The 72089-nt window shown below is 34.7% G+C and overlaps 3 protein-coding genes, 1 non-coding gene and 1 pseudogene across 5 annotated transcripts; 2 read left to right on the forward strand and 3 right to left on the reverse strand.

Moving 5' to 3' along the window:
• Positions 1–15554: 15554 nt before the first annotated feature.
• On the reverse strand, positions 15555–16540 carry LOC114367634. The gene is made up of 2 exons (XM_028324818.1): positions 16407–16540; positions 15555–16325 (listed from the first exon to the last, which is right to left on the reverse strand). The coding sequence occupies exons 1-2, from the start codon at positions 16470–16472 to the stop codon at positions 15642–15644; spliced, it is 750 nt and encodes a 249-aa protein (XP_028180619.1). The 5' UTR covers positions 16473–16540; the 3' UTR covers positions 15555–15641.
• Positions 16541–16938: 398 nt separating this feature from the next.
• On the reverse strand, positions 16939–17950 carry LOC114367633 (serine/threonine-protein phosphatase 7 long form homolog; the record flags this gene model as incomplete). Its single annotated transcript, XM_028324816.1, has 2 exons — positions 17067–17950; positions 16939–16981 (listed from the first exon to the last, which is right to left on the reverse strand). Coding segments are annotated over exons 1-2 (888 nt in total), but the record flags the coding sequence as incomplete, so codon positions are not given.
• Positions 17951–22605: 4655 nt separating this feature from the next.
• On the reverse strand, positions 22606–30212 carry LOC114368045 (diphthine methyltransferase homolog). 2 transcript variants are annotated; one of them, XM_028325384.1, is made up of 4 exons: positions 30027–30212; positions 28432–28470; positions 24814–25172; positions 22606–23487 (listed from the first exon to the last, which is right to left on the reverse strand). In XM_028325384.1, the coding sequence occupies exons 3-4, from the start codon at positions 25133–25135 to the stop codon at positions 22775–22777; spliced, it is 1035 nt and encodes a 344-aa protein (XP_028181185.1). In that variant the 5' UTR covers positions 25136–25172; positions 28432–28470; positions 30027–30212; the 3' UTR covers positions 22606–22774. The 2 variants fall into 2 exon arrangements, with proteins under 2 accessions (XP_028181185.1, XP_028181184.1); XM_028325383.1 differs by having other exon boundaries at positions 24814–25223.
• A 10120-nt stretch (positions 30213–40332) lies between these two features.
• Positions 40333–40439, forward strand: LOC114369011. The gene has a single exon (XR_003657473.1). It is a non-coding gene; the product is annotated as a small nucleolar RNA R71 (small nucleolar RNA).
• A 25189-nt stretch (positions 40440–65628) lies between these two features.
• The window catches only part of LOC114368129, an 11847-nt pseudogene continuing 5386 nt past the window's right edge, over positions 65629–72089 (forward strand).

Genomic DNA, 72089 nt, shown 5'->3' on the forward strand with positions numbered 1-72089 from the left:
TAACCTGTCAATAAAAATGTTTAGCTGAATTGGTTCTTAAAATCCATGAGTCAGAGTTTTCCACAGCAAGCTACGAAATCTTTCTAGAGCTTCACTCTAGGACTTGTCTAGGAATTGGTGAAATGAGGAGATCGCTGCTTTCCCTTCAACAGTCTTAGACTTAAGGAAATACTTCTTTAGAAATTTTTCTACCTCTTCATCCTAAGTCTTAAGACTGTTCCCTTTAAACGAATGTAACCATCTCTTCGCTTCTCTAGACAGTGAAAAGAAGAACAAACTCAGCCTTACAACATCTTCCAACACACCTACAATCTTGATTGTATTGCAGATTTCAATGTAAGTAGCTAGGTGTGCATATGGGTCTTCATTCGGCAGGCCATGAAATAAATTGCCCTGTATTAGTTGTATCAAAGAATGAGGATAAGTAATATTATGTGCTTGGACCTCTGGCCACGCTATAATAGTAAAGAATTGCGACACAATTGAACTAGAGTAGTCTTCAAAGGTGATCCTCCTAGGTTGATCTTCAGCCATTATGTCGGCCTCAGGTGCCCCTGTTTCAGATTCCTTTGTCTCTGGAAAGATAGAAGACGACTCAGATGATTGAGGTTCCTTAGGAATTGCGGTGTTGTCTTTTCCTGCAAAATTCTTCTTCTTCTTTCTATGTTGTTCCTCCTACAAGTGGCTTCAATTTCCAAATATAATGGAACTAAATCACCTGCAAAAGATTTGCCTCGCATACAAAGCACTAGCAAGAGCAGCAATTAACCAATCCAAGAGAAAAACAAATTCTGAACCAACTAACTATTCATACAAAAATAAATCAATGAATAAAGAATCAATGCCTACAAACTGAACTAAACTTTCCTAAATGGAAAGAAACTCCCCGACAACGGCACTAAAAACTTGTTCCGAGCAGTTCACTCAACTGCGAAATCTTATGAGCAAGTGTACTGAGTCACAACTAATATAAAATGGAAAGAACCGACTATCATTCAGAGGGAGTTTGTTTCAATCAGAAAAGCTTTCATTCAATAAGTGGACATTTGTATAAAGTCATGAAATGGAAATAAAAAATGGATATAATTGCAAGTCTAAAGATAACTAAAGAATTAACTCTAAATACGAAAGATAAACAGATGATTAAAACACTGGGTCCTTCTACTAAGTAACTTGATGCAATTAAAGGTTTTTCTCTATCGAATGTTGTCTCTGTGTTCTATGCTGAGGACAATTATCCCAAACCACGATGTCTCGCATGAATGAGCTAATTCTAATTAAACTTCATTCTCGGATCCCTCGTCGAACTTAGCCTAATCAAACAACATTAAGGTCACAACATAATAAAAACTAAATCCCTGCGCCCTGTGTCCAGCAGTACAGTTATCTAGCCCTGCTCTATCCAGTTCTAAGGATTCAAAACATTTTCCAATGCTAAAAATCCCAACTTTACACACAAATGGGTGATCAGACCAAAAGCATGCAAGAATTAAATACAGATAGAAGCAATGAACACATCAAAACAACATTAAATAGATAGTAAAAAATATTTACATAAAGACTCAGTAGAATTTCCCAACAAAAGCTTTAGCCTTCCATGGCAAGTTACCGCCTTTAAGCTACAATAGGGGTTTTTGGAAGCAAAATACATATTACACAGTGGTAGGGATGTCTCCTCCACCTCAAGGAATCTAAAAATTACTCTAAAACCTAAAATCCTCTTGAAAGTTGGGGTTTTTGGTGTTTTCTTGCCCTGTTGCTTATTTCATGTAATGCACAATTGCTCTCTGAGGCTAAAGACCCCTTCTTTTCTCGCCAACTTCAGCTTTTAAGGGCTTTTTGTCCTCTAAGGCTCGCTTAGCGCCATTTTCGCGCTAAGCACAAGTTAGCAATTTTTGGCTTAGTGAGTCAGGCACGTTGGACGCCAGAAGAGACAAATCACTCGCTGGGCGAGCTGATGGCGCGCTGAGCGCGTGCGTACATGGTAGATTCTCTTCTAGATTCTCCTAACCAGCTAAGCGAGCTGATTCCTCGCTTAGTGGATGTTGCTCGCTAAGCGCGTATGCCTTGCTTAGTGAGACACCAGCTACAACAACCTTCTATTTCTTCATCTTTTCACCTGAAACTGAAGTTGAAAACTCATTAATTCACATTGAAGGGAATATCTACTACATAAAAATTAAGCTAAACCTAAAAATATGTACAAACCTACATAAAGAACCATAAATTGGGAAAAAGACATACTTTTAATAAAGCTTTTCAATACAAAAGCTAGTCGTAAATGATGACTAACAACTCCCCCAAATTTATAGTTTTGCTTGTCCTCAAGCAAAGAAAGAACAGTTCACTTGTCCTCTAGTGATAAGCTCACAATGGTTATTCAAAATTGTGTTTGTTCACAAGAATTCAATCACATGAACACAAGTTGCAAGCAATGCTTTACACCAACAACTTCTCATAGAGATATGCAGAATTTCAAAGATAGGAACATGCTTTTTAAGCAACACAAGTGAAATAAGCTAGTAAGCAAGACAAATATTAAGGAAGGTTCATCAAGCCAAATCCCCACGGTCACTGTTTCACTCAAGCACAGGTGTTTAATCTATTTATCATTCAACAACCAACACAAGTCCCAAATTTTGAATTTCATCTCATGACATATGATTACAAACACACAATTTGAATCCAAAGGACTTTTTAGGCTTTGTTATACCCTAATTTCGTCTGGGGACAATTTTTGTCGGCATGCAGACCTTGGTTGATCAATTTGAGATGCTTAACACGCATCACCACGTAATCCATAAAGTTATGTGACGTTTCGGAAAGAAATCAGCCAAAAACACAAAAATGGGGGGTGAACTTATCAAGCTGGGGGTGTAACTAGCAATGGGCGCTTCTGGGCCCATCTAGAAGATTCTAGGCATTTTTCGCTTTAGGTGGAAGCAACCCAGCTCGCTTGGGCGAGGGCGACAACCACCTCCCCCATTTTGCGATAAAATGGAATTTGGGGGCTTCTGTAACCTTGGGCAAGCATATTTCACTTAAAATTAGTGAAAAGAGGGAGAATGAAGAAGAAAATCAAGGCTGAGGTGCTTCTATAACACTTTTGTAATGTTTCCGTGATCAATTCAAGGGATACGAAAATGGGGGTGAACTAATCCATTTGTGGGGTGCGCTCAGGAATTTTCATCAGGAAGCAACCAAGTCGCCCGGGCGAGTTGGGCGACAAGCTTCTCCTTATTTTGGCTATAAAAGGGGCATGGGAGGCTGAGGGAAGGATCCTAGCACCCTTGGAGTGCAGGAATCACTTACAATTAGTGAGTAGAAGAAGAAAGAAGGAAAAAATCCAAGCCGAGACGCTTCCGAGACGTTTTCGTGATCAATTCCGTGAACGTTCTTCGCCGTTCTTCATTGTTCGTCGAGCTTCAACCGGTTAGTTTTCAATTTCAAAACTTTCAATTCATTCTATGCACCCTTAGTGGTCCATTGTTGCTTTGTCTGCTTTCCTTTTCATATTGATATCCTTTTCTTCCATTTTTAACGAGCTTCAACCGATCGTTTAAGCCGTTATCTCGCCTAATAAATGATAAAATGAATTTCAACCGATCACTTGTGTTGTAATCTCATTTAATCACTGTTAAAATAAAATTCAACCAATTGTTCATGCCATAACCTCGGTTAAATCAACAAGTAATAAAAAATAATAAAATAAATTCCAAATCAGACTTTTTTCTTTGGAAGTTCCCTTAAATGAGTTGAGAAATAACCAAGTGAAACTAAGGCTAAAATCAACTCACAAACCAAGCTTTATTCGTGGAAAGGTCATTTGAAACCGTTGTAAGGTCTAACGCCTTAAACGGTCGCAAAGAACTACGTAGGTCTGATTTCTTCATCACAATTGAGGATACGTAGGAGCGAAAGCCCCGCTTTTGTTGATCCCAAGAGATCATTAAAGGTCCAACGCCTTAACATTCTCTCCTTCCAAAATCCCAAGAGATCATTAAAGGTCCAACGCCATAACATTTCTCACCCAAAAGAGATCGTTCAAGATCCAACGCCTTAATGTTTCTCACCCATAAGAGATCGTTAAAGGTCCAGCGCCTTAATGTTTCTCACCCAAAAGAGATTGTTCAAGGTCCAACGCCTTAACGTTTCTAACCCGAAAAATCAAGAGATCGTTCAAGGTCCAACACGAGAGGCCTTTTCGCGCCCCCCGCTGAAGGGCGGGTTGCGATAGTTGACAACTCCACTGGGGACTGTTTTTAGAGAGTTAGGCCTTCTTATCTTGTGCAATATCATGACTTCCCCTTTTGTTGGTTTCCCTTTATTTCTCTTATGTTCTTGTATGTAACTCTTTGATGCTTTTAGTGTGTTTTTAAATGTATGCATAAGATAGATATTTATTCATTTGATGCACACAAACACCAACACTATTTGCACACACGGTGAGTTGAAAATAGGCCCTATACCCAGGTCTGTGGGAACATAGGAAGTGGAGGTGAATCTGTGACCATGCTAAGTCTCCTACTTGCTTGATGACAATGAAACCTCATCTAGAGTTTTCCTCTTGGAATATGTCAGTAAGGTTACGTGAAACAACACTTGGGAATTGTCACTAGAAGGGGACTTTTGGATCTTTTCCATTAGATTCCTTAATTAGGGGCACATAGAAAATGCACTCTAGCATACTCCTTAATTGCATCATGCCTCTCTTCATGGCATCATAATGAACATATCGTTCCTACATTTTTCATTTATCATATTCAATCATCACATTTTGCATGAGTCATTGCATCATCATGCATCTGCATTCAACATGCTTTTTGTTCTACAAACTACATACCTTTTATTTTCATGTTCACTCATGCATGATTCTTGCATTTTCCTTTGCAAAACAAAAGCAAAAAACAAAAAAAAAAAGAACAAAAGAAAGTCACACCACATTCTTGGTTACATGGTTGGGTACCATGAAAAAAGGTTATAAACCAACCGTGCTGCGATTATACACCTATTTGTCAAAAAAAATGAAAATCATTTGAATGTGGTACCTAATGCATGGTTAACTAGGAAAATGATGTTTCTTCGGGCATCTCGATCTCATGATCACATTTTCCATGAATATCATGAGCATACCTCAGTCATTCATCTCTATGGTAGGTTGCTGAAGTATTGCCAATCAAAATTTCTTTTCCTCGGATTATGGGGTTGAACCAAGCACATGCTTTTAAGAAAAGGGTCATCAAGTCAAGGTCAAGTATGGAAGTAACCAGCTTGCAAAAATTAGGGCAAAAGATGGATCGAGTCACATTGTTTCTTTGTCTGCTGCCAACCCATAATTGTGCTAATTTACAAAAATTGAGGACTGTTGATGTCCATGTGTTACTTCCAGTTTCACTTTGACTCTGACAAGATGTAATAAGCAATGTCGTCTATATAATATTTTCACCTTTTGCCACATGTAGAATAACAATACTCTCCTCTAAAACCTTAAACTGGTATACATTTCCTTCCTTTCCATGCTTCTCATTCCTTACATTCATAATAGATACCTAAAAAAACTCCTCCTACCTTAGAACCCGAATCAAATCAATATCTGACTCACTTTTAATGTTATGATTTTCCTCTCTTTGGCAGTTACGATTTTGAAATTCAAATGCCAAATCTTCTTTGCCAATGAACTCCTTTTACTCCGACCATGTGTACTCTAGCCACCCTTATTCCTTCGATGAAGATTCCAATAATTGTTGTAGATGCAAATGCCTTTGGTGTTTTGATGATGATCATGATGAAGAAAAGCAAATGATGCAAATGATTCAAGAATACAAGCCACAACATCAAGATGATTACTAGTACATTAGGAAGGAAATTCCTAATTGATATAGCAAAAGGTTTGGCCAAGTAATGCATGTTAAAAAGTGTTTTTCAAGAGATTTACTCTCTGGTAATCGATTACCAGAGGATGTAATCGATTACCAGTGGTCAAAAATGCTTTACAACAGCTACTAAATATTTGAATTCAAATTTTAGACTGTGTAATCGATTACACCATATTGGTAATCGATTACCAGCAGTTAATAAACGTTTTAATTCAAATATTAAAGCCTGTAATCGATTACACAACTATTGTAATCGATTACCAGAGGAGATTTTCAGAAAATAACTTTCAAGAGTCACATCTATTCAAATGGTTTATGAATGGCCATCAAAGGTCTATTTATATGTGACTTGGAAACACGAATAATAAGAGAGAGTTTTTGATTGCCCAAAATGTCTTATCCTCTCAAAGATTCCTTGGTCAAACACTTGCATATTCAAATAAGGAATTGTGATTGATCTTCATTGTACAATCTGTCTCTTTCAAGAGAGATTTCTTCTTCTTTTCTTTTACTTCTGAAAAGGGGTTAAGAGACCGAGGGTCTCTTGTTGTAAAGGATTCCTGAACACAAGGGAAGGGTTGTCCCTGTGTGATTCAGACTTTGTAAAAGGATTTTACAAAGAGAGTGGAAAATCTCAAGTGGGTTGCTTGAGTACTGGACGTAGGCACAGGAAGTGACCGAACCAGTATAAATCAAGTTTGCATTTCTCTCTTCCCTTAAACTTCTTTTATTTATTGCTATTTATCTTTTGCCTTTAAAGAAGTTTATTCTGAATTATCTTTTGAGTAATTCATGTTAAGGATGCATTGTTAATCTAAAGAGAGAGAGCAAGATTTAAATTGGGGAATAGTTCTTGTTATCTTAATTCAACCCCCCCTTCTTAAGATATCTGAGGCCACAAGGTCCAACAAGTGGTATCAGAGCGGGATTCTTGTATAAAGTTTAAAAACTTCAAGAATAGATATGGCCTCATCCAACTTTCCATTTCTTGAGGGAAATTCTATTAATAGGCCTTTTATGTTCAATGGCGAGGGTTATCATTATTGGAAAACCCGAATGCAGATTCTTATTGAAGCCATAGATTTAAATATATGGGATGCCATTGAAGTTGGTCCTTTTATTCCTACAAAGGTAGTGGGAAATGTAATTATAGAAAAACCAAGAGAAGAATGGAATGATGATGAAAGAAGAAAGGTTCAATACAATTTAAAGGCCAAAAATATAATTACTTCTGCATTAGGCATGGATGAATTTTTTAGAGTCTCAAATTGTAAAAATGCAAAAGAAATGTGGGATACTTTGCAAGTAACCATCTTAAATTGGCGTAAAAGTGTCATATTGAACAAAATCCCATTAACCTTAACTCTTTTAAACATATTACTCTCCCCACAACATTTGTCCAACCATAACATATCCTCATTACCCACATCATACATTGACCCCTTCCACCCCTTTGCATTTTGATCATCTGCTACTATTTTTCGTCTTTTGCCTCTATATCAATCTTTTCTTATCCCTCCTTACAACATCCACATATATTCTCCCATTCCTTTTTCCATGCCTCTTCACTCCTCTTTCTCCCTTACGATTCGCTGATGTGATCTTATGTACCATTCCCTTCACAAACCTATCAACTTGTCGTGCATTGACCCTCAATTTAAACATACCTATCCATATAGTATTCAAAAGTTTCTCCATTGTACCAACATCAATAATACCATCAATTGTCACAAAGCCAAATTCCCCCTTCCCCCCCCCCCATTTGTCTCTCTTTGCCGCAATAAACACATCACCCACCTTCCCCCATCGCTTGAATATTTTCCATAAAGCTTTCGTATCAAAATTCTCAGGGAAAATGGTGAAGAAAAAAGATTGAAACTTGTCGTTCATTGTCTTGTCTTTTGAAATATCTGATTCGTTATACCTATTTCTCCTATGATATACTATAGTCCAGCCCTCACCATCACTCATGGTGTTCCCTTCCCATCATTCTCTCTCTCATCTCTCTCCTTTGTACAAAAAAAAATGTTTTATCCAATTTGAATAAAATTACTTTCAATGAAATGCAATTGTAATTTGAAACATATTGTGAACACACTTTTTAAATTTAATTGTCAATAGATGCATGAAACCATGAAGTTAAATAACTCAAACCAACACTTTTATAGTAACACGGTAAAGCAAGAAAATAAAGAAGAAAAATAAAAATAGCAAACAGAAAAGATACTAAATATTGGAAATAGTTTTCTTGCATCCAATAATAGGTGCATGAACAAGAATTGAGGAGATTTGCTATGTCATCTAGAATATTTTACTCGAGAAGATTATTTTTTAAAATTTTTTATAGGCCAAATAGATATTATTAGAACACGAGAATTACTTTGTGCACCCAATATTTTTCAGGTGCACCCAATAATTTTTTGTTTTTCCAAAATTATGCCTTTTTAAAAACATACAAATTCACGTACGGATTGCGAATCCGTAATGGTGAGTCTTTCATATGGATTCACAATCCATAACGAAGAATCTGTAAGGCCATTACCTTCCCCACCTTCGCCACACCGTAACACCGCCACCACCATCGCTCTTCGCTCTAACCTCTGACACATTGCAGCACTACCACCTCATTCATGACCATCGCCCTCCCTTTGCTCGCGCCAAACATCGCCCTCCCTCGGGTCTCGTCAAACCTCCATCATGAGGTCCCTCCCGTCACGTCGCGAGCGTCCTTTGTCGCCACCAACCTTGTCGTGGAGGTCCATGGCCGTACGGATTGTGAATCCATAAAGGCCTTACGGATTGACAATCCGTATAGGTTATACATAAGGGTGTTTTTGATTTTTCACCCTAAATGTTGGCTGTACAAGAACAAATGTTGGATGTAAGAAGAAAAAGCCTTAGGGAATATGTCCTTGTGAGTAAAGGAACATAGTCCCTGGTGGGTTCATAATGGTGGGTTCATAAGAAATAGCCCAACCAGGATCATGTTAGGAAATTACTTTTTGCATTTTCCTTTTCACTTCATGCACTCCCAAAACGTCACATGGACAAAAATATTCCTCAGCCTCTTAAAGACTAAAAAGCACCCGTCACCCCCCTCGTCTTCCTTTTCTAATTATGCTGCTGCTGAATCGTCATAGAGAGAGAAGCAATTATGGAAGCTCCATTCCACAACATGGCATTCTTCATCATCTTATAAGATTGGTTATTTTTTTCCACTTATATCTCTTATATATTAATGATGAACTACAAAATCTAAAAAATAGTTGATGATGATAAAGGTTAATTTTGTAAACTTATTGTTCTCTTTCATCTATTAATTATTTTTGCTTGATGTGTATAAAAAACCTAGGAGGACTTTTATTTTGGGACAGGGGAAACATAATGAAGGTGCCAGGGAAGTTCTGGGTTCACAATATTGGACCATTGGGCTGCCTTCCAAAAATACTTGCACTGGCTCAGAAGAGGATCTAGATTCATTGGGATATTTTCTAGTTATAACTCAGCGGCAAGGTTGTTTAATGAAGCGCTGCTTCATTCAAATCAGAAACTAAGAATTGAATTGAAGGATGCTCATGCTACTGTAGTCCATGTTGATATTTATGCAATTAAGTATGACCTCATCACAAATGAAGCAAGTATGGTAACCCAAGCAAGTGAAGCAACCACTTTCTTCTCATTTAAGTATCGATGATTATTTAACTCACTCTTATGTTGATATTCTCAATAAAGTTTTCCTGCTTTCATTCCATATATTATGATGACATAATTGGGACATTATATGTACCAAGCTGATCAGTGCATAACAATATCCTGCTACACACACACCCCTCCTTTACCAACAAAAGACGAGCATTATTATACCACTATTTCAAAACCAACTCGCAAGGACATATTCTAAATTTAATCATATACACAACCCAAAAAAAGACAGACACATTTCCCTGTTTGGGATTCTTTTACAAAGAATTTCCCAAACTAGGGCTGTTCTTGAGCTATTTCCCAGGGGGTGCTCTTTTGGCACGTACCCTGCATGGGAAGCGCCATTGTTGATGGCGCCTTCAGCAGGAGTTTGGCACGTGGCCATGGAAACGCCATGCCCAGCAGCGCTTCCACTTTTGCATGAAAACGCCAGCAGTGTTGGCGACTTGGTGAAGGCTGAAGGCTAGCCCTAGGCTTGCAGTGCTGCAGTGCAGACTGACTGCAGTAGGGAAGCGCCATTGGCACCAGCGTTTTGCCTGAAAACGCCAATGGTGATGGCGTTAAAGCTGTTTAAATACCAATGGTGTTGTACATGTGTTCTACGCTTTCGGTTTCATTATTTTACTTTCGTTTTCGTATAGCTTCGTTCTGCGCTTCCCGTTTCAATATTTTACTTTCGTTTTGGTATACCTTTGGCATTTTAGTGACTTTGGAAATTTCAGTGGTATGAAGCATTTTATTTTTTTAAATTATATTAGCTTTTATGTTTTTTCTTCAGCGGTTTCCGTTTGAACATTTTGCTTTTGATTTGGCACCTTTAGCATTTTGGTGGCTTTGGAAATTTCTGTGCTATGAAGCAATTTTTTTTAAAAAAATTATATTAGTTTTCATGTTTTTTCTTTAGCGCTTTCCCTTTGAACATTTTATTTTCGTTTTGGTAGCTTTGACATTTTGATGGGTTTGGAAATTTTTGTGGTATGAAGCATTTTATTTTAAGGTTAGTGGTTTAAGGGTTTAGCTTTTATGTTTAAAAGGCTTGTTAGTGTATATTTAAATGCCAAAAATAAACAAAAAAATTGTGTAACGATGTGTATTTGAAGAAAATATTTTGAATATGAAATTTGTATAATTTTTTTAATTAAATTAGGTTGGTGTTGATGAACGTTTGAAGTTTGAATAAAAAAAATTATAGATAATATTTATTTGAAGTAAGTATTTTGAGTATGAAATTTTTTGTTTAATATGAAGTTGTAGTATTTTTTAATTAGATTAGGTTGGTTTGTTGGTGTGTTAAAAATTTAGAAATGTTGAACTCGAAAGTGTTATTTGATGCTTTGTTTTTTGTTGTACTACAAAAATTTTATTATATTTGTAGTAATTTTGTAATTACCTTTTTCCATTTTAAAGTTATTAATGGTTAAGAATAATTATTTATACTACTAACTTCGGTAATGAATTAATAAATTTTCTGTTAAAAATGACTATGTTAAAATTGTTCATTTTTATAAGTTTGTCCCATAAAATTAATTTGAAGTTAATTAAAATTTTTTAAAAGAGAAATTGAATGTGAAGTTCCAATAAAGAGATCTTTTGTGATTACATTTTATTAGTTTTGATTAAAAGTTTTATAAAATCGTGTGTTATTTAAGTGTGTTGATGTGAAATTTATTTAAAATTAATAATTTGAATTACATCTTCATTAGTTTAAAATTACTACATTTAAATTGTTAATTTTTTTTAGTGTCTTAATGTGAAATTGATTTGAAATAATTTTTTTTTAAAAAATTACATTTTATTTTGAAGTTTCAGCAATGACTTTTTGTGATACCCATTTTGTAACTTATTTGACGTGTTCAAATATTGTTTTTGTAGGTACACGATGAATTCGGTTATAACAGTGTTGTATTTCAATGGAAGGGTGTATGAAGATAATGATGGTGTAATATTTGAAGGCAGTAAAAAAGCGATTCAGATTAAACGTGGAATTAGTTTCAATGCTTTGAAGAAAAAAATTGGAGATAAGATAAAGTTACAAAATAATGAAATTATTTCTGCTATTAGCTGTAGATTTTTAGTGTCAGGAAAATATATTGCCTTGCAAATTTGTGACGATGAAGACATTGAAACAATGTTGGAAAGTTTTAAACAACAAGACCAAATGTCAGTTCTGGAATTGTACATAGAAAAGGATGTGGCTGGTGGTTCAATGTTTCATTCTGCCAATTCGCTTACATCATGTGGAAATTATTTATCTAATGATGACACACAACCGGCAACAAATATGAGCAATTTACATATTGACGAAGACGATGATGATGATGATGATGATTATCTTGTGTCTAACTCATACGTTGAAGAGTCTTTAGACGAAGATGACAGTGTTGACGGTATATCTGATACAGACGATGAAGTCACAAACATTCCTCAACCAGTAAGAATTGTTCACCCAGCAGAAGGTATAATTTGTTGTATGAAAAAATTAGACAATACATTTATTATTTGATGACAATTGTATTTAATGCTAAATAAGTATTATTTGATTTTTTTTATTTTATTTTGAACTGTTAGGTGCACAACGAATTGAAAATCCATTTTGGAATGATGCCTCACATTATAACAATATCAATTGGAGTTATCCTGATGAGGAGGACATTTGCGGTTTGGAGATGCCGTCGACCTTTAATGTTGGCCAAGAATTATATGTTGGCATGGAATTTGATAGTAAAGATGCAGTCAAAAATGCAGTGAAACAATATGTTATGAAGGTGCATCAAAGCTTCAAAGTTGTTGAAAGCAAAACGAACAAGTATGTGGTTTGTTGTGTGAATAAAAATGCAGAGTGTCCTTGCCCTTTTTATATGAGGGCAATTATATCTAAAAAAACAGATACGTGGAAAGTCACACAATGGGGTGGACCACACACATGTCTGAATATGACCATGACACAAGATCACGAGAAACTTGATTCAGATTTAATTGCCACTTGTGTAGTAGGTACGTATTTTATGTTCATATTATGTTCATTTTTTGTTAATTATCATTTAAATTTTGTTATGTTATTCACAGGCATGATCAGAGAAGATCCATCAATAAAAATTTCTTTGATTCAAGAGAGGATTAACAGTGAATTTGCGTACAAGGTGTCGTACAAAAAAGCTTGGTTGGCGAAACAGAAAGCCATTGCAATTGAATATGGCGATTGGGATGAGTCATATGCGAAACTTTCGTCGTGGCTAACACACATGCAAAATCATTCTCCTGGATCATATTTTCAAGTACTACATGACGATTTTATCATTGGGAATACGGTTAGTCGCGAACACCGTCAGTTTCATAGAGTTTTTTGGACTTTTGGGCAATGTAAATAAGCTTTCAAGTACTGTAAGCCAATCATACAAGTTGACGGTACACATTTGTACGGCAAATATCGTGGGACCCTCTTAATGGCGACATCACAAGATGGAAATGGTGGCGTCCTTCCTCTAGCATTCGTGGTGGTTGAAGGTGAGACGTTGACAGCGTGGTCATGGTTTTTGGCACACTTGCGTGAACACATCACTGATAAAAATGGTATTTGTCTCATTTCTGATCGACACGCGAGTATAAAGTCCGCTGTGGCTAATGAAGCACTTGGTTGGCAACCTCCCCACGGTTATCATGTCTATTGCGTGCGACACATAGCAAGCAACTTCAATCGAAAATTCAATAACGCCAAACAAAAAGAAATGTTGAAGAAGTTGGGTAAGATTTCATATTTAATGGTCACGTTTATTTAACTTCCATATATACTTAAAATTGTTATTGATAACTAATTTTATGCAGCCTACACTCCTTGCAAGCACATTTTTGATCAAAATTTAGAAAAATTTCGTGAACTAAGTCCAGCCATAGCAACATGGATTGATCGCATTTCAAAGGAAAAATGGACGATGGCTTATGATAAAGAAGGACGTCGATATGGCCACATGACAACCAACCTCTCAGAATGTATCAATAAGGTTTTGAAGGATTGTCGCAACATTCCCATAACAACCTTGGTCAAATCAACGTACAGTAGGTGTCGAAAGTACTTTGTTGAGTGTGGCCGCCAAGCCCAGAGACAGTTAAATGAAGGCCAAGTATATTGTTCAAAGCTTGTTAAAGAACTTAGAAAAAATCAAGAACAAGCTTGTTCGCACATCGTTCGCGTGTATGACATCCACTCCACAAGGTTTGAAGTAGAGGAGACCTTCAATCCTATTACGCAGCGTGGCGGACAAAAGTGGGCAGTTAACTTGAACGGTCATTATTGTCAATGCGGAAGGTATTCTGCGCTTCACTATCCATGTTCACATATTATTGCAGCTTGTGGTTACGTGAGCCTGAACTACTACCAATATATAGATGTTGTTTATACAAATGAGCACATCTTAAAAGCTTACTCCGCACAATGGTGGCCTCTTGGGAATGAAGCGGCTATTCCTCCTTCTAATGATGCATGGACACTTATCCCTGACCCAACCACAATTTGTGCGAAAGGTCGGCCAAAATCAACAAGGATAAGGAATGAGATGGATTGGGTCGAACCGTCTGAGCACCGAATAAAATGCAGTAGATGTGGAGCCGAAGGGCATAACAGGCGTCGCTGTCCAATGCAATCTGAGCGTGGGAGTTGTTCAAATCATTGATTTATGTATGTTAGCCGAGTGACTTGTATTTGTTTAAGTTCTCTTCAATGTATTGAATTTGTGGGGTTGAATACATTTGTTAGTTAAAAACATTACTTATTTTGGTTTGTGTGCATTAGCTATTTGTGGGTTTCAATGAATTCGTTACTTAAAAACACATCCATACACCCTAACACTAAACCCTAATCCTCAAACCTAACCCTAAGCCCAACACACTAAGCTCCAACCCCAACCCACCTAAACCCTAAGCCCAACACACTAAACCCCAAACACCTAAGCTATAACCCTATCCCAACCCCAAAGAGTAAAACCCCTAATCTCTAACACTAACCCAAACACCTAAACCCTAACCCGAAGCACTGGGAAACAACCCTAATCCATGTAATCCATAAAACCTAACCCTAATCCAAACCATATCCATTAACTCCCTAAGCTATAACCCTAACCCAAACACCTAAACACTAACACGAAGCACTAGGAAACAACCCTAATCCATATAATCCATGAACCCTAACCCTAATCCAAACCCTATCCCTTAACTCCCTAAGATATAACCCTAATCCATATAATCCATAAAACCTACCCTTCAACCGTAACCCTACCCCTAAATCATAACCCCCCACTAATCCACACCCATAAGCTCTAACCCTAATCCATATAATCCACTAAACCATTCCCTCACATTTAAACCTACCCCTCAACCCTAACCCTAACCCTAAACCCTTAAACCCCTAAATTCTAACCCTTACCCTAACCCCTAATCAAAACCCTAAACCCTTAAACCCTTAACATCTAACCCTTACCCATAAACCCCTAATCCAAACCCTAAACCCTTAAACCCCTAAATTCTAACCCTTACCCTAACCCCTAATCCAAACCCTAAACAATTAAACCCCTAACTGCTAACCCTAAACCCATAAACCCCTAATCCAAACCCTAAACCCTTAAACCCCTAAATTCTAACCCTTTCCCTAACACCTAATCAAAACCCTAAACCCTTAAACCACTAACCTTTACCCATAAACCCCTAATCCAAACCCTAAACCCTTAAACCCCTAAATTCTAACAATTACCCTAACCCCTAATCCAAACCCTAAACCCTTAAACCCCTAACCTCTAACCCTTACCCATAAACCCCTAATCCAAACCCTAAACCCATAAACCACTAACCTCTAACCCTTATCATAACCCTAACCCTAACCCTAATCCAATTTATTTTTCCTTTGTCTACTTTAGTTTTAGTTGTAAACTTGGTTAATTATTATAGTTTGATGTGCCACATAAACTCTATACATTAGTAAGGCATCAGTAAGGCATAATAAATGAGATGCGATAGATTAATTGTCAAAATCAAATGTCTAACAAACAACAACAAAATTACACAGATACATCAAAATCAGTCATTATGGTGTCCGTGATGTCGTGAAGATGTGCCACATGGTCGATCCCATCTTCGCGCTTGACGATCAGGATTTCTTCTGCCGCCGCGTTGTCTCCCCGCTTCTGCTTCCTCAGCCTCTGCAGAAAACTCCTGACGCAAATCAACACCTAATAACTCGCCCATATCAGGTATTGCTCCGGGTACATTCCATTGCGGAGCAAATGGGGTGTTAGGTGTTGCCATGGGGGCATCGTGCTGCTGTGAAGGAGTCATAGTGGGCCATGAAAAATGAGGCTGTGTTTCCGCAACACCACCGAACGAATGTGAGGTCTCAGAAGTATCAGTATGATGACCTGCAAAAGGATACTGATACTTCTGTGAAGGATATTCGGAAAATGTTGCTGGCGTGTAATACATTCCATGACCACGCTCCATCATTTGTTGGGAATATTGTTCCGCTTCAACAGGCTCCCTTCGTCTGCCTATGCCCCGAGTTTCAACACTTGACTGAAGAATGGGAAACTCTTGGGCTGGGAATTCACGCTCTGATGCTGGACCATGTGACACTGGTTCAGTGATTCTCTCTTGCTCTTCAGATATAATTGCTAACTTATCCACGTAAGGCACGAGATCATCAACCGTCCACGTGTTCCTCCCTTGTGGTGACACCATATATTGTAAAGTCTCCACAACTTCACCCTGCAATTAGTAGCGTCAACAAATTAATGCTCATGCTTAAGAAATTAATTAGAAGTTAAACATTGAAAAACAGATAAATACCAATGCAGCTGTGTTTGCATTGTTTGGGTCGACAAACATCTTTGTTTTACGCCTATACCACACCATGTAGTCCGAGTTATAACCCAGTAGGCCCTCCTGTCGAGGATAAACGTCGACCCTAAACTCTGCTCGATTGTTCCATTGACCAATGATTGGGGCCAACAGGTGGAACCAATTCTCATCTTGTTTGCCTTTGAGCGTTATGCCATGGAGATTTTGCGGTTGCGAAGGACACCCGGGAATGGGTTGTTGCAATCCAAATTGTCGTAAAACTCTATCGGGTTGGTGCCACTCAACAACATGGAAACAAATCAGTGGCACCACCGCAAACCAAGCTACACCTCCAACCACACAAATTGGAGGCAACGCTGCCATCACAGTTGCTGTGTATGGCTCCCAGACAAACTGCATATAACAATACGCTTGTCAATTTTCAATCAAACATAACATATTAAAATTCCATTTAAGCATTACATTACGATGTTCTTACCTCATGTCGTTTCATCAAATCCAATTTGCGACGGAAAAGTCTAAGATCATCATTGCCAATATGCTGATTTCCACGTCGCAACCACCTACAATAAAAATGAAATCATCGTTGTCAACACGTTCCATCATTAAATATTTTATCATTCAAACCTAATTTTTTAAACGAAAAACCTGTGTCTGAGTGGTTTATTTTCTATAACGGGAGGCGTCCTCTTTGGAGCTAAGGTCGTGCATCGTTCCCATGCCCACATTTGGATTAAGATGCACATACCTCCGATTGATTTAACTTTGTAATCGGTGGCGCTGCACATCTCTCTATATAAATACGCAAGCACGGCAGGTCCCCACGCATACGTGCTGCACTGTTCAAAGTCACGTAGAAATTGTAGGTACCTTAAGGAAACTCTGCTACTACTTTTGTTAACAAAGAGGACACCTCCTATGAATCGAAGGATCCACGCACGGGTAAACCTTTGTAATTGCTCAATGTTACCCTCATCAATATTTATGTCAGAAAAATGGTGAGCCAACCAACTTAATTTGACGACACTGCCTTCAATTTCCCCTTCCTGTGGTCTGACTCCTAATAATTCTTCACACAAGTCGGCCCAAACAAGATTAGTTGAACCAATTAATGGTGCCCCGTCACTACGCAAACCTAGTAAAACTGACACATCTTGGAGAGTAATGGTAGCCTCTCCGCATCTCAGGTGAAACGTGTGGGTTTCGGGCCTCCATCTTTCAATGAACGCACTAATTAAGGCCGCATTTATCTTTAGGTATCCCATCCTCATGATCCAATAAAACCCACATTGCCGAAGCAAAGGAACAATTTCCTCCGGTATTTGTTCTTCACCTTGATACGTCGGGACTGCTCGCCTGATGTGTAATTTTCTGTCTGGTTCCCCATTCCAAACATGTTCTGAAACATGCTTGGGTTGCATCCACAACACGTCACTATCAATTGGACCAGACCTAGTTTGTATACTTGATGAGCATGACGACGAAGAAGCCATTGAGCCTACAAAATAAAATATAATACAATTAATTGACAATCAAATTTATACAAATTAATTAAAATAAATAAGAAATTATATTCTTTAAATTTCAATAACAAAATATATTATACAAATAACCTAATTCATATATATTCTATAAATAAATTAAATTACAAACAAATATAAATTTAAATATATAAATTAATGACTACAAATAATTACGCGTAAAATAATTTAACATACAAAATCAATAATTTAAAATACGTAAAACTATTCTAATTTAAACATAACATATAAAACTGAAAATAATAACTAAAAGTAACGTAATATAAAAAAATTAATTCTAACCTAATTTAAAATTACTAATTTACACTACATAAAATTATTCTTAATCTATCATAAAATTATTCTTAATCTACTATATACAAAATTAATGACTTCAAATAATTACGAGTAAAATAATTTAACATACTACATCAATATTTTAAAATATCTAAAATTATTCTAATTTAAACATAACATATGAAACTAATAATAATTATAATTAAAATTAACATAATATAAAAAATTTAATTCAAACCTATTTTTTAATTAATAATTTACAATACATAAAATTATTTCTAATGTATCATCAAATATTTAAACTAAATGTAATCTACCATATAAAAAATTTAAACTAAAGCTAATCTAAACTTAATACGTTATGATACCTAAAATTATTCCTAATCTAAAATTATTAAATTATGGTACCTAAACCTATATAAAAAATTTCAACTCAACTTAATCTATCATATAAAATTATTCCTAATTTCCCATATAAAAAATTATTCCTAATTTATCATATAAAAAATTTAAACTAAATCATATCCTATAACATTAAGAATTGAAACTAAACTATACAAAATTATTAACACTACCTACCTAAACTATACAAAATTATTATTATCTTACACTACCTAAAATATACAAAATTATTATTATCTTACACTACCTAAACTATACAACATTATTATTATCTTACATTATCTAAAACCATTTTATTATCAGAATATAAACATATAAAAGAATATATAACTTACAATTTTTTTACGAAAATGGAAGAATGAATACCAAACAAGAACAGCACCAACCAAGCAACAACAGCACCAATCAAGCACTCTTTTCACACAATATTTGTTCACTCTGCAAACTCAAAAACGCAGGCTACACTTTCAGGCCAAACGCAGTTTATAAAGATGAAGAACCACGAAGCGCTAATGGCAACAGCGCTTTCCGGTCAAGCAAGACGCGCCACTGGGAATGACGCTTCCCTGCGCACCTAGGCTGCCTAGCCTGCACCTTTGCTGCTGCTGCTGCAGCTGCTGATTGACGGACAGACCAGTCAAAGCGCCAATACCACTGGCGCCATCCGGTCAAATCGCCAACTGTGTTGGCGCTTTCCTCCAGCAGGTGACAAGTGTCAACCATGCATGAACTCGCCAATTGCAATGGCGCTTCCCATGCAGGGTACGTGCCAAAAGAGCACCCCCTGGGAAATAGCTCAAGAACAGCCCTAGTTTGAGAAATTCTTTGTAAAAGAATCCCAAACAGGGAAATGTGCCCCCAAAAAGACATATCCCAACAACAACCCATCTGCTACTGCAACGTCCAACATTAGATAAAATTATTCACATACTCGAATCAACACAAAAAAGATACTGCCTTTTGCCCTTTCCGACGTCTGAGACTGATGGTGAAGCACCGCCCTAACCCCTGATTCAACTTCATGTAAAATTAATTAAATACAAATAAGTATACTTCGGAAAGCATCTTTCCCGGAAAACCCATTCCGCAATATTAATAAATGTACTCCAGAAATATCATTCATGAAGATAATTACTTTAAAAACATATTTTTGAAATAGTTGTTCTAGAATGTTACTTACACTATTTCGGATAGAGTAGTCCAGAATAGTATAAGCAACCTTCCAGCGCAACTATTTCAGAAATAAGCAACCTATATTCTGAAATGAGTGATTCAGAAATTAATAACTTTTTTGGGTAACTCTATCGGCAATAACATTGCTAATGAATTGTTATTCCAGATTATTTACATATAAACCTCTTACGGAATACACAAATCGGAAAAAAATGTAATAAGAATTTAGAGAAAAAAATGTGATGACGAGGGAACACAGTGAAGGAAGCCTCAAGGTAGGTACATATGGCGTGAAGAGATTAAGGAGAAAATAGGTTTGGGAGAAAGAAAGTTATAATAAGAGTTTCAGTGTGGAAATATTATAAAATTGAGGGTGCAGAAAGCAAAATAGGCTTGCAGGAAGTAAAAGAATAGGCTGTCAAAATGACCAAAGTAGACATTCTATTTTGTTGGCATGTGACTTGAGCAAGAGGTAAAATTGGAATTTGGATAAAAATATTTTTCTGCTGATCGACCATGTAGTGTGTACTAAAGCTTTCACACACTAACTGCACGGACGCATGCGTGTCAATAGTATGTATATAGTTACAACTTACAACCGACAGAATTCAAGGAACAATATAATTTTAATAAATAAATAACCAATCAGCTCCTTTGTATATTATATTTTTTTATCATTAATCAATCATAAAAAAAATTATAAAATAATTATTATAAAAATTAATAAATTTATCATATATGATAATTTTGTCATAATTTTTTTTATAAAAAATCTGTGCATAAACACATGCTACAATGTAATTATAAACAAGCTACAATATAATTATAATAATTCTTTTTTTGGGTCTATAGACTTGATAAATTATTTATTTGGAAAAATTTTTAAAAATAGAAAAATTTGTCATAATATAAAATTAAAAAATAGACATATAATCATATAACTTTTTTAACACCATGGGATGAAATTTTATATGAAAGTTAATTCAAAAGTTTGATTTTTTTAAATAAAATTGTATCATTAATTATTTATAAAAAATTTTGGTATAACTTATAAAATAATTATTATAAAATTAATAAATTTATCATTTATGATACTTTTGTGATTATGATTTTTTTTCGTAAAAAATCCGTGCATAACACGGGCTGCAATGTAATTCCAGAACTAAGTGCAATGTAATTATAAAACTGGTGGATCTATAGGTTTGATAAATTATTTATTTGGAACAATTTAAAATTTTTTGTCATAATATAAAATTAAAAATTAGACATAAATATGTAAAAGAGTATAGTTTGCTGATACTTTTATTATCACAAGACCTTCTAATATTACAAAAGTTAATTCAAAAGTTTGATTTATGTAAAAAAATTTGTATTATGAATCAATCATAAATTTTTTTGGTATAATTTATAAAATAATTATTATAAAAATTAATAAATTTATCATACATGATAATTTTATGATTAAATAACTATAATTTGTGCATATAATATTCATTTATTAAATTATAATTGAAAAGAGTAAAATTATCAAAATTTATAAATCATTCATTTTTTAAATAAATAAATTATTGGTCCAATTAAAGGACTCCAGTTACTTTATATGGTTAACACATTGCTTAAACAGAAGCAAAATGAGAATTTATAAAAGAGAAGGAGAAAAACATAGTAAATACACATGACATACATGTTATGTGAAGAAAAATAAAAATAAAGATGTTCATTTTTTTTAAACAATAAAAATGGTCCAACTCTTTTTATTCAAAAAAAGTAGTTTGAAAAAAAATAAATGATATTTTTATACTTTTTCTTACAATTTTTATACTTTTTAGCATATTTTATTTTTTAATCTGTATAATTTCAGTACTAAAAAAAACAGTGGAGCGGAATATGCAACGGGCGACTTACTAGTAATTATATTAAAATTGTCCAACGCTAGCATGTGAGTCGCCAGGACAGTTTTTCAATTTATTTTCTATTCATTTAATTATTATTTTTTTCTCTGTTTTTTCCTTCAAAAAACCGTACATTACACGAAGGCCAATGTTGGTTTGATTTTATTTGATATGCAGATGTTCTTTGAAAGTATAGATAGCAACTATTGCAAATAAGCTAGTTTCTTTTCTTTTTTCAACATCCAGCATAAAGTAATTAGAATTAGATGAGCAGAGAAAAAAACAAAGAAAAAAAAAAGAAAGCCCAGGCTAGGACGACACTTCACAACTTCTTGCATTAAGTTTCCTTCATTAATATCAACTATTACAGATTCAATAGTTGTGATGTTTAAATCAAATATTTATTCTTGAGTTTAATGATTATGTATTGAATAAAATAATTTTATATTATCATTAATAATAAATTATCATTAATATAAATTTTAAAATAATTATCATAAAAATCAACAAATAAATAATAAATTATGATATGATAAGATATAAAAATATTTTATATTATCAATCCATAATCTATTTTCTCTTAGATAATAAAAATTTAAGTACATATTAGATTTTTTTTTAAATGATAACAAAATTACTTTGAAATAATTTTAATTTAAATATTAAACACATAACTTCATAATAATTATAATAAAAGTCATTATCTCTTAACTTTCACTATTCAAATATAATCCAAAGATTTGTATTTTACTTTTATTTCTCATTAATTAAAATATAAAAAGTTTTATCCTATCATAAGTAGTGTAAACATAAACTTGTAGTTTGCAGTAAAAACAAAAACAAAAACTTGTTGTATAGGTTGTTCTACTTTCTTTTCTAACCGTTAAACCATGATCAATCAACTACAATCAAAGAGTGACACGTTAGCTCATCCTTCAAGCCGTGAATGAGTGAGTAAAAATGATTAACTGTAAATGAAAGTGTCATGTAATTCAACCATAATTCAATAAATAAACTACGTATCACATTTTCAAGTGGGTTCATGACTTAACGTTAAGCATCAATCTACATTCTACAAGATAAGATCATTTCCTGGCCTCCACACCCGAACAAGTTTGTCGTAGAATGAGCAAGTAGCCACCAGTGGTTTGGTATTCCCACCTATGTGATTTGCTTCTCCTTTCTGCCAATCTGCTCCATAGGCAAGAGAATCATGCTTCTTGTAAGTTTCCGACACTTCGGCATTGTTGCCTTTAATGGCGACAATAGCAAAACCATTGTGCATACAAGCAGCCAAAACCAAGCCTGGAATGAAGGGGTGGTGCTTAACCCTCCAAACTCCTCCCCCCAAGTTAATTGAATTAAGGGGTTTTGAGATTGATCTTAAATCCCATACCCTTAGGAATTCATCATAACTGCCAGTTAACAAGGTATTTGGGTCATGTGGACTCTTCTCAATGCAACAAACACCCATTTTGTGGACTTTAGAGCTCTGAAATACCACATTGGGAGGTTTATCTCGCAAATCCCAACAACTGAATTTACAATCATCAGAGCCAGTGTATACCAAATTTGGTTGGTGGATATCAAAGGAGGTTGTCCAAAGTTCATAATCATGAGCTTTCCACTCTTCTTGAATTTCCAGCTTGGATTCAAGAAAAGAAACAATAGACACAGAGCCGTCAGAAAGCCCCACTGTGATGGATGTGGCTGAAGGGTTCCAATCCAGGTACAAGCACATAGAGTTACTGATTTTTTCATTTGTGATCTCCTTTAGATTAACCCCTGAAATAGAACCGATAAAAAATATTAATACAAGGTAAGTGAGCAAAAGAATGAGAACACGTCTCTTAAGCAAAATACAAATTTAGAGATATGATAATTTAGATCTCATGGATGAGTACATCAACAAATGAACAGCATATCCAGCAGGCTGTCGGCCTTTGACACTTCCTTTGCAATTTACATGTAGAGAAACCATATTTTAGCGCTATAACAATAAACAATAGCCACTAACAAAAAAATATACAAGGTAACAAATTGTTATGAGGTCAAATAATAGGCGTAAGTAGTATGGCAGTATTCATACTAGTGCACAAGGAATTGACCTTCCATTTAAAAAGAGGCAATAATAAAATAGAAACAGATTATAATCCCAACAATAGCCATAAATGGGAACCAAACCTGATAGAAGAATGTCAAATAAATATCAGTCTTGTGGTGGGTATTTTAAGACTACATGTTAAATTGTTATCAAACTCTTAAGTCAACTTTTAAATTCCAACAGTTTACAATTCTAAGTACAGGCAGCCAACTAACTCTTTTCTAGATAAGACTTAGGTAGACTTGGTAAACTTGTGCAATTTTGCATAAGCTTGAGTCAAGAAGAGAATCAGCAAGTCTGAAATCCAATGTGATTTTTGACCCAATTGACCCACAGTGAGAATGTTTATGCTTTTGCCCATAGGCTGCTTATGAAGTCAAGGTAAATGCAACATTTTACTCGGGCTCAAATCAATCAAACCCTCACCATAGTCTGTTTTGTGCAAACCAATTGAAGCTTAGTTGTAGCATGAAGTTTTGTTGCTATCAAGTTTAGTGTTGCCAACTTGTCATTCTTTTATAGTGATGATGCCTATGAACTCAGCATCCATTGTGAAACCAAAATCATGAGAATCCAGTGTTGTCAATTGTGAAGAAGAAAGGATGCATGTGAAATACAGAGCTTCGCACAAACAACAAGGACTAAACCTAACATAACCATACTTTCAGAAATTTTAATAATAAGTAATACCATGGACGAACCTTCAGTTTTGGAGACAAATCAAACAATACTCATCTCGAGTACATGCATGCAAGTCCATGTCTGTGTCTCCATTGTAAATAGTGATGGATATTTACCTTGTGTTTGAATATTATTTTCTAAATATTTTTATATTAGGTAAATTTGATCCTATATATGAGTTGGAAAGGACTTCACAAGTTCCCTTGAGACTCCGAGTTTGACAACCTTTTATTTTGATACAGTTTTAAATGCTATTAAGTTTGAATTTGATATTTTCATACTGAAAATAGTGCTTTATAGAAATGAATCAAGGACTAAATCCATACCTTCCACTCCATTACAGCAACCCTCCAGCATTTTAATTCTCAAGTATCCATCAGCATCTGCTTGAGCTAGAAAAGGACTTGCATGCCCGCCAGGTGGATTCCACTTTATGTCAAAAATCCCAGCAGTTTCCTCACTAAAAACCATGTCAAGGTGACCTGGTTCCACATCAACATTGAAGAGTGAAATGCTTCCATGTCGACAGGGCTGAGAACCTTCTTGTAATGTGTAAGTGGATACTGCTAAAACATTATGGTAGGGATCATGTGGACAAAACTCCACAGCATCAGCATTACCCTTTAAATAGCAATGTGCTATGTCCATGCCAGCCAAATGATTGCCAAGCTAGCTTAACAGAAACCTTGCATCACATGTAAACCATGCACACCCACAGGAAAAACAAAAAAAAAATCTGGAATAAAAATTTTTAGTGAGAAAATGACACAACTTTTAGCATAAATAATTTATTGAATTACTGATTGGGAGTTCAATCTTATTTAATAATTTCTCACTCATGTTTTACATAATTACCTTTCACATGTCCCTGATCATCACTTTTACTGAATAAAACCCAAAATAATTTATACAGAAACAGAACATATGACAGAAGAAACAATCAATTCGTAATAAAGCATCCAGCCAAATTAAATGGGATGGAAGTTGCTGGATATTCTAAATGCACAACAGCAAGAGAAGCCTAGATTTTCACAATAAAATTTGGAGTTGATCATAGATACCTTTTAGGGAAAATCAAAGGAAGGGCCCATGAAAAATAAAACCCCATCGAAAAACTATACCCTGGCCTCTTCTATTTTGAAACGTGTGAACCACTTCTACTGGTCTTGTCTATATTGTGTTACTGTGGTGTGTCATGTGTGAACTTTAGTATTTGATTTAGTGTTTTGAGTCAAGCATAATATATTTTGACTCTTCCAGAAAGGGAAAAGGAAAAAGAAAAACTAAAATGATTTTGAGTCAAGCATAATATGATTTAAGTTCTTCTTGAGCAGTTAAAAAAATAAACATTTATTTAAACATGGATGAAATCGATGCTTCGTGTTATAACAAATATCATCTAAATATTACAGAAGGAGAAATGATAACACACTCCTATAACACATTCTCTACTGTTGTTAGTTAAAATTAATTGGGAACTATAAAATGAGTGGTAGCTCACTAAATAATGAGTGGACCATACACAAATTTGTATTGTAGTTGTATTGTAACTTGTTTTAAGCATTCAATATTGTTTTGTCAACTAAATTTAACATTTGCAGTTTGCACCCTACTGGATGTTTGCCTATCTAAGCATCCCAACTTAAAACAAAACATTATTTTTTATTTTCCTTGATTGTTTTAGTTTGCAATTCGATTGCTTCAAGTAGAGGTGTTGTATTGAAGCTACGCAGAAGGATAAGGATGGATTTCCTTACAAATTTGTTTCAACAGATAAAACAAGACCCTTGGTTCAACTTATAGGTAAAAAAAATGTCCTATATTTGCTTTGAAAAAAAAAAAACTACTAGACTGAGCGGGCACTAAAACTTTCATAAGGTCCACTGAAGGAAACAGACACAAATGCATTTCTCTGATCTGTGATTTTGTTGAAGATCTAGGCATGGAAACTGATGGTGGAACAGATGATGAGAAAAATGGAAGTTGATGATGGGAAAGCAGAAGAAGTGCAAGCTTAATTTAAGGACAAGGTTTTGGGTGTACTGATGGAGGTTTTGAACAGAGTGTCCAAGCTTATAACTGCTTTCTTTATTTAACAGAGTTGGTTTACACTTTTCCTGAAGCTATATTCATCATTTTCTTATTATCACTTCTTTTCTTTGTTTAAAATATGTATTTTTTCCATAGGAATCATACTAAAAATAGTAAACTACATTGATACCCCTCCTTTTTCTATCCCTACACTAACCACTATAATTGTTTGAAAAACATTACACTGACACCCTTTATATATTACACTAACCCCTTTAATTGTTTGAAAAAGAAGGAAGGCTGTTGTAAAAATTAAAAAAGCACTGAGATTATGTGCAATTTAAAAAAATCTCAGGGAGTGTCAGCATAATTTATCCTAAGAAAAAATTAAACATTTATGTATTTTGTTTTGCTAAGTTCCTTCTTAGAGATATATCAGTCTGTTGTTGCGTGAAATGATTTTAGCCAAAACATGCTCCAACATGATCCCAAAATAACTTAAGTGATTGATACCAAGAACGAGAATCGGCTTCTCAGTAGTGGGTTCCGAAGCTACTTCAACAAGTGCTTGGTTTAGGTGAAAGTAGAAGAAGAATTTGGATTCTGAAAAATTAAAGTATAAAAGCTGTAAATAAAATGTGTTAATATTTGTAATGATAAACATGCAATATAAACTGGGTTTGTTTTTTTGATTGACTGTGTGCTTAAATTTGAAATACAAATCATATTTATACTTGCAAAATGCAAATAAGCCACGTTTTCCTACTCACTAGCTGCCTGAACGTGAGCTGGAGAGGTATTTGGTAGCTTCTACCCTGATTCAGCAAACAAAATGCAGAATTTGGCAGACTTCACTTGACTCAGTAAGTCATGGTGGGCTCTTCTATCTGATAGTGGTTGACAAATTCCCCTGGATTTTAGGCCTTATCTCTAACTCTTCAACAGTCCTTCCATTTGCATTTTTGAACGTTAAACTGACAAAGGAACCCCCTTCTATCTTCTAGGGAACATGATATTGGTGCCTTCCAACTGATGCCATCTAAAGTTCGAAAATAATGGGATATCTTAACTAAATTAATTTAAATGGAACTCAGCTAATTCTCACGTGCTAAGCATCAACCGAACTCGACTTCTACTAACAAGTACCCAAATGCTTCTAAGCCCAAACTCAGCTAGCTGCATTGGCCCATAACTCTTAATCACTGACTCTTTCCCTGAACTGGGCCTCGAGCCCATTACATTCAAAATTTTGAATTTCAGTTGTCAACACAGTAAATTTTAAGTTAGTTTATAACTGGATAGTAGCCAACCTTAAAACTGATATAACTGCATAATTTGATGACCATTATACTGATGATTATGTACACAAGAAAAGTAATATGCTTAAAGATAAAATTAAAAATTACCAAAAATTAAAAATATTTCTCATTTACAATCATTCATCATATTGACATAGCTTAGACACACAATCACGATAAACCTAGGGGTTAAGTAACAAGTGTATAACAGGGGACTGTGTGAAGTGCAAATTACACAACACCAAATAAAAAGAGGGGAACAGAATTGAGGAGGTTTTAAAGGTCATGGACCTGCAAAAATAGAACAAAGGAGAACACCTGAGAACAGGGGAGGTCACAGACCAGTGAAAACATATGCTTAACTAATAGACTATTGTAACTATATGGTAAATGCTATCAATATACTACTTGGTTTGCAAGAGGTGTTCTTGCTCTTTTCAATGTATATTAAGAATGTTTCATTAGCCTGCTGAAGTGGTTAACAGAACAAAAAACCTTTTGCATAAAAATTAAGGATGGGTAAGAAAGAAATAAAACAGAATCGGACTTGGAGTACATGTCACAAAGAATTACCAATGTAAGGAAACTGATAAATTTAAGTATTGGCTCGTGTACCTGTGGGCTTACTCGTATCTCCAGAACAGATTCTACAAACTGCAAATAAAGTTAAGATAAAAAATAAATAACCATACACCTGTTCAAGGGGCAGAATCACACATCTAAAATCAACACAAACAAATTTAGGGGAAATAAAAAATAAATAAATTCATAAATCATTAGGTGTCAAAAAAAAACCCAGCTCCTTTAACTCCATCACCTTCAATATCCTTGAATGGTTCCACTAAAAGTTATGTTATACATTTGTCTTTATTTCTAAATGTGCACAAGAATCTGGAAAAGACAGTGAAGAGAAGAAAAATAATCTTATCAAGGCACTACTGGTTGTTGCAACAGACAGTGAACATCAATATCTACTCCATTGGCTATAGGTTGAAATTGTATACCAATGCAGCTCAAACAGACACAGCCCAAAGCCTAAAAGCTGTAAACTTTCAGCAACTTATGAATGACGAAACCCCAAGGCCAGAATTTCAGTGACTTTCCAGTGATGAGACTGATCCAACACTAAACCTCCTTCCAAATTTTGGAATAACAGAGAACAAAACTGAAGTGGTAGAATTACTTTCAACAGATGCAGCAAAAAGACTCGAAACTGAACAATTTGTGCTACTTTATGACAGTGAAACTCCACAGACACCAACACAACCCCGTGTCTATTCTCTATACAATGCTGCTTGTTAGTGCTCCACAGACACTCAATAAAAGACAACAGACTTACCCATTAAGGCTTAGACCTTTAATAGTGCGAGGCAACTATGTGTGTTCTCATTGCAGAAACTGCTATTTATGTGTGAACAAATGTGGCCGCTAAAGTGTCAACCCTAAATCTAAAGAAAAACAAACAGGTGATTACTGATTCTGGTGTAGGGTGGCCCCAGTTCTGAATCTTGTTATGATGCTTTTAAATCCAAGCAAGGTTTTAAAAAATGGTCAAGGATGGTGATTTTGGAAACAACATCATGATTGTTAGAGTCTCCATGATTGCAATTGCAACTGCATTTGTCCACAGTTTCACGCAATGTCAAGGATTGTGACCAAATCACAACTGCGGCCACAGTTTAAAACCTTGATTCTGTGGCAGGAAGATCTATTAACACTTTTCATACATTCTAATCCGTGAGCTGTCAACAAAAGAGTATTTGTTTGGTACTTGGGTTGGGACTAGCCATTCCCAAATACACAAATTCCCTGACTCACACGTGGCACAACCGCACAACAATAACATCATTTATTGGAATCCCTTAGTAAATTACAATTTATAGTGCAAGGCTTAAATTGCAAACCCGTCAATTAGCAAATATTTTCTGATATACTGGAACCAACGAATAACAAACCCATGCCAAATAATTGAAATTGCAATATATGGCGAATAGCAAACCCATCGAATACCAAATGCTTCTCTTCTTTCAGTATATATTTTTTTGCCCTTTTCCTTCGCAATATATTGGGAAATTAGTTTCTATTTTTTTCCCGCAAGAAGCATAAATCTTCATAAGCATAAATTCCCCAACTTTGTTATAATATTTCGAGGAGAAATCAAAGAATGAAATGGAAAAAAAAAAAAAAAATAGGGAAAAGGAGAATCGTACTGCGCGCTATTCATAGAGACTAGAGAGAAGCGTGGTTGAACAAAGAAGACGACCACTAACAGCAATTGGGGCCGAAGTGTTGAAGGAGCGAAATTGGAAGAACACTAGAAGCTTTGAAGGAGCACAACATTCGTTCGAACAGGTTTTCGTTCATGCCGAAGACCAGAGGTTTAACTAAGGTTTTTACTAATTAAATTTTAATCAAAATTATATTAAATTTTGTTACTTAAAAAAATAAACCTTACCTTAAAATATCTCAAAAAGTTTGCTGATTAAAATCATAGTAAAATAGCACAAAATCCACCATAGTTGGTAGATGAATAGGTTTCTTAACCATGTTGATAAAGGTTAAATTTTCTAATCGCGCGTATGAAAAAGATTTTGTTAGAAAACGTAAAATTTACTTTGATGATTTCTGCGTCTCGACAGTTAATGTCATGACTTCTCATCGTGTGAATATCTTACTTAAAAAAATATCACAGTAAAATCACAATATATTCAGCATAAAAATTTCAAAAATTAAGCATACAATTGAGCTTTGCTACATATTTAGAAATTACAAGATTTATAAGGTGCTCTGAAATTTATCATGCACACTTCAAAGGCAAAATTATAGTAAATTCAGCATACATATTAGAGAAATTAAGCAATCACAATGAGCGCGTACTTACAAATTACAAGATTTAAAGAGGTTCTTAGAAATTTAGCATACACATTTCAGAGGCAAAATCACAACAATTCAAAAAATATTTCGTGTGTGTAACCGTGTATAGTCACAAACCAAGGCATTGCTTGGAACATACTAACAAGGGCTTGCTATTGGCCCATTGAAATTGCTTGTGGTCCCTATCAAGGAGTTGACAATTTGTTATTATACCAAGAATGTCCTTCCCACAAATCATGTGAAGTCATGATTCCATTGAGTGTCCAAATTTGTGCCCCTTTATTGTATTTTTTTTAAATTGCCCTAGACATAACAATGGAACTTAGCACAATGAAATCTTGATTACATTGTTTAAGTTTTTATTTATCCCAATGGAATTGATTTCGTTGTTCTGTTTTTTTTAAATTGAATAAAAAGAAAAAAATATATTTTGTGTCTTTATTGATTGAACATTGTCACACTGTATTTATTGACTAGACATTGCTTTTCCTGAGACATATTGACTGAACAATGCTTTTTTTTAAGATGTATTAACTAAACATTGCTTTTTTTTTCTTCTTCTTTCTAATACGCATATCAACCATATTAAATATAGACGTAGTCTAAACTGTCTATATTGTCGGACCAAAGCTATCGCGTTCTCCTCTACCTCGGAAAACTATACCTCTAAAACCACCTCTGTCTGAGCCACCTCTACCCTTGTAACCACCTTTCTGGTTCCCACTACCTACTTCATCAAAATTTTCATTTGAACCTTCATTTACATCATCGGTTGAGGCATTTGTCGTGTTCCAGCTACTATTGCTTCTCCAAGTGATGTTTTGATTAGCATCACCAAATCTAGAATTCCAATTACTTTGCCCAAATTAGAATCTTTATTTCCAGAATCTCCAAAACTCTAGTTATAGTTCTTGTTTCATTCCCAGCACTCCAAGAGGATTTGTTAGAGTTTTAATTGGTATTGCTTGGATAAGAAGCCTAGTTACCACTGGTCCAAGAGTTCCAATTGCTTTTCTTGTCCTAATGTTCACCATATTGCTAAAAACATGGAGAGTGTACTTGTTGTTGTGTATTACAATGGTGACATTATTTCATCATCTGAAGGAGTATCTTTTGAATATCCTATTGGTTCTAAAGTTGTTAGAATAAGTGAGGATATGATGCTTGATGCTTTAAGAAAAACAATTATGAACACCATCGGAGGTAGCAGAATTTTACTTGACCTTTTTTACTGCTAACCTGTTTATCTAGGTGATGGTTGTATTGAATAAGAGTTTGTGGAGCTTAAACGCGACAATGATGTGAGAAAAATGTTTTTTTTTATCTTTTCAAAATTTAGTAGTAAAGGTCTCATTGAGTTGAATGCAACTTTTGGCCAATCTCCAGATGAAGTCTTTGTCCTGCTGTGCAAACCTAGGAAACCTAGATCTACTAATGAGATCATTGTTTTGGTGCATGATAAATATGTGTAAACATGTTTTTATTTTAGTCCTATGCTGGTTTTTTTTAAAGAAAAGTTTGTATTATCAATGCTCCTTTAGTTGTTGATATTGATGTTTGTTTTATGAATCAATTGAAGAAGCAATTGTTGTTACTAGGCACATGTTGTTTAAACAATTTTTGAACACAAAAATAAAACTAATTCAACCACAATATAAATAAGAAAATGTCAAAACAAGAAAAATTGTTCATAATACATCAAAATAACTAATAATACAAAAAGTCAATTTCCTTTGTCACCCTTCTTACCACCCTTGTCACCATCCTTGCCAGTTCTCTTCCTGCCTCTTTGTGTGTCAAAGTTGCACCCAATTGCTAAGCCCTCCTGCAACAATTTCCAAGCTTGTTGTATGAGCTAATGATGATTTGTGCCCTCTGGCACAACTCTGAGGTTCAACAAGCTCTGCATAACTTCTGTTGCTATCCAAAATCGATCCTGCAATAATAATTACTTTACAATTAGTAACTATTTTTTTTAGTGACAATGTGATTGAGGTCGTACCCGAATCAAATAAATATTAAAAATGCAGTATCTAGGAAGTGATCCTAGGTCGTCTCCCAACGAGCAATGGTCAACCAAACGTTCATAACAGATTGTAATAAAATAGTAACGAATTGGGGGGGGGGGGTTGTTTGTTTTTGTAAATTAAACAGCAAGTAAATTTAAATTAGAAAATATCAGAATTAAAAAACGTTGTTTCCCCTTGATTCACAAGCAAGTCTCTTATCCTAGGTTACGAGGATTTATCCTTTATCAGTTCAACCACTTAATCCAACCCTAAATTAAATTACTAAGCAAAATTTAACATAAGGCATTCATTATGTGATTAAGCAACACATACACCAATTAATCATGAATGAAACTGATCATTAAACATGAACGTAAATTAAGCGCAGAGACAATTAATCAAGCACTAAGCATGCATGGATTAATAGCAACAAATACAGAGTAATTGGTGAAGAGAAAAAACTGATCAAAATTCAATAGTAATAATAAAACCTCAAAGAGAGTTGTGCTTGATCCTCAAGAGAAAACAACACTAGAGACTTAGTTTTCCATTAATCAATAGAAAACGCAATTGTAGTAGAAAACGAAGAAAACTGGAATTATTCTCCAAAACGAAAAAAAGCTAAAAACAAAAGAGAGAGAGCCTAAAACTAGAACCTTGGTGCTGTTATATAGTTCTCAGCCCCAAAGCTTACAAATCTGTTTTAAGTCCAAGCCCATAAATAAAATAAAATCTTGATAAGATAAGATAAGACAAAATCTAGATGAAATAATATCTAGATGAAATAAAATCTATATAAGATAAGATCTAGATAAAATAATATCTAGATGAGATAAAATCTAGATATGATAAGATAAAATCTAGATTAAATAATATCTAGATGAGATAAAATCTAGATAAGATAAGATTTGGTAGAATAAAATTGTCTGCTCTCTTCAAGTCCAAGCCCAATTCCGGATTCAAGCCCAATTACTTATAATTCTCCTGAAATTAAATTAAAAACACAAAATTAATCTAGTAGGCCCAAATGATAAAACTACATAATTAATTTGAAAATTAAGGCTAATCAGTAATTAAAATGGTGACAAAAAGGGTTAAGAAATATGAGAAAATGATGACACGTCAAATCCCCTCACGCTTAGCCTTTTGCACTCCTGGGCAAAATAAAAAAAAACAAAGCAAGGGACAAATCCAGAGACATTAAAGAGAAACAAACAGACACAACAACAAGTACATATTTCTCAATGAATCTCAAGGAATGAAAAGAATGGGTAACATGCAACACGTAGAGAGTTAAAGAGTCAAGGCCGTCATGAAAATCATCCAAGCATCTCAAACATGGCAAGATAGTAAATCAACTCAAGAATGAAAAGTGATAAAGCCTCACAAGATATGCACTCTATCTCTCAAGTGTCTAGGCTACTGTTTACTTTCAGATCACCCATGAAAACAAACACCACATAGACTAGGCAAGACTCTAAAATTGACAACCACATCACAAGCACATGCACATGAGGATCAAAAGGTCTTTTAAGGTTGTAATGGGGCCAAGGACAAGGTAGATGAAAGTATGAGATGGTAGCTAAAACCCAAAGGAATAGAGGAGCAATGGGGAATAAGTGGGAAGTAAGAAAAAGTAATAAACCCAAAACCAAAATTACAAATTAAGCTTTAAAAAGTAACCCAAACAAAATCAACCAAGTCCTCAAACCAATTCAAGTCTTCAAACCAAGACCTCATTTATTCAACCTCATTCTTTTTCTATATATTTTTTTCTTTTCTTCTTCTTTTTTTTTTTTTGAACGTGAACAGTAGCAATTGAAAGCATTTGAAAAATAAAGCAACAATTAGGCAATATATGTATATACATCAAGCATGGCCAACAAAAACATATCATCCAATGAAACATACCCCCCCCCCTTCACACTTATTCCCAGAACAATTCCAAAGCTCCAAAATTCCTTAAAGGTAGGGTGAAATCATGGTTTTTCACTTAAGGCTTGTAATGAGCTTCAAAATAAAGAAAGGGGAACATCAACTCAAAGGGGCTATCAAAGGAATTAATTCAAGGTAGGCTCATTTGGCTAGAGGCTTATAAGAACAAAATGCCTAAATCATCTCCCAACATGCATGTGAAGCAAGAAGTATCAACAAGAGTAAAGCCAAGGCTATTGTGCAAGCAATCAATGGGGCAAAACACACCGAATAAAATAGATGATGATGGCTCAAATTCTCACCAAGGGTAAATCTATCACTTTCAATTCGAACTTTCAAAACTAACTTGACATGTAGAGAAAAACAAGGATTCAATTCACAAAATGCCAAGAAACTCCTATTTCAAAAATAATTACCTATTACCTGTACATAACCTATAATTCAAAGAGAACATGCAATGTTGTACACAAAACATAAAACCAAAATAAACCTAGAAATCCTAAAAAAATTAAACTAGAATACCCAACAAAATTAAAGAACAATCTTCTCCCCCCCCCCCCCCCCCTCACACTTAAACAACACATTGTCCTCAATGTAGCACAATCATAAGATCAAGAATAATCAAAGCAATCAATAAATTTGGACAAGTGCAATAAAAGTAAAGAAGGAGACAGAAAAATAAAACTCCCTAAGTCATGGCGGAAGAGAAGTAGGGTGAAGTAAGGAGGTCTCCTCCACCACTACATCCACTAAGGAGGGATTTGTGAGGAATGGTTTCAGTCGGTGTCCATTGACCTTGAAGCCCTTATCTGTGGATTCACTTTTGATCTCAACTGTACCATAAGAAAAAACATTAGTCACCACAAAAGAACCAATCCACTTTGACCTCAACTTACCACTCATGAGTCCGAGCCTAAAGTTATACGATAAAACTTTCTGTCCAACCACGAAGTCCTTCTTAGCTATCAAGCTGTCATGGAACTTCTTGGTCTTCTCTTTGTAGATTTTGGAATTCTCATAGGCTTCTAAATGGATTTCATGTAGCTCACTTAGTTGCAACTTTCTTTCCTCGCCAGCTTGATCAATAGAGAAGTTGCAGGTCTTTACAGCCCAGTAGGCTTTGTGCTCTATCTCTATAGGAAGATGACATGCCTTGCCAAAGACAACCCGATAAGGAGACATTCCTATGGGTGCTTTGTAGGCAGTCCTATGCGCCCAAAGAGCATCATCCAGCCTGGTGCTCCAATCCTTTCTGTTCGGCTACACAATCTTCTCCAAGATCCTTTTTATCTCTCTGTTTGAAATCTTAGCCTGCCCATTAGTTTGGGGGTGGTATGGTGTGGAAATTCTATGCACGACCCCATACTTTTTGAGCAAGGCATACATGGATCTGTTACAAAAATGGGTGTCTTGATCACTAACGATGGCTCTAGGGACTCCAAACCTGCAAAAAAGATTAGATCTAACAAAATCCACAACAACTTTAGCATCGTTAGTTCTGGTGGGCTTGGCTTCCACCCATTTTGAAACATAATCAACAACAAGGAGAATATAAACAAAACCAAAAGAGATAGGGAAATGCCCCATAAAATCTATACCCTAGACATCAAACAACTCACAAAATAACATGGGTTGTTGAGGCATTTGCTATCTCCATAAAAGTGAGCCGCCTGTTCTCTGACAAGGCTCACAAGTGCTACAGATTCTCCACGCATCCTTGAAGATGGTGGGCCAATAGAAACCGTAGTCAAGCACCTTGCAAGCTGTCCTCTGTATGCCAAGATGGCCACCTGGTGCAGAAGAATGACAGAATTACAGGACCAAGTCAATCTCATGGTCTGGAATACATCTCCTAATAACCTGGTCACTGCACAACTTCCACAAATAGGGGTCATCCTAAATATAATGCTTAGCATCGCTCTTAATTTTATCATTTTGAGCTTTAGATGCTAAGGGAGGAAAAACAGAAGCAACCAAATAATTCACAATATTAACAAATCAGGGAGTGAGGAAGGAATCATAAATACTATACAGAATGTACAAATGGTCATCCGGAAAATCATCCCGAATGGGTGAGTCCTCAGACGCATGCTCAATCCTACTCAGATGGTCAGCCACGAGGTTCTGTGCACCACTTCGATCATGGATCTCCAAATCAAACTCTTGGAGACAAAGCATCCACCTTATCAATCTAGGCTTTGATTTAGCCTTCTTCAACAGGTATTTCAGAGCTGCATGGTCAGTATAAACAATAACACGAGTACCAAGTAAATATGAACGAAATTTTTCAAGAGCAAAAACTATCGCTAATAGCTCCTTCTCTGTGGTAGTGTAATTTTCTTGAGCAGCATCCAAAGTTCTGGAGGCGTAGTAGATCACCCAAGGCAGCTTATCAATCTTTTGAGCAAGGACAACTCCCAATGCGTAATTGGATGCATCGCACATTAACTCAAATGGGGCTGTCCAATCAGGTGCCTAAATGATAGGGGTGGTAGTCACCGCACGCTTAAGGCAATCAAAAGCCTTTTTGCATCGGTCATCAAAATCAAACTCCACCTCCTTTTGTAGCAGATTGGATAGTGGAAGGGCCACTTTGCTAAAATCCTTGATAAAGCGCCTATAAAACCCTACATGACCAAGAAAAGAACGAACCTCTCGCACACAAGAGGAGTAAGGAAATTGTGAAATAACATCTATTTTTGCAGGGTCTGCCTCTATGCCCCTACTGGAAATGATATGCCCTAAAACTATACCTTGTTCTACCATGAAGTGAAATTTTTCAAAATTCAGCACAAGGTTAGTTTCAATGCATCTATTAAGAACTCTATCCAGACTATCCAAACATGCATCAAAAGAGGATTCATAAACAGTACAATCATCCATAAACATCTCTATGCAACTCTCTAAAAAGTTACTAAAAATGCTAAGCATACACCGTTGAAAGGTACCAGGGGCGTTGCATAGGCCAAAAGGCATCCTCCTATAGGCAAAAGTGCCAAAGGGATAGGTGAATGTGGTCTTTTCTTGATCCTCAAGAGCAATATGAATTTGTAAATAGCCAGAAAAGCCATCAAGAAAATAGTAATGAGACTTACCTGCCAAGCGCTCAAGCATTTGATCAATGAAAGGCAGGGGAAAATGATCTTTTCTGGTTACCTGGTTCAGCCTCCTATAATCAATGCAGACTCGCCAGCTGTTCTGCACTCTTGTGGGGATAAGCTCATCCCTTTCATTCTTGATCACTGTGAAGTCTGTCTTCTTAGGAACCGCTTGGGCTGGACTCACCCACTGGCTGTCAGAAATGGGGTAGATGATTCCAGCTTGTAAGAGCTTGGTCACTTCCTTTTTCACCACATTTAGAAGGACGGGGTTGAGTCGTCGTTGTGGCTGCCTCACTGGCTTAGCTCCATCCTCTAAAAGTATCCTATGCATGCAGGTAGATGGGCTAATACCAGGAATGTCTGCTAAAGTCCATCCAATGGCTTTCTTATGCTTCTTGAGAACTAGCAACAACTTCTCCTCTTGCTCAGCAGCAAGGGAGGCATAGATGATCACTGGAAATTTTTCCTTGTCCTCCAAGTAAGCATATTTAAGGGTTGCTGGTAAGGGCTTCAACTCTGGTGTGGGTGGTGGCTGAACAGTGGGAGGAACCAGGGTAGGAGAAGAAGAAGGTTCCTTAGCCTGTACCTCATAAAGCAAGTCAGAAGTATATGAACTTCCTGCAACATGGTTAGTGCATTTTGACTCTAAAAAATCAACATCAAGAGGTACAACACCCAGAAAATCAGAACCAGACTCAAATTCAGATTCATTCTCAGCATAAAAATCAGATACAGGATCAAATTCAAACTTAGATTCTGATTCAATGCATAAGGAATGATAAGTATGCAGATCAGATAAAAATGGATGTTTCCTACCATGAAGAACAAAATCAAAATCAAACATATAATTATCAACAATCTGATCAATTATCTCAGCACGAAAAACAGAATGATCCTCATATGGATGTTTCATGGCATCAAGAATGTTAAAATGAACAACAATATCATCAAATTTCATAGACAATGTGTCAGCATAAACATCTATCTTGGTTTGGGCTGTTTTCATAAATGACCTGCCTAAAATAATTGGAACTGAACCATGGGAAAATCCCTCTTCCATATTAAGAACATAAAAATCAACAGGAAAAATAAGTTCACCAACTCGAACTAGCACATCCTCTATGAAACCTGCGGGGTAAGCAACACTTCTATTTGCCAAATGAATCACTACATCTGTAGATTGCAAAGGTCCAAGAGATAAAGAATTGAAAATGGACAGAGGCATGACACTAACTGATGCTCCTAGATCTAGCATGGCATTCTCAAATTTACTGTTCCCAATAATGCAAGGTATACAGAAAGTACCTGGGTCCTTACATTTCTCAGGAATGTGAGGAACAAATTTACCTATCAATGCTGAAATGTTTCTGCCCATGCTAATCCTTTCATTGCCCTTGAACTTCCTTTTGTTAGCGCACAACTCCTTTAGAAACTTGGCATATCTTGGAATCTGCTTGATGGCATCTAGCAGAGGTATGTTCACCTCTACTTTCCTGAAGGTCTCCAAGATCTCCTTTTCTGCTTCTTCCATCTTTTTGTTTGGAATTGCTCTAGGTGGGAATGGAAGGGGGATAAGAGGCTGTTGTAAGTCAGAATTATTAGAAGAAGGTCCACCTGCATGAAAATTTTTGTTAGGAAGCTTTCTCTTTTGTGCAACTATCTCATCCTCTTTTTCAGGTGTAGAATGAAGCTTGACAAGTTCAGGTGCAGGTGCTGCTACTGGTGGAGGCACTTGAATTTGGTTGCCAGACCTCAAGGTGATGGCACTCACATTTTTTGGATTCTGCACAGTTTGTGAAGGTAATTTGTCAGAATTTTGGGACCGAGCTTGGTTCAACTGAGTAGCCATCTGCCCCATCTGATTTGTCAGACTCTGAATGGAGGCTCTTGTCTCTTGCTGAAATTGCATATTCTGGATGGTCATTTGTCTCACTAACTCTTCTAAAGAAGGTTGAGGAGGAGCCTCAGTTGTTGGTTGTCTTTGTTGTTGCTGTATTGGAGGAGGAACATATGACTTGCTTGGACCAGCAACATTCTGGTAAGAAGTGGCAGGCTGTTGTTGTTGTGGAGGACTTTTCCATCTCAGATTTGGATGATTCCTCCAACCTGGATTGTATCTATTGCTTGAAAGGTCATTATTATTCTGCTGTTATTGGTTTTGCTGCTGAGGAGGTCTATTATAATTTTTTGCAGCATAAGTTTCAGGTTGCTCATTGACTCCAGATTGTTGCAAAGAAGGACAGAGATCTGTATGGTGATCTGCAGAAGAACATAGACCACAGACTCTTGCAACAGGTGTAGATTTCTGATTCATGGCAAGCTGGGTTACTAGGTTGACCAAGGCATCAAGTTTTCCTTCAAGCTTTTTATTTTCAGTAGATAAGGATGAATTCGTGGCCACCTCATGGACTCTTCTAAGGACAATAACATTATTTCTTGCACTGAATTGTTGGGAGTTGGAAGTCATATTCTCAATCAAATTCCTAGCTTCAGCAGGGGTCATATCACCAAGAGCTCCACCACTGGCAGCATCAATCATACTCCTCTCCATGTTGCTAAGTCCCTCATAGAAATACTGTAGAAGAAGTTGCTCAAAAATCTGGTGGTGAGGACAACTTGCACACAATTTCTTGAATCTTTCCCAGTACTCATACAAGCTCTCTCCACTAAGTTGCCTGATTCCTGAAATATCTTTTCTGATGGCAGTCGTCCTAGATGCAGGGAATAATTTCTCCAAGAACACCCTCTTAAGGTCATTCTAGTTGAAAATGGACCTGGGAGCAAGGTAGTACAACCAATCTTTTGCCACTCCCTCCAGAGAATGAGGAAAAGCCTTTAGAAAGATATGATCTTCTTGGACATCAGGGGGCTTCATGGTGAAACAAACAATATGGAACTCCTTAAGATGCTTATGAGGATCTTCACCTGCAAGATCATGAAACTTGGGCAGCAAATGTATTAGTCCAGTCTTGAGAACATATGGAACACCCTCATCAGGATATTGAATGCACAAGCTTTTATAAGTGAAATCAGGTGCAGCCATCTCCCTAAGAGTCCTCTCACGAGGTGGAGGTTAAGCCATGTTCTCAGTATAAATATTAGTAATGGAATGCTCAAAATCCGAATATTCAGAATCACCCTCAATAGAATGCTCAGAATGCTCAAAATGCACAGAATGACCAGGATGCACACTATGCCTAACTAATCTACGAAAGGTTCTATCTATTTCAAGATCAAAGGGTTGTAAATCACCTGGATATCTCCTAGTCATGCACTATATGCAGCAAATAATGTGTTTCTCAACAAGCACCTAACAAGGGGGTAAAACTATAGCTATACTCAAACGATATCAAAATGAGATGAAATTTTGTGAGGCACACCCTAAAATTATGAAAAGATAGCACAAAAATTTTCAAACAAAAATTCAAAGTCTAACTATGAAAACTACCTAATAAAAGTTTAGAAAAATAGGACAATAATACTTGAAAAATAAAAAAACTTAGTAAACGGCTGATTTTTGGAGTTTGGGAGTCCCCAACCGGCTTCAACAAGTTGCCATAGTATGGGAAATTTTTTCTACCCCAAATGCATATATAATAATAGTCGTTCTGATACCCGGAGTAAAAGTTATGGCCATTTTAAGTTTTGCTAAAAACAAGTTCCAAAAATTTTTGTCTCTCTCAAATAATGCCACACCAAGTGCTCCTGGTATTTTTCAGACAAAATATGGATCAAAAGAAGCTACCACGCAAAAATTCAACCAAAAATAACAACTCTAACTATCAAAACAAAAATCGTTAATTAAATTGCAAAATTCATCGCTAATTCCCAGTCGCTAATCACTGTTCAGCATTGTTCACAGCAAAACAAAAAGTTGAATCAGTCGCTAAATCCGTCGCTAAAACAATCGCTAAACAGGAAATGCAACTAAAATGCAAAGAATAACGTTACACAAAATAAGATAACTAAACACTATTATGAACCTTTGGCCCACTGTTCCCCGGGAACGGCGCCAAATTTGATCGAGGTTGTACCCGAATCAAATAAACATTAAAAATGCAGTATCTAGGAAGTGATCCTAGGTCGTCTCCCAATGAGCAATGGTCAACCAAACGTTCATAACAAATTGTAATAAAATAGTAACGAATTGGAGGGGGGGTTGTTTGTTTTTGTAAATTAAACAACAAGTAAATTTGAATTAGAAAATATCAGAATTAAAACACGTTGTTTCTCCTTGATTCACAAGCAAGTCTCTTATCCTAGGTTACGAGGATTTATCCTTTATCAGTTCAACCACTTAATCCACCCCTAAATTAAATTACTAAGCGAAATTTAACATAAGGCATTCATTATGTGATTAAGCAAGACATACACCAATTAATCATGAATGAAACTGATCATTAAGCATGAACGTAAATTAAGCGCAGAGACAATTAATCAAACACTAAGCATGCATGGATTGATAGCAACAAATACAGAGTAATTGGTGAAAAGGAAAAACTAATCAGAATTCAATAGTAATAATAAAACCTCAAAGAGAGATGTGCTTGATCCTCAAGAGAAAACAACGCTGGAGACTTAGCCTTCCATTAATCAATAGAAAACGCAATTGTAGTAGAAAACGAAGAAAACTGGAATTATTCTCTAAAACGAAAAAAAGCTAAAAACAAAAGAGAGAGAGCCTAAAACTAGAACCTTGGTGTTGTTATATAGTTTTCAGCCCCAAAGCTTACAAATTTGTTTTAAGTCCAAGCCCATAAATAAAATAAAATCTAGATAAGATAAGATAAGACAAAATCTAGATGAAATAAAATCTAGATAAGATAAGATCTAGATGAAATAATATCTAGATGAGATGAAATCTAGATATGATAAGATAAAATCTAGATTAAATAATATCTAGATGAGATAAAATCTAGATAAGATAAGATTTGGTAGAATAAAATTGTCTGCTCTCTTCAAGTCCAAGCCCAATTTTGGGTCCAAGCCCAATTCCGGATTCAAGCCCAATTACTTATAATTCTCCTGAAATTATAATGCCTGAAATTGTATGCTCTCTTGGTGTGGGGGTTTGGCGGCGAGCAACGACGGCTCGTGGTGGCCACTGGTGGTCGTGGGTGGTGATGAAGAACGTATTTATAATCTGTAGATCTCGCTTAGCGAGCTCGTTCTTCTAAGCGGGAGTCCACTTTTCGCGCTTTAGCGCGACAATTCGCACTGAGTGCAACTCCCCTTACGCTAAGCACGACAATTCTCGTTCAATGCAATTCCCTCTCGGGTTGGAATTGCGCTTAGCGCGCTTCTCACACTAAGCGAGAGATAAAACTTTGTTATTTTCAAAATCCCAATGGTCAAACTGTGAAATATTGTCTTAGGAACCTCCAGCCTAAATTTGAAGAAGACAATCCAACGGTTAACAAATCCGGCATCTCGATTTTACTAAAATAGGTTTAGGTAAAATTTGAAATCTGATAATTTCAATTTAGTTCAACAAAACTCCACATAACTCAACATCGACATCAGGAAAATCACACATGACTAATTCAAGCCATACCTCAACTCATTAAAGTCAACCATATAGTCAAATAACACGATAAATACAGTTAAACATCAATTTATAATTAGCAATATTTTAGGGTGTTACACTTCTCATGTGGAGCGGCCTTGACATGCAATGGTAACATATATATTCATCTTACTCTGAATTTCATTTTTATTTAAGCATGCAATATGTATAAACCTTATCTGTTGTTGTGAATGCCATAGAAGGCTTGCCAAGTAATAGCTGAAAGGTTGGAACGGTTGCTTAACCTAAGAATAGTGATTGAATGCACAAAAACATACAATGTCATGGAAGACTGCCTAAGGATCGCTAGAGATGTAACTGCGAATCGCAACGTATATGCGTGGTCATGATGAATACGACGCATGGAAAACACATGAAGACATTTAGAATTTTTTAGAAAGTCTATAGACAATGTTTATCATTTTATTTTATTTGACAACATTTTTATTTTATCAATTTTATTTGAAATCTTTTTTATATTACTATGGAACCGCTTATATCATAGGTCGTGAATTAAACCATAAACCCTATATTCCACACGTAACAAATTTTTTAATAAGTTTCAAATTAACCCTAAATCGTAACTAGTGACATAACACTAAACCCTAGTCGATAAAACCCCTCTTTTTTTATGTACCACCCAACCCTAATTGGTGGCATACCACTAAACTCTAGTTTTCACGTAACAATTAACCCTAATAACACGTGTAACACTAAACCCTATGTATTATAGTAACCCTAAATTGTTTGAACATAAAGTATAATACATAATTATATGAATTTCCAATGAAAAAATTGTATATTATTGTAGAACATGACAGTTACATAAGTAGCTAAATCTTTACTCTTCACTTAAATCAACATAATCTATTTTCTACATCATCAATTTTTTGTACTGTTGCATTCTACTAATATATGGAGTTGGCCACTGCTTTGCCTAAGGATGACAATTTTTAGACCATAACAAAGCTAGAGGCGGTAAGGGACAACGATCTCTTAAAAAAACCTATTACACATGCACAAACAATTTCAAATTATTATAACACAATCAATTTCATAAATTAAAAAACAAGATTATTGTCGCAAACTACCCTTCGGCGGGAGGGCGACGCGAGACTCGCGGGATGCGTGTTCCACGAAAGGAATACGCGCGGAGTCGCCACCAACGTTTATTCGAGGAAAACGTCGGAAAAACCGGAAAAGACGCGATCTACGAACTTTTAAGTTGAAAGGTTCGGGAGTTGTATTTACGCACGGGGAAGGTATTAGCACCCCACACGTCCGTCCCAAGGGACGGCAGCCTTTAATCGAATGTGCAAACATGACTTTGATTTTTACGTTCCCTTTTATGTCCTTATATCCTTTTTATATTTTTCCTTTTTTGTGGTCGACAAGGGTGTTTCCCTTTGCTCCTACGTATTCCTCAATTTGGGATGAGAAAATCAGACCTACGTAGTTCTTTCTTATCAAGTGATTCTTTTTACTTTAAGAGGTGATCATTTTAAGGTGTTGGACCTTAAAAATGATCCATTTTACTTAGTGAGAAAATGAAATGACAAACTTCAAAAGCCTATTTTTATGGACGAGCTTGACTAGGCGAGTTGATTTTAGCCTTAGTTTCACTTTAGTTATTAGTCAATTCGATTAAGAATGAGAAATCCCAAAGAGAAAACGTCCGATTGATTTTTCGCTTTACTTTACTAAAAAATATTTTTTTGATTATTATATTATTATTTTACCTCTTTTTTTGATTTCCAACGTGATTACGGCACGACCGAACGGTCGGAATTCATTTTAACCAAAATTAACGGATGATACAATTCAAATGATCGGTGGAAATTTATTTTATTTTTAGATTAAGCGAGAAATGACTTAAATAAAATGGCTTAAGCACGTCAAGAGGGGGTATAAAAAGTAAACAAAACGAGAATAAAAATGCACGAAACACAATGTGGACCACTACGGGTACATAGAATGAATCAAAAAGCTTGGTTCGAGGTACTTACCCGTTGAAGATCGAAGAACGATGAAGAACGAATGAAGAACGTCGAAGAACGGTTGAAACCTTTGCGAAATTCTTCACGGAAAACGTTACGGAAACGTTTCGGAAGCGCCTCGGCTTAGATTTTCTTCACGGAAACAATTTTTCCAAGCAAATTCGAAAGAGAGAGAAGTGCCTAAGGGGCTGAACCCTTTTCTTCTTCACTTCCTCCCTTATTTATAGCAAAATAGGGGAGGTGGTTGCCGCCCAGCTCGCCCAGGCGAGCCCAGCTCGCCCAGGCGAGCCAGGTTGCTTCCTCCAGAAGCAACAGCCTTCTGGAGGAATATTCTGGAGGGCCCAAGTGGGCCTGGGTGCTATTTGCACCCCCATTTTTACTAAGTACACCCCCTCTGCTTTTTTTTGGTGATTCTTTTTTCGTAAAGTTACGGAAACTTACGAATTTCGTAACGATACTTGTTTTCTTTCCGTAATGTTACGGAACCTTGCGGATTACATAATCATCCCCTTTTTGACTTACGGAATGTTACGGAACCTCACTTAATTATGCAACGATGCTTCCATTTGATTTCCGGTGTGTCACGGAAACTTACGGATTGTGCATCAATATTTTTTTGGTTTTTCGGCATGTCCTGGAATTTCATAAATTGCCTAATGATGGATGCCAAGCACCTCACAAGGACCAAAGAAAGGTCGCATATCATCAAGCAAAGGTCCCCGGACGAAATTAGGGTATGACAATTATGAAGCATCTACCTAAACAAAATGATTGTCATACACATGACTGATACATATTACGCGATGCACAAAAGAATCTGTTGGTGGTTGACTTCTAAGAGGGAAAAACGTCATGCTTTGTTGGAGAGAAAGAGAAACAATGATGACATTATACCTTGATGCAATGACATATTCGATGTCGGTTATATTCATCCATTTATCCATGGTAACCTGCATGTTATAGTTATGGTTACATTTATTTAAACTAAATTTTAAATAAAAAAATTAACATAAATTGCATATCATGGATAATCCATCAACAAGTAGGGACTGCTTTAATTCCTCAAATTTGTCTATGCCACCAAGGAGGTTGATATACTCATCAGACCATTTGGCAAGTTCTTTAAGCACATGGTTGTGCACCAAAGACCGTTAATCTTCACCATACCTAATAAGATAGCAATTACACGATATCCATAGTTACCGTCAACTTTGACATCGACAATGTTTTCAATGGAATCATGAATGCATGGATGAAATTGATCCAACATCGGCATAGTCCTTCTTGGAATTGCTTGGTCAGATGATGATGCGCTATGTTTGACTGAAGAATTACTATTTTGCACAGAATATAAAGCATCAACATATTCCCAGTAAGACAAATCACACTTTATTGATATTTGATGTTTGGTCATCGATTTCTTCTGAGCACCTTTGGTGTTAACCTTTTCTAGAGGAGGACACATAGAGTTTAGATCAGGGTAGGCAATTTCTCAGAGTTTACTCTTTAGAGTAACTTTTCCATAAACATCAAGCTCTTCAAATCATGTGGATATGGTTTCCATCTCTTCGGTTATGCTCGCTTGGGGCTCAGATAACCCTTGGTCTGAAAAACTTAGCCTTCACCAAAGCATATGGATTGTCTCAAGTGGTATGGTACCAACAAAATATTTGGATAGCTTACATGCACAAGGAAGACCATGAGTAGTTCTCATGACACATCCACAACAAGAAGGGTTTTTGCCAGCATAACGTACACGCTCAAACTCAGTAGCAATCTAATTTAAAGCATACCTTGATACATTGCCAAGTAGTCTCTTGTATAAGGTAACTTTAAAAACATGTCCAATCACATGTGTACTTGTCTCAAAAGATGCCTTAATTTTAGTGTGTTGTAGCATGATCATGTTGTTCAAGGCTTACAAACACTACATAGGTCTCCAAGGCTACTTTGTAATAATATTTTTAAAGCCTAATGAGCAGATTCAACTTTGCATATGAAATACACAAAAAACAATAAACAAATACAAATATTTTTATCCATTAAGTCCTAAACCCTAATAAAAAAATAATAATTTTCATACCTATTTGTTGTTGTGTTTCCTAAGTGCTATCACCTTATTTGTCCAGGCTTTAACAAAAAAATTTTTGCAGGAAATTATCCATGTTTGGTTGACATAGTCAACAAACATTGGTCATGGTGAACAAGCAATTTCAAACTTCTTAAGGCAATCATCGAATTGATCCTCGGAAGGACAATCAACCAAACTCACCAGGCATCCATCACATAATCCCATGCATTTTTTTTACCAACAAGGGATTTACATCTTGCCTTGACATTCTTGTCAATGTGAAACCTACATAACAAGTTGGTACACTCAGGGAATACAATTTTCACGGCATTCATCAATGATAGGTCTCTGTCGGAAACAATAACTCTAGGGAGGGCATCACGTCTTAGAAAAAGACCTCGAAACCGTTCTAGAGCCCAAACCACATTATTTAGACATTCTCCCTCCAAATAGGCAAAACCATCACAAAATGTCATCCCCGTTGGTGTCACACCAATAAAGTCAAGTAACGAGATCCTGTACCTATTTGTTTTGTAGGTACTATCTATCAAAAATTCCAAATTACAGGCATTGCATAACTTCACTGCATCAGGATGACACCAGAAGATATCACGTACAACATCTTCTTCCTTTAACCTATGCCAATGAATATACTGATCCCATTCAAGAAGCTTAATTAGTTATTGCATTTCAGTATCACTATCTTTTATGGAAGAAAAATATGCACTTCTTGCATTGCATATTTGTTTCATTGTTGTATAACTATTGTCATTGTGTTCCTTCAGCGTTAGCAGAATATTTTTTGGTTTCACCATTGACTTTGTCATATTAGCAATAATTATCTTTTCATCCTTAATCAATTGATCAGCGTATGAATGTCTAACTAATGACTTTGTCATTTCATGATTGTGACTCCCACACATTAATTTCACCATCCATCCTTGACCTCCAACCACTGGTTTCCCACAAAGCTTAAAGGGGTACCCACATTTCCTACTGCCAGTATCTCTTCTTACAAAATCTTTCTTCCTAGACCTATACTGTCTACTCCTTTAACAATCAATTAAGACAAATGAAGTCCTTCCTCTCATACAATTGTTTGTGTCTGACCTCATAATCGTCGCCACAAATCCAATTTCATAAGCAACAGATCAAGCCCAATGCAGAACACCATCTTGGGTAGCAAACACCTACAATGCAATCCGCACAAGTTTAGTCTTCAAGGAACATTCATTTAATTACTTTAATAACAATAAATCATATTAATACCTAAGAAGTATTGAATGAATCAGAATAATCAACATGTTCTTCATTCACACTAGTTTCGTCTTTATTTTGTTCATTCATATCAACTTCTTCAGACATTATATTGTTATACATCCATTGATCTTTATCCATCTTAATATGACATTAAAAAATTTTAATCACAAACAAACGACCCCTAACCACACTATACATATATTATCACACAAAATCCTAGGTAATTTTTTACTACATATAATATTATAAAACATTAAAATTGATAACCCTATATATTAAAAACCAATAACATCAACTTTTTCTACTTAAAATTGATAACCATATAAGAAACAAAAAATTACAACCTAACCATATGTACTAAAATAAATTATATTATTCAACTTAATTATAATTCATGAAATTATAACCACAAACAACAATCAATTTTAGACCACAACAACTCAAATAAATTATACATAAATTATAAGTGTAAATTATTTTACAATTAATACCATTTCCAAAATATAAAAGCAAATACTTACAAATTAATTATCAAACTACACTTATTTAAAAATATTTAAAATAATAATACTAATTACATTTCAAATAAAAAAATTATTTTTTTACACATTAATGTTTATAACAATCATATTAATATATTTATAATTTAATAAAAAAATTTAAAAAATAAATATTTCTTTCAATTAAAAATAGTATTATAAATATGTATAACTCATACGGATTAACCAATCCGTATGAGTTATACGGATTAACCAATCCATATGAGTTATACGGATTACTTAATCTGTATAACTTATATGAATTGACAATCCATAAGTTATATAAAACTTATAGATTAATGAATCCATAAGTTTTATATAACTTATGAATTCTTTAATCTGTATTTTACACAGAAAATTAAAAAAACAAATAACGCCAACGTACCTCTGACGTACTTCCATTAACAACCAAACCAACCACCTTCAAAACCACCACCGATGTACCTCCGTAACACTTTCAACTCGACTGAAACGGCACAATGCACCTCTCACGACAATGAAAAAACCATAAGAAACCAAGAAAACAAACGAATGAATCCGTTACTGTAAAAAATAAACTTGAAAGGAAGAAGAAAGCATGTAGGGGTATTTTTGGAATATCCATTTATTGTTGGATACACAAGCAATATGATTGATGCACTTACCAACACCCATGATTAGATGGTGTCAACCGTAAAGGATCTCTTTACAAAATATTGATAATTAAGGGTAAACATTCACTTTTGTCCCTGAATGTGTAATTCATTGATAAATGCGTCCCTGTAAGATGAAAAACACAAAATTTAGTCCCTGAAAGTGTAAAAAATGCAACAAATATATCCAACCGTTAACTTCCGTCTGTCACTATTAATAAAATAGCCTAAGTGGTACAGAGGGATGAATTTATCACTGAAATGATTGCCAACATGGTCATATCAAATTGTCAACATAGGGGCATATTTGTCATATAATGTTTTTTTGACTTTTCGTCTTCTCACTCCTTTGACAAATGCGTCCTGAAAGATGAAAATACAAACATTAGTCTCCGAAAATGTAAAAAGTGTGACAAATATATCCAAACATTAATAGTAGATTGTGACTAATTATTATAATTTGGAAAAATTTATACTGATTGTGACAAAAAAAATTTAACAAACTCGTAAATTAAATTGAGTCTAAAAGAAAAAATAATACTAGTTTTATAAACTTGTAAATAACTTTTTTATACTCTCATGCTTGATGAAAGATTTAAGTAAAAAAATGCTTATTGTAAAATATTATATTTAAATTAGATCCATGAATAATTTTTAGGAAAAATTACAATTGTAATGACACTTTTAATTTGTAAAAAACACTAACTTCCTTGGAATGATTTTTTTTAAGGTTATGATTTTTTAAATGACCAGTCAATAAAAATAATTGTGTATGATATAAAAAAATTAATTTAAAAATCAATAAACTTTAATTATAATTTGTAATTTGATGTCATTGCATATATTAATAGACATTTATATTTTATTATGAAAAATTTATAAAAAAAATAATTAAATAAGTAGTGTTTGATTAAACAGAAACAATGATTTTCTTATCGTTTTATAGTAAAATTTCTTTCTTTTTTCTGTACTAATAGCATTTATTCAAGAGTTAACAACCAAATGATTGATTATTTTTTTTGTAGTTGAAGAAAAGTAATAAGAATTCGTTTAAGCAATATAAATTCACTTCCATTAATAATATTTTATCGCAATCATTATAAATTTTTCAAAATTATAATAATTAGTCACAATCTACTATTAACGTTCAGATATATTTGTCAATCAAAAAAATGAAAAATATGCTCATATGCTGGCAATTAGAGATGACCACAATAACAATTATTTCAATGACAAATTTGTCCATCTGTGTCACATAAACTATTTTATTAACGGTGATGGACGGAAGTTAACAACTGAATATATTTGTGATACTTTTTATACTTTAAGGACTAAATTTTATATTTCTATTTTTCAGGATGTAGTTGTCAGTAAATTATGCACTTAGAGATAAAAGTGACTATATATCTGATAATTAATAATAAATTTTAGGTGCATTCCTAAACAGGTAAAGTTGTGTGGTCCTGAAATCCTCTGGCTACCTTCGCGAGTGCATCTAGTCCGCGACAATGCCAGAAAATCCTCGGTCGATGCCAACTTCCTCAGTCTCGACATCAAAAAGCTTGGCATCAACAATGTCCAGAGAATGAAATCAAATGCTAGATATGGGCTGCAAAAGTCATTGTCCCCATTCACTTAACTTCAACCAATGAGAGAAGAACATTCAAATCCTCCCAAATCTCAACCATGCCCCAACTCCATCATGATGTTTTCACCAAATTGTTATTAAATTCCATACAAGGCTCATGTGAGATCTATTGGACCAGCGGCCTCAATAACTTAAGAGGGATAGGCTTAGAATGCAGAAGAAGCAACAATCAATTTAATAATGTTCTTTAAACATGCAAGACAAAATTGATTGCAACAAAATAAATGAGGTAAGGGAAGAGAGAATGCAAACACAGTTTTTATACTGGTTCGGCAAAGTCCGTGCCTATGTCCAGTACTCAAGCAACCCACTTGAGATTTTCCACTCCCTTTGTAAAAATCCGTTTACAAAGTCTGAACCACACAGGGACAACCCATCCCTTGTGTTTAGGAATTCTTACAACTTAAGAGACTCTCAGTCCCTTAATCAATCTCTTTGAATGAGAAGAAAGAAAGAAGAATTCTCTCTTGAAGAGAAGGATATTACAATTGAAGTCCATGGAGAAACTCTTAATGGATTTACAAGTGTTTGCCCAAGAGTTTCTTTTGAGAGAGCATTTGTCAATGAAGTTGTCTTGGAATCTCTCTTATTTCCTTTTGAGAGGATAAGACATTTTGAACAAGCAAAACTCTCTCTTCAAAATTCGTGCCCAAGTCACCTATTTATAGGCCTTTGATGGCCATTCACAAATCCAATCAAAAGATATGACTGTTGGCAGATTTTCTGAAAACTCTCCACTGGTAATCGATTACAATGTTTGTGTAATCGATTACACAGTTATAATTTGAAGGATTATGACTTTTGAATTTGAATTTCCAGAGTTCCGTTGCTGGTAATCGATTACAAACATATGGTAATCGATTACATGTTCAAAATTCAAATTCAAAACCTTTTTCAACAACTCTTTTTCATTCTTCCCTTCTGGTAATCGATTACACTTCCTGGTAATCAATTACCTGAGCCTTGCATGACTTTGAAACCCTTTGTTTTGAGACAAGGCTTGATCTTTAGTGAATCTTGAAACAAGGCTTTGTTTGTTGAAGCAATCTTGAATTAATCTTGAAGCAAATGCTTATCCTTTGAAGCGGCCTTGTTTGATTCTTCTTTGGCATCATCAAAATTCATGTATTCATACATTCACAAGATCCTTCAAGTTTAGGATAAAATAAAAATAAAATTAAAAAAATGAACACATTGCAGCAACTAGAAGACATTCATGCTAATTTCATATATTCCAGCATTCATAAACAAAAGGTCCAATTTTTGAACCCATCAAAACAGGGAAACTCATGTAATCATGTTTAGTATATTCAACAAACAACAACTAGAAGAGTAAAAATAATAGTTAAAATATGAGGATTAATTAAAAAAAATTGTTGCAACTTTATTCCACCACGGACGGTTAACTCATCAACAAAACTGGTCCACTGTACTCCAACAGTCCAACCACTGCTCTTGCAACACTTTTTCGCCGAATCTCCACTCAAACTCGTCAACGGACTCCAAAATCCGACGCCATTTGCACATGCATTGTCGGAGGCAAATTGATCAATGCGGAAATGAAGGTGGAAGCAGTAGCCAAGCTAATCACCGGGGATAAGAGAACAAAGGCACTGAGAGAGAGCGGGGAGGCGGTAGAATGCAAGATTTAAATGGTTTCCTAGATTTTATTTTGGTGGAAGGTATAGAAAACACTTTCATGGTGGATGGTGTAGGGTATAGAAGATGAAAGGGGAAAGGAAGATCACGATACGAGAGAAAGTACTTTTCGATTTTATTTTTAATTTAATATTTAATATATTTTATTATATCATAATGAAGTGTCACTTTTTTATTAGATATGTTTATCATCTGAAATTTCAAATTCTTTGTAAGGAAATTGTAAACTTTGGTTGGATGCACTTCTAGTCAATGAATCTCCATCCTCTCACGAAACTCTTTAATCTCATGGTGCAGCACCTATTGCACTCACGCAAAGGCATCGTCATTTTAATGCTACATGACATTAACTATGTGTTGTTTGGATGGATACTTTCAAAGGAGTAATTCATTTTAAATGAGATATTGAATAGCTGTCATTTTAAATTTAGTGTTTGGATAATAATTTAAAGAGAAATTAAATATCTAGAATTTTAATAGAGAATTTTAATTAACAAAAAATGAGTCATATGAAATTCTCTTAAAAACCAAAGAATTTCAATTTCTCACGTACTCCATACCAGCGGCGCTCACTCTTTGTCACTCCTTTCTCCATACTAGCGACGCTCACTCTCTGTGGGTACTCACTCATTTCTCCATACCAGCAACACTCACTCCTCTCTTTGCGGGTACTCACTCCTCTCTCTCGGTCTTTTCTCAGAGGTTCTGAGAACTCCAATCTCGACCCACAGTCTCATTCCCTTGTGATTTTGACCCACACTCTCGTTGTGCCATGGTGTGTTCATTTTTTTTGTTAATTTGTGATTTATTTTTTATTTAGTTGTTTGATTTCATTGGTTTTGTACTGTGGGTACTCATTGTTTGATTTTGTTGCTCATTGTTTGATTTCGTTAATTTGTACTATGGGCATTTTTGCAAATTTGTTAGGAACAAACCATGCACTGTAGGTGCTTTTGTTTATTCTTCTATAAGAACTTTGGTTTCTTCACTTTGTTTCTTCACTTTGTGTTTATTCTTCACTGTGTTTGTTCATCAAGCTTTGTAACCCACCCATGCCTCCGATTTGCTTTAGCATCTGTGGAGGGAGGACTTTGCTTATGTGCTGAGCATTCATATTTCGAGATAAAGGCGCTCATTTCACCATTCTTTAGTATTTTAAGCCATGTCATCTTGATCCAAATCTTTGCAAGACGTTTGTACTCTTCTAACATTTATGCCCTCACCTAACATCTAGGTAGAGACTAGACAAACATAATACATAGGGAGATGGATATATATAGTACATGTATCACATAGAACAGGGTCGTAGAATAGCATTTGTGCAGCCTTGGCTAGCTAGCTAGTGTTACCTGGACCATCCAGGGATTGCAAGATCAAAGAATTGAGTATGTGCTTGAGAGAGGGCATTCTTTGCAGAACAGAAAATGGTGTATTTTTTAGAAGAATTAATTAGATTCGAGTTATTGTGTAGGTGAATGACCAAACTAATTTGGGAGTTTATAAGTGCACAAAAGAATACCAAAGATGGTTCCTGGTGAAACTGATTTTGACTTATTTAGAATCTTTTTTAGTCAAAAGACGAAAAGCCAACATGGCTTAAAACTATAAATATGTGCTTATTGCATTACTGTAAGTTAGAGTTAGTAGATTTGTTAATTTGGTTTATAAATTCAAACTTTCCTGTCAACATTATTATTGGAAAAAAGAAACTAAAAATGGCTTGTTAAATTTAGAGTTATTCTATTAAAAGTTGAAATCATTCATGAGCTGCAAGAAGCTACCCAATGTACTGACTTTTGGATAGATGTAAGTAACAAAAGATGTTGATATTTGCATATCATCAATATCAATCATGGTAGTTATCTCTTGTTGCTGCAGCTTGTAGCACTGCCTGTTACCTTATTATGTTCTAAAATGCTTCCTTATAGATGAAACCATAGATAGAACATACTCAATTCTTTGATCCTGCAATCCTCCTCATTTCTAGAAGAAAAAATTTGGGTTAAAAGGAGCGGATCCCCTATGTTGTTGTTTAGTCCCATAAATTAACCAAAAATTTAATGAAGAAAACTTCTTGCCAAGGTCACTAGCAATTGATGAAAAGATGGTTAGGAAAAAAGTAAGGCACTTAGGATATTTGTAAACTCCTCAATATCTCAGCTGACCTATTATGCTATTACTTAAATGTGGACCACTACTAAGTAGATGATAAAGTTAAATTCATTGGAGGCTGAATGACATTTTTTATTTGTTCCCTCTGATAAATTTCTCTACAAACATAATAGAGTAAATACATGTTTAAGCTTTACAAATATGTTAGTATTATCGATGATCAATTTGGAATTAGTAAAAGCACTGTGAAATAGATGGAGAGAAAACACTCACCCGAAGATGGAGAGAAAACACACTCCTAATATACTCTCTTCTATTGGGCTAAAATTAGTTAAAAATTAAAAAAAAATCATTGGATGTTCATTAAATAATGATGTAGGACCCACAAAAGATTTTGATTTCAAATAAATTTCATTTAATAAGAGTGTTTGAAAGAGTGCATTTTTCTTCTCTGCAAAATATACTTTCAAACCCTTCATAAATTTGTCAATAATCAACCATTGTCATGATATTAGAGTCGACTCACCCTAGAAGGAATATTATATTGCAAAGATGGTCTAAGTAGCTTATACACAAAATGGAAGCTTGAAGCTATGACCTATGATCCATAATTTACCATTGGGAACATTTGACTAATTAGGCATTTTGTTCCATTCAATGGTTTCTTTGAAATTTTATTTAGTGATAGAATTACTAAAAACTCCAATATAATCCAAAACACAGGTACCACATTAGCCTCTGCAATTTCCGAGGCCTTCATCAGACAACACCATAACCCCATGCCACTATGAGCCTAGATGCCATCCATGAGAAAGGTTCTGCACTATGTCCTTTCAGTAGCAGTTTGGCTAAGATCTAGCACGCTACCATTTGCCATGGTGGCTATTTAAGAACATTATACAAAGCTCAACATTATAACAGTAACAAGATGACTTTGAGACCTAGAAGAAACAAGTTATTAGAAGGTCAAAGTGGACGGAAGAAGTCTTACCTAGGCTTTCTAGCATGCCTTTAACAGTCTCAGGATTTGCAGCCACAGTAGATCCATTAGTCATTTGGCAATTATATGTATAATAAGCGCCTAAAAAATTTTGTCACTGAGTGTAACCATTTTCCATATTGTTAGCCTAAAAAATTAAAATAATACCACAATATTTGATCAGAAAATAACGTAGCTGAGAGTAATCCCCTCAATCCTGTCATGCTGACTTTGATGTGTGAATGTAATTAAAATACTTGAGAAATCAAAATTCTTCTTTTTTTTAGTTTCTAATAATTTTAAGTTTTTAATAAATGAATAATTTTTATTTTGAGTTTCTAATAATTTTTTTATTATATTATATTCTTGATATATTAAAGTTTTTATTTTGAGTTTATGTTATCAGCCAAGTTATACTTACACTTTAAATACATAGGCTAAATTTTAAAACATAAAAAATAAGATATGGGCATTAAAATTTAGAGCTTAGTTACATCTTTTACCTACATATTTGTTTGAAATCTCAAAATATTATCTTATATCATTATCATGCAGTTTGGATTGAGAAGAAATGGATCCTAGCATAGTTTACACTGCAATTACTTCAAGAAAACGTAAAAGAGAAGAGTATAAGAAGATAATCTTATTAGTTGTTTCTTGTGTTGTTCATATGGTCATTGGTGTAGTGACATGGTATCATAATAACTATTTTGTTAAGGAACCAACCTGTAATCGAGAACTAGAATGTCACAGCTTCCTTAATCGTCTTTATAGAGGGACAAATAAAGATTGCATTAAACAATCGAGGCTTAGTAAAAATGCATTTTTTAACCTTTGTAGAATTTTACAAGAAAAGGGTGGATTAGTAAGAACAAGAAATGTTCCAACAACTGAAGCAGTATCAATGTTTTTACATATCCTTGTTCACAACCTAAAGTATAGGGTAACATAATTTAGTTATTGTAGATCTAAAGAAACCATAAGTAGGAAATTCAATGATGTCTTGAACGTGGTAATGAAAGTGAGCAAAGACTATTTGAATTTTCAACCCTATACTTTAGAAGGTGCGGAAGCAAACAAGTGGAGATGGTTTGAGGTAAGTTTATCAATTGTTATGAAAGATTAGTTAATTATAAAATTTTATTAGAATCTAAAAAAATTGTCTTGTTTGTAGAGATGCATTGGAGCACTTGATGGGACTCATATTCTAGTTACAGTTTCTCCTTATGAGAGACCTAGATATCATAATAGAAAGGGTGATGTCTCTACAAATGTGTTAGCTGCTTGTGATCCAGATTTAAGGTTTATTTATGTGTTACCTAGGTGGGAAAGGTCTGCAGGAGATTCTTGAGTATTACGAGATGCATTACGTCGTCAAAACAAACTTGAAATTCCAACTGGTAATATTTCTTGGAAATAATTTTTCTTTTTTTTTGTCTAGTTTAATCCTATGTTTGTTATTTTAAACATTGTAGGTAAGTACTTTCTTGTGGATGCGGGATGTACCAATGGTCCGGGATTTTTAGCACCATATCGAGGGACTAGATATCATCTCAATGAGTGGATTGGAAACACCCCTCAAAGTTACAAGGAGTTATTTAATCTTCGTCATGCAAGTGCCTGAAATGCAATAGAAAGGTCATTTGGGATCTTGAAAAAAAAAAAGATGGAGTATATTAAGAACTCCTTCATTTTTTTTATATAAAGACACAATTAAGAATTATTAATGCTTGTTTTGTGTTGCACAATTTCATAAGAGATGAACAACAAACTGATCAACTTTTAGAAGTTTGAGACATAGAATTCTTATCTGTTGTTGATGAAGAGTTAGTCCATCAATCAAGGGAAGGAGTTCAAAATAATGTCATAGATGATATATCACAACTATTCAAGCTACTAAGGAATGGACAAGATGTCGAGATACATTAGCTATGAATATGTTTGCTAACTATCAAGTTAGAAGAAACTTTGCTTAGAGATAATTATTTTTTAAATGTAATTTGCTATTGCAGACAAACTTTATGTGCTTTGTTACTATTGTACTTTGCTATTGAAGATAGACTTTTATGTACTTTGCTATTGCATAAAAACTTTGCTTTTTCTATGATTGTGCAGTGGACTAATCAAATGAATAAAGTAGGTTGTATCTAATATTTTTTATGTGCAGGTTAAATAAGTGACATTAAATTCAATGGAGTCATCTAATAAAAAAAATAACGGGTAAAAGAGAAGTTTTAGGAAAAAATAATGAGGAAACAAGAAGTTATTTTACATGGAATTTGGAGATGAAACGTGTATTGGGTGATGTACTGAGATATCAAAGGAATTTGGGAAACAAGGGTGACGAAGGTTGGAAAAGGTCTGTATTGAATGTTGCAGTCGCAGTGTTGCCTACAAGCTTCAATGTTAATGTCACATCAGATAATGTCAAAAACCCTATCAAATTATGAAGATCGTGGTATGGTATTGTAAGTGACCATCCTTGGCCAAAGTGGGTTTGATTGGGACGGCACTAAGCACATGATCATAGTTGAGGATGAAAATGTTTGGAATGAATATTGCACGGTAAGTAAGTATTTCTTTAATATGTTATTATTTGTTATTCAAAGTAGATTGGATTTGACTTTTTTCTTTTTTTTGTCCCGTCGCATAAATCGGCTAAACCGTTTCAATGCAAGGTGCTTCAAAACTGGGATGATATAGTGGATTTGTGTGCTAAAGATAGAGCCACAGGTCATGGAGCTGAAACTGCTATGGATGCTGATGAAGCGATGGGTAGAGAAACAAATGAATATTGGAATTCATGGGTTTAGGTGTCACTGCTGTTATAGACTTAGAAGAACCAAGCTCTAATACAAAAGAAAAAAGACAAGGTTCAACTTCTTATGGCACACATTCTCACAAGAGAAAGATTGGAGAAGAAGAAGGAATAACAACTTCTTTGGATAAAATGGCCAACTCTTTTGACCGAATGGTAGAAAAAATGAATGGTAAAGTTGATGATGAAGATATTCAAGAAGTGTTACGTGGGGCAGCTTTGAGACCAGACAACAATGGGCTAAAGCTATTAAATGGTTAGCACCCAAAGCAGTTAGCTATTGTGAAAGCCCCTCCAATTCACAAAAAGACAGATTATGTTTTAACACATCTTGCAAAATGAAACTTGGTGAGTAACCTTTTATCAAAATTTTCTATTTCAACTTTCCAATTATAAAATTGTGTCTTTTTTATGCCAGTTGAAGTGATATTTTCACTATAGTTATTTGTCTTTCCTATTGTGACTTATATTATTTTTGTTTCTTCTATGTCAGATTATTGTGAACATGGAATAAAGAGGAGGAATTGCATTCTTACAAAGCAAGAAAAAAAGTTGATTATTCTAAAATTGTTTGATTATGTTGTTTGTTTTAGACCATCTAATTTGCAAAATAATTCGTGAATTATTGAGTATTATAAGTGAAGTGACATCAATGTTAATGATATATGATTTTAGGTCTTGATATGGATTGAAATATTTTCTTCTATTACAAACAATGAAATTAATATCAATATTTGAATTTTGTATGAAATAATTGTCCTTAAATTAAGTAATTATTTAATTTTAATATGTTTTTTAAAATTATTGCTAGACTAGGTAATTGGATTTTTTTTTACAAGAACAAGGAATTACATATCATTCATCTTTAGTTTTACAGTATTGTTTAATCCAAGTTTTTTTGTGTGTTACTACAAGAACATTGTGTAAGATTCAAAATTATTTAGCATTAAAATTATTTTGATTATTTAATTATTAAATATTAAAAAATTTATTATTAAATATTGTATAGCATTAAATTTATTTTGAATATTTAACTATTTAAAAAATGACTCATATTCATTTTCATTCAATATTGAAATTTTAATTTTTAAATAAATATTTTAAAATGAAAATTTGAATTTCATTGAAATTGAATTACTTTATCCAAACAAGGAAATTAAAATACAAGAAATTGAATTGCCTCATCCTAACAAAATATTTAAAAAATGAAAGGAATTTAAATCAAGACAATCAAAATGTTATGTATTTGAATTTCCTAAAAAAAATTAAATCCCCTATCCAAACACATGGTAAGTGATAATTATCAATATTATGATAAGTACTTGATTTTTATTGAGACAAGGAATAAGTTCAATTAAGACCGTTTGGTGTCATTTGGAAAATCAATCTAGTTATAAGAAATTTTAAGTAGATTCAATGTTCTAACTATTCCCTTAGAGTGCGTTTGGATAGAGAATTTTAACTGGGGAAAGTAATTTATCAGAGAATTTGATTTTCTGTAATTTAGAATTCATTGTTTGAATGCTTTTTATGAAGAATTTAAAATTTTGGAATTTTAAAACAAAATTTTAAACAACTAAAATTCTGGAATTTCAATTTCCTTCTAAAAGGTGAGAAATTGAAATTATCTTCTTACAATCTTCTTCAAGAAACACTGTCTGAGCTCCTAAAATATCGATCGGATGTGAGTATAGAGAAACACGTATAACTAGCACACCAACCATATCTTCTCTTTTTTTTCATTCATTTTTTTCATCCTCATAATTTTAATTTTTTTTATCCAAACACAAAATTTTGAAAATAAAAGAATTTCAATTGAAGAATTTGAAATTCTTAGAATTTTAAATTTCTCAAAATTTTAAATTTTTTCATCCAAACACACTCTTAGGAGATTATATAATAAGAGTTTCCGTCCCCCTCCTCCCCAAGCACGCCATTAGGCATTTATGGAGAATGATCTCCAAGTAGGTATTATTTGCACTATATTGGACTACACATAAATCTTACAGCTCATCATACCTTTTGCTGCTAAGTCAATAATCTATAAAATTATTGTTCATTTAGCATCTATATACTATTTATAAAAGAGAACCCTCTGGAAATTACTGAAATACCCTTGCTTAAGATTGTGACAACTGTCCATTTTATTGGTTTTTTTGGTCTTTTAGCCCTTAATTTTCCACTCTTTTGATGCTTACAGGTGTTTAATTTTGCTGATTGTGGCATTTACACGTGTTTTATTTTGCATGTTGTGCATGTGCTGGCCTTTACTTCTTTACGTGGTTTCTTGCATTTCATTCTTCATTCTTCAGTTTGCGTGTTTTTGGTTTTCATTTTCGAAGATACAGACCAGCTTAATTTGGGTTCTGTTTGATGCTGTTTTGATGTATGTTTTGTTACATTCGATGTTAGCTTAGGGTTTTCTGGCTTTTCTTTTCTTACATGCATATTACCTCTCGGGTTTTTGGCTTTTGTTTTTGTGCTGTTTTTATGTTTGTTTTGTTGCATGCATGTTATTTTTTCATTTTGTTGTGTTGGACGATGTTTGGTTTGCATGTTTGGTTTAGGGTTCGTGGTACTTCTGTTGTTCTGTTCTGGTGCTGTTTTCATGTGTGTTTTCTTACATGCATGTTAGCTTCTAATTTTTGTGTGTTGAACGAGGTTTTGGATTTTTGCTTAGCTTATCGTGTTTCTGTTTTGATGGTGGTTTTGTTGTTTTTTTTTTTTGCAGTATTATGGCACGTTCTCCAGACAAGACAAAGAGCATCGATGGCTCAAAAGAAACTCTTAAACTTAGTGTGAGGATCAGTGATCTATGGTTTATTGGCACGCCTAACTCTTAAACTCAGGATGCTTCAATTCTGTGTTTTTTTTTTGTAGGTTTATTACTTATTACTCATTGTTTAGTTCATTGTGTTGTAACCTTAATGCAATCCAGGGTGATGAGATCCACGCTGTTTGTAAACAAGACCAATTGAAGTCAAAAAAATGGACTTGAAAGAAAATTGTACTTATGTCATGCACAATTTTAAAGTGCTAAAAAACAATGGTCAGTACAGAGTGTGTGATCATCAATTTAAATTGGTGTTTATTGGGGTTACTGTTGTGAGGGAGTGTGTTCTAGGGGACATCCCTTTTAGAAAATACAGGTTTGCTGGATTTGCAGATGTTGTGGCTGGCCAGTTTGAACGTGGACTATTGGTTGGTATGTTAAGTTATATTTTTGCAATTGAGTTTATTTTGAAAGTTCTGTTGTTTTTGGAATTAAATAAAATTCCCTGATTTTTCTGCTTGCTTTAGATGTTATTGGTGTTGTGGAGGAGGTTGTCTTTCGGCAAGTTTCAGGAAAAGGTAGAAGGGTAGTCTTCAAATTAAAGGACTTAAGGTAAAGTTCGATTCTTGGTGACAATTTATGTGATATGCTTTGTCAAGTTGTGGCTATGATTATATTATTATTAATAACTAATTGTTTCATAGCTATTTGTTTTTTATAGCCAGCAATTGCTATCTTGCACTTTGTGGGATGATTATTGCTTGTAGTTTTTGAAGTTCTTAGATGATTATGAAGGTGATGGGCCAATTACAGTTCTATTAAGCCATTGTAGGATCAAGGAAGCGCAGGATATATCCTCATCTTGAATTTATTGATTTCTCTGTTTATGCTATTGCATGTTGTGGTTCTGTTTTTTAAATGATTCAGGATCTTATCCCGCATCGATCAACAATTTTTTCAAGGCTTCAAAGTTAATTATAACCAGCCCGTGATGGAGATTCAAGAATTCAATGAACGATATTTTTTGTATGTGCTATGTAATATATGTTGATTATTTTTTGTCTTATTTTTGTTGTTCATTGTATATTTGTAGGCTTGCAGAGTTGGGCATTGATGCCCGGTTAGGTTTTAAATCCCATGGTGAAGGGAGTACACAACTTTCAGGTTCTATGCAATTATCATCAAAAGAATCATTCTTTGGCAAGGCTGAGGCAAAGACTATTGCTGACATTAACACCATCTCTAAAGTAATGATCTTATATAGATTTTAATTCTTTGTCGTGCATTATCTGAAGTTTTTTATTTGATGTGTATGCTGTTTCACGCAGGAAATTGTTTGTGTCACTGTTGGCACAATTACTAGGATTGTTCTGGACAATCATTCATGGTGTTATACAGCTTGCATTCAGTGCCATTAAAAAAGTGATGCAGAGATGGCGCCCTTTACATGTGCATGCGGCAAATACAATAAGGAAGTTGTGCTTAGGTGATTGTGATCTTTTAAAATGTTGTGTATTTTTTATGCCTTCATCATGTTTTTACTATTGGTGCATATAGTGGCAGATATAGGCTTGAGGTGATGATCAACCAGGAAAATGAAAGCACAAAATTCCTGCTTTGGGACCGTGAATGCAGTGAATTAATTGGCCAATCAGCTGATGCAGTTAATAAGCTTAAAATTGAAGTGTGTTTTTGGATTCAACCGTAACTGTTTATGTTTGATATGTTATTTTTTGTTTGTGTAATACAATTATTCTCTTTGAACAAGGATGGTGATGTTGATTTAAATGCTTCACCCCAAGCACTTGATAAGTTGTTGGGTCATGAACTTGCTTTCAAGATAAAGGTGCAACCCAAGTTTAGGAATTCTGCTGTTTTGAAGTGTTCAGCCGACTCGAGCTTGATAAATACTGTGATGGATATGCTAGCTGATGCTGAGGTAATGTTCAATGCAAGTTATTTGACATTAACTATTGTGAAAAGTATGTATTCTATTCATATTTATCTGTTTTCCATGGGTTGTGTTATCTTCAATGTATGTCTTATTCAGACATCTTCAAAAATGGATATCCCGGTTTCTGATTCCAATCTTTCTGCTCAACATGAATCTGTGAGTTTTGATGACTGCTCTCATTTTTTAATATGATCTTTCTTACAATTCTTGCATTTTGACACTTCATGACTTTCAACTTAGCATTCAACATATTGATTGCCATTTGTTTTATCTAGCAATCCCTCTCTGTGACAGAAAATCATGATCCCCTGCTTGGATTCCCCTTGACGCCTACAAAGCGGCAGGCATTTCAGGATTGTGATGATGAAGCAGGGACCTCTCAAATTTCACCTGCGCAGCTTTCATCCAACAAATTAAAAAAACATGCCGGAATTTAGTGCATTTGGTTGTTTCCAAGTTGTGTTGAACAATTTTTTTCCCCTTGCTATTTGTATATTGTACATTGGCTTCTACCTTATTTCTGTTGTGGTGGTGTTGCTTTTGAACTCTGATCAGAACTTTTGTTTAAATTTTAATCTTATTTTGTATGCGAGTATCCTAGCATTTTAGTTCTGTGCGTTATCCGATGTCACCTTAACTATTGCACTATATTTCAAAATCCTTATTTGTTCAATTGTTAAAATAAATCTCGACAGACCATGCTTATATTAATGGTTATAAAGCCATCTTTGAAGAAATCGAGCTATGCAAATGTTATGAATTGAAATATATCGTGAGAGATAGAACAAGTAAGATTTGAAAATACAAATCAGAGATTGTCAGACAGAAAGTTCAGAAAACATGTTCTTCACAATGATGATAACTTAAAATTCAATTAAAGTTTTAATGGGCCATTAAAGCATTTGATTTTAAGGTTTGCATCTTTAATTGTCTGAGCAGAGAGTATTCATGGGAAACAAATTAAAATATTAGAAATAATGACCACAAAATATTGATCGCTAGCACAACTAAATCAGCATTAATATCTGATTAATTTGTGCATCCTTAATTGTCTGAGCACAAAGTATTCACGGGAAACAAATTAAAATATTAGAAATGATGATCAGGAAATATTGATCACTAGCACAATTAAATTAGCATTCATATCTGATTAATTTTCTAACAGCAGAATATACACACCAAGACAAAAGTATCAGCTTTGGAGTCTTGAGAAACATGATCTTGCATCATCAATGATATGTAATTAAGTGTTTTTTTATTATCAATCATCATTTAGCATGATTTGTTATTTTAGATACCATTTTTTGCTTGATTTTGCTTTCGCAAATGCAGAATCGGATATTTGATGAATTTACTCCATCTTTCATCATATCTCTCAATATGATGTACAATTAATAAGACAAGTAAAAAAACAATTTCTCTTTAGCTTGACATCCTAATTCTACCATGCATAACATTTTCGATATCATATTTCTTATCGATGGCCCCAAAGCATAGGTATAATAATGGTTATAAATGCAAGTCTAATCATTTTAGTGCATTTAATTAGCTGTCAGTATTCATAATTTTAGTGTTTTTCCTTATGCTTACTTTTGATTACTTACTTTTCAAGTTTTAATGTGGCCGTCAAAACCATCACTATAATCATGGCTATACATGCATGTCTAATCGTTTTTATCAAAGTATGATCCATTTAACCAGGTGTCAACATTGATAATTTTAGTCAACAAGTCAAGTTATGTCTTGGTCCGAGTGGAATAGCATTTCTTTTCTGCATGTCCATGGACTTTTGCAATTTTAATTTTGCATGTATTGTAATATATTAAAACAAGAAGTCAGTGAAAATTTTATAACTCAGTCAAGATTAACAACAACCATCAAGAACATGGATAACCATGAGCATGCAAATCATCGTGATACAGCACAAGCCAGGATAAAGAATAAAGGTATCAGGCAACACAAAGTTAATGATTAGGCTCAGAATATTGATTGTAAGCAATTCAAAATATTATGTTCAAATTACAGTTAATAATTTTAATTAGTTTGTTGATTTAGTAATACAATATCCATAATTTTTTTCACATAAGGACAAGCAAACTGTAAGTCACATTCAATATTATGTGAATCCATTCCACATTAAATAAATTCCACTAAACTTAGATTCAATTCACTTTTTTAATTAATATTTGTGATTCATCAAAGGATGAAAGTTCTGAATCAACACAAGGTACCAATTAAAATCGACTTTATCAAATTAATTTTCAACATTATAATGCTATAATCTAATCTAAATGCAATTTTAATGGGCTGTGTTTCAGTTTCTTCACCTGAGAACCAAAATTATATGTCCTTAGCTAATGAGCCCGCAATTAATAGAGAAGGTAACGATTAATATTCATAAACACTATGTTATTAGCTCACTGTCGAATATCTTTCACTCTGCAAAACTGCTTTTGTTTATCGTATTTCAATTTACATGTTTTCCTAAAACATTTTCAATGACCAACTTCACTTTGCCATATATCATTAAATTATTTCAGGATATTCTGATCTTGGTGATCAGCTCATGCAGTGTAGTCACTGTAATGCAAATATGTGGTATGATGAAAGAGTCTTAAAAGATAAAAGAACTACAAATCCAAGATTCAGTTTATGTTGTGGAAATGGCAAGGTTGAACTTCCATTGTTACAGAATCCACCTAAATATCTCTACCAACTTTTGTATGATCATGGTACATCTGATAGTAAAAATTACCAACAGAACATAAGGACATATAACATGATGTTTGCCTTTACTTCTGCTGGTATTAAGTTTGACAAATCAATTAATCATTCAAGAGGACCTCCTACAATAAGAATTCAAGGTCAACCATGTCATAGAATAGGTAGTATGTTACCGATGCCTGGGAAAGAACCAAAATTTGCACAATTGTATATCTTTGACACAGAAAATGAAGTGCAGAATAGGATTAATGCAATAAGGTAGTTAGTCTTTCATTATTATTATTATAAATGCACAACATTGATCAACAATCTTACATTTAAACAGAATTCAATTGTTTATTCTGCATTACTAATCTTCCAATCATCGTATATATAATTGTTTACTTTGGTCAGCAGTCCACATAAACAAATTCAAGAACACATTGTTTCACAACTTAGTGAGATGCTAGATGAATACAACGTGCATGCAAAAACTTTCAGGATGGCCAGAGATAGATTACAAGATGTTCAAGTGAATAATATCAATTTGAAATTGATTTCTAATCGTGAGAAAGATGGTCGTACATATAATGTACCTACTGTTCCTGAAGTTGCAGCACTAATAGTAGGCGATTTTGATGCAAATTCAAAAAGAGATATTATTATTGAAACTCAGCATGGACAACTACAAAGGATCCATGAATTACATTCTAGCTATCTAGCTCTACAATACCCTCTCTTATTTCCTTACGGGGAAGATGTATATAGACCTGATATTCTACATAGCAGTCGATCAGATGGTCAGAAAAGGAAAAGAAATTGTCTTACAATGAGGGAGTGGTTTTCTTATAGGCTACAACTGATGCAATCCTACCCTGCATGGGCATTGGGTAGAAGACTCCAAGTAGATTGGGCTAGAGATCCAAGGGAAGGCCCTAGGGTTCTCATCAGCCTTAGGGTAGATTTCGAGCCCATGGGCTAAGTATGAGCCCGCTTATCTTTGTAAATATTAGAATAGGTTTTTCCTTCGTTTGGGCCTTGTATTTTGGTCATTCTAGTAGTATAGGGTTTTAGCCTTGTATTTCGGGGCATTTTGAGTAGTCTTTGTAGTAAGGACTTTTTTTTGTATTTTCATGTTTTTTGTCATGGGGGTGAGCTTAGCTATTATAGGGGGTGTGTAGCTAAGCTCTAGCTTCTCATCTCAAGGAGGTGAGCTTAGCTATTAGAGAGGTATGTGTAGCTAAGCTCTAGCTTCTTTAGGAATCTTCTTAAGGAAGCTTCTCAAGGAGGTGAGCTTAGTTATGAGAGGAGTGTGTGTAGCTAAGCTCTAGCTTCTCAAGGAAGTTTTCTCAAAGAAGCTTCTCAAGGAAGTTTTCTAAAGAAAGCTTCTCAAGGAAGCTACCTAGTCTATAAATAGAAGCATGTGTAACACTTGTTGTAACTTTGATGAATGAGAGTCTTGTGAGACACAACTCAAAGTTCAACTTCTCTCCCTTTTTCTTCCTTCAATTTCGTGCTCCCCCCTCTCTCTTTCTCTCCCTCTTTCTTTTCCTCCATTGAAGCATCCTCTCCAAGCTTCTTATCCAAGGCTCATCTTGGTGGTGAAGCTCCTTCTTCCATGGCGCCGCCTCTTACCTCTTCTCCTTTGTCTTCCGCTGCATCTCCATGGTGGAAAATCACCATTAAAGGACCTCATTGAAGCTTAAAGGTCCAGCCTCCATAGAAGCTCAACAAGCAAGCCTCCATCAAGTGGTAATCAGAGCACAAGAGCTTCAAGTAGGTGCTCCTTAAACCTCCATTAATTTTTTGCTTTACCATCTCTTCCATTGTTGTTTCTTCATTTTTTCTCCATGTATCTCCTCACATGTCTTTTGCTAAATGTTTTTAACATGATTCTTTAGATTTTCCACCAATTAAACTTGCTATAGAAGCTATATTTGATTTTCTATGGTTCAAATTTCTTGTTCTTGTTCTTAAACCATGAATTGTGTTGAGTTTAGGTTCCTTTGAGTTTTGTCTTGATATTTTTTGTGGCTGAAACCTAAACCATAAAATTCTTACAAAAATATTAAAGTAGAAGAAAACCTCAAAAATCTAGAGTGACTTGTTCACCTATTGTAGTTTTGTCATAGAAGTCATGTCTAGTCATGAAACTTGTCACATAAGATTTCTTATGTTGTGCTGAATTTTATTTTTCTTGTTTCTTTGTCTAACTTATTTGTTCATGAGTGTATGAAATTCTCTTAGCATATTATTTGATTTGAGTCAAATCTTTCATGTTAATTAGTCTTTAACATGTTCATGCAAAATTCTTAGAGAGTCTTTGATTGTGAACCTTTTCTTGAACTTTTAGGTTTCCTTATGATTGTGTCTATTGTGAATTTGAGTTTTGGTGATTGAATTGCTGCTGAAATGTTGATCCTAAATGAATATTGAACTCCTAAAAATGTGGTAAACAATACTAGTGAGTTCAACATACATAGGAAGGTTGAAAGTAAGCCCAAGGCAATCAATATACCATGCTTAAAAATAAAAAAAAAAAAATCGCTGGTGCTGGCAACTTGGACATACAAACTTGTAAAAATTACTGAGAATTGGTTACTTCGAATTTTGAGCTGAAATTTTTACTGAATTTTACAGACATCTGGAAGAAAGTTATAAAAAAAGAACCAAGTGATTTGGAGAAAAGGAAAAAAAAATATAAAAATCATACAAGTTGGCAGAAAAAATCAGTATCCAGAAAAAAAAAGTGAAAGGGAAGTGTGCTTGTTGTTTTGGCTCAAAATTTATTCTATAATTGGTGTCTGTGTTATACCAATCTTAGTTCCAAAATTTCAATTGAAAATTACTGTGAAAACAAGTGCCAAAGCTAGAGGTTTGTTGAGTCTTTTTTTTATAGTTTTTTTTACTTTACTCTAGAGCCATTCTAAGTTTCTCTTTGAGTCCTAGCTTGCTTCTATGCCCTTTTCATTGCTTTAATTGTTGAGTAATCCTTGAAAAATTGTCTTGTTAAAACTCCATTGGTTTAAATTTCATTTCATTTTTTTTGGTCTTTGGTTTTTGCTTGTCTCTTTGTTTCCTTGTTTGTGGGTTGCCATATAGGGAATTGGAAGGAGGATTGGTATCATCCCTTGAAGAATTTGAGTCAAGAAGAAAGGGGCCAACCACCTTAAGAGCTATTGGACTAAGAAGCACTCCAAATTGAGTGAATCACCAAAGAGAGAACAACCACCAAAATTGAGGACCGTTTTGTAATTTTGTAATTGGCAATTTACTTACCTTCATTGCTTTCAAGTTTTGTAACAAAAAGGCCTTTCATTGGAAGTGTGTTGGGAGCCTCCAATAGGTTACCAAACTTCCATTTGTGTAATAATTTTTGGCAATTTTTCCTTAGGATAGTGAGTGTTTTGTTGGTAACCTTGAATGTGGTCATCCAAACACTCTTAGGATTCGCCTAGTTTACATTTCTTGCTTACTTTCATAGCTTATTTCCTTTACCTTCCATTGTCAAACCGCCTAGATAGATTTCCTTTTACCAATTAGTTTTTTACCTTATCTTTCACACCTCTTTTAGTGTTTATTTTGGCTAGTTTCAACCATAGTTTTTTTTACCTTTTGTTTTCAAACCTCCAACAAGAAGGAACCACAACTTAGAAACCAACATGAGTCATCATTCATCTAGTGTTAATGGAGAGGGTACTAGTCATAAAGACCCTTTATCTAGAATCTTAGATGAGTTGAGTTCCCTCAAGTTATGGAAAGAAAAAAAAAAGAAAAGAAAAAGGAAAAAAAAGAGTGGAAGAAATAAGTCAAGATGAAAGAAAGAAAATAAGAGAGGAAGAAAGAAGAAAAATAATGAAAGAAATGAAAAGAGAAAAACATGCCTCCTATAGTAGTCATAACTCTTGCAAAAGCCTAAGTGAAGAACTTCGTGACTATTACGAAGGAAGGCATAGGTCACATCTTAGACCTCACTCCCATAGAAGAGAAAATGAAAGAAAGCCTCAAGAGGCTAACATTAAACTCTCATACTTCCATGGGAAGGACAATGTAGAGGCTAACTTAGATTGGGAAATAAGGGTAGAGCAACAACTTAAAAAGAAGTCTACTTCAAAATCTTATGGCTCTCACTCTTATCCAAAGAAAAACCAAGGTCAAGGCATCTTAGGGGTGACACCTTCTAAGCCCAAAGATGATAAGGGGAAGACAATAGAAAAGCAAGCCCCTAAGGCTAGTATGCAAGAGAAAACTAGCTCTATAAAGTGTTTTAAATGTCTTGGAAGAGGACACATTACTTCTCAATGCCCCACCACAAAAACCATGATTATGTGGGGCCAAGACATTTATAGTAGCCAAGATGAGGCTACTATTTCACCTTCCTCTAGTGAAAGTGAAAAAGCAAAAGGGGAAGAATCTAGTGAAGAAATCTACCCCCAAGAAGAAGGACAACCATTAGTGGTTAAAGAGAAGTGTAAGGAGGTAAGTGTCTCCTCCAAGAGTTTAGCTAAGAAGGAAACTCATTTTACAATAAAGACAAACATTAAAGAAACTTTCCCTCTTAGACAACCTCCACATTTTCTCTTTTGTAAAAAGGCACCTGCTAGCATTGCCACACCTCTTGGGCTTGAGTTTATTCCTCAAGTAAAGAAGTTGTTGGATGAGGGTTTGGTTCGCAAGAGCTTAAATCCTTGTGCTTTGTTGGTGCCCAAAATAGGTATTATTAGGCACCAAGTCCCTAAAATAGGTGGTATGATGAATGTTTTGAGTGGTGCAACCCTCTTTTGTAAAATCACTCGTACACCTAACATCTTCATGGTGTGTGTACATAGGGACCCATTAGGTAGGTTTGTTCTTATTTTTAGTTTCAATACAAACTTAGGTACTCATATGGGACACCTTAGGTTTGTCATACTTTTTGGTAGGAATAATCAATATGAAAATACATAAAAATGTATGTTTTATTGCGTTACTTTTCTTAATTTTTCAAATAGTGATCAAGGGGTTCCCATGAACCCTAAGAGAATAAAGGTCATTCCTGAGTGGTCCACTCCACCAAGTATAAGAAAAATTTGGGGCTTCCATGACTTAACAAACTTTTACAAAAGGTTTGTCCCATATTTTTCTATACTTGTAGCACCACTCATTGAGTTGATGAGAAACCATGTTCCTTCATGGGAAGATGCCCAGGAAATGGGTTTTCAGACCTTACCTTACTTCAACATACCAAACACCACTAATACATATGTTTTTGTTCTTTTTACAGGTGTTGAGGGAAGGAGCCCAGAGTATGAAGAACCTCGAGATTTGAGGTCAAATCCTTTCCAAGGTGGAGGGAATGATGCAATCCTACCCCGCATGGGCATTGGGTAGAAGACTCCAAGTAGATTGGGCTAGAGATCCAAGGGAAGACCCTAGGGTTCTCATGCGCCTTAGGGTAGATTTCGAGCCCATGGGCTAAGTATGAGCCCGCTTATCTTTGTAAATATTAGAATAGGTTTTTCCTTCATTTGGGCCTTGTATTTTGGCCATTCTAGTAGTATAGGGTTTTAGCCTTGTATTTCGGGGCATTTTGAGTAGTCTTTGTAGTAAGGACTTTTTTTTGTATTTTCATGTTTTTTGTCATGGGGGTGAGCTTAGCTATTA

The sequence above is a fragment of the Glycine soja genome, chromosome 9 (genome assembly GCF_004193775.1).
Source record: "Glycine soja cultivar W05 chromosome 9, ASM419377v2, whole genome shotgun sequence".
Classification (NCBI taxonomy): domain Eukaryota; kingdom Viridiplantae; phylum Streptophyta; class Magnoliopsida; order Fabales; family Fabaceae; genus Glycine; species Glycine soja.

Coding starts and splice junctions, on each gene's coding strand:
- LOC114368045 (XM_028325384.1), bottom strand. CDS start 25,135: ATGGACATAGCACATTGCTATTTAAAGGGTAATGCTGATGCTGTGGAG. Junction 23,488..24,813: donor TTGCTGTAATGGAGTGGAAG/GTATGGATTTAG, acceptor GTTCTATTTCAG/GGGTTAATCTAAAGGAGATC.
- LOC114367634 (XM_028324818.1), bottom strand. CDS start 16,472: ATGGTGTGGTATAGGCGTAAAACAAAGATGTTTGTCGACCCAAACAAT. Junction 16,326..16,406: donor ATGCAAACACAGCTGCATTG/GTATTTATCTGT, acceptor TACTAATTGCAG/GGTGAAGTTGTGGAGACTTT.